General features: G+C 43.1%; 2 protein-coding genes and 1 pseudogene across 2 annotated transcripts; 1 reads left to right on the top strand and 2 right to left on the bottom strand.

Annotated features, from left to right (window-relative positions):
- Positions 1-13,975: 13,975 nt before the first annotated feature.
- Positions 13,976-19,228, bottom strand: LOC114084384 (olfactory receptor 2T27-like). The gene is made up of 2 exons (XM_027925485.2): positions 19,200-19,228; positions 13,976-14,942 (listed from the first exon to the last, which is right to left on the bottom strand). Exons 1-2 carry the CDS (start codon positions 19,226-19,228, stop codon positions 13,976-13,978), a joined length of 996 nt encoding a protein of 331 aa, XP_027781286.2.
- A 17,286-nt stretch (positions 19,229-36,514) lies between these two features.
- LOC139705894 (olfactory receptor 14C36-like) lies at positions 36,515-52,553 on the bottom strand. Its single transcript, XM_071612788.1, has 3 exons — positions 52,548-52,553; positions 51,295-52,185; positions 36,515-36,683 (listed from the first exon to the last, which is right to left on the bottom strand). Exons 1-3 carry the CDS (start codon positions 52,551-52,553, stop codon positions 36,648-36,650), a joined length of 933 nt encoding a protein of 310 aa, XP_071468889.1. The 3' UTR covers positions 36,515-36,647.
- Positions 52,554-54,968: 2,415 nt separating this feature from the next.
- Positions 54,969-56,237, top strand: LOC114084076 (ubiquitin-conjugating enzyme E2 E3 pseudogene; annotated as a pseudogene).
- Positions 56,238-72,089: the final 15,852 nt, after the last annotated feature.

The following is a 72,089-nucleotide window of genomic DNA, read 5'->3' as shown; positions in this document are numbered from 1 at the left end:
TTCCTCATCAGAGCAGACTGTGGGGTGAGCTAGAGGCCAAGGAGGTCATTACCAAGAGGAGGAGCAAGTGGGGAGGAGGCTTTCGGCGCCTGAGCCCGTGTTTCCTCCTTGCTTGGCCACAGCAAGGGCCTCCCCTGACACCATTGTCCTGTGGCTCACCTGGGGCCGTGGGATGACAGGCCTCCCAGGTCTGTGGCATTTGTCCTTCCTTTCTGTGCCCACAGTCTCTCACCCCATGCCACCTGACTGCCCATAGCCTGGGAGGGGGACTCAGCACTGGAGCCAGCAGGGTAGTCAGAGAAGTTCAGAGCTGGAACGAGTGGCATTCAGAGATCCCAGATTCCAGAGCTTGACTAAGAAAAAGAGGCGAGTGGGGGCCTCGGATTCTGCACTGTGCTGCTTTCTCATGCATCAGGACCAGTGGGCAGCAGGAACGTACCCGGGAATATGCTCTCCTTCTGGGCCTGTGTCCCTCCTGGTGTGCCCCTACTGGCTCCTTTGTTGTGAGGAGCCCCACTTCCTGCTGCTTTTGTCCCCACTGCCCTGGGCGCTGCTGTCCTGAATCTAAAGGCCATAGCCAGGGCGGGTGCTGCCCTCCCATTGAACCCAGAGACTGGGCCCAGGTCTTGCTGATGGCAGAGGCCTCCACTCTCTGTCTGTCAGCTTGGCTGGGCGGGACCCCTCTCTGCTGCTTCCTCTGCCTTCAGCCCATGACCTCAGGACCCACTGGCCATTAGGAATGGGACATGTCACTGGGCTGGATGCTCTTTGGGAATGGATGCTCAGCCTCGTAGGAAGCCAGGCTCCAGTGTGGCAAGAGCCCTTCATCTCCAAGCCCTCAGCAGGCTCAGCCCTGGGGTCGGGGTTGGGCACCATCCAGCCCAAGCATAGCCTTTTCTTTCATCTTCTTGCTCCGACCAGTGAGGACTCATGGCTCAGGCCTCTGATCAGAGCAAATCTCTCAAGAGGAGCTAGACCCCATCCCAGGAAGGGGCTTCTCGGGGTTCTCACTGGTCCAGACCTTCCCTTCAGCCTGAGGCTCCCCAGGTAAGAGGACTAGGCCTCAGCAGGTCTGGAGTTAGTGGTTGTCACCGTCTCTTGACAGCTGGACCTCAGCAGATCCTGTCACCGGGCATCCAGCTGATCTGATGGGGAATCTGAATGCAACCCATGGAACAGTCCAGGACCTTGTCAGGAAGCAAATGCTGCCCATGAAAGGTGCTCAGTCTTGAGGAGTAAAGAGAACAGCGTGGAGATTGCCTGTATGGCAGCTGGGAGCTGTTCCTAGGGTGTGTGGGCTCCGTGGACTCCGTGGTCCTCACACAAACCCAAGAAGGGGGTCAGGTGGTACGGCCTCTCCGCTGAGAGGTGGAGACCACTGTGAATGATTTTAAGGAAGAAAGAACATTCAGTGACATTGAAGATGGCAAGGACAGCCTCACTAAGGGAGGCCGGGCAATGCAAAGCTGTCCCATAACAGTGTCCACCTCAGGAACACAGTCCTGCTGCTCTGCCACTGGGACTAGTTCTTAAACTAGTTTCTTTCTCCTCCTCTCTCCCTCCTCCTCCACCATCTCTCCCCTCCATAATCTGCAGTCCTGAGGGACAGGATGACCTTTCTTCCCTGTGGTAGTCAGAGGTATCTGACCTTGAACACACACCCAACATAGATAGGAAGGAGGCAACTCACACTTTGGACATTGCAGCAGCAGATCTCAGAAATGACTATCTGTCAAATTAACAAGTGAGTTACAAGTCCACAGAGAACACGTGGAGTGTCACCTTTGAATCACCTCTTTATCCCCTGCCCCACCCCATCCCTCCTGATGAACAGAACCACAGCCTCAGAGACAGGAGCCCCGTGCTTCTCTTTTGCTAGCAAAGCAATAAACTTTGTTTTTCTTTTTCTCAAAACGGTGTCCTCATTATTCAATTGGCACTGGGGACAAGGACCGAGGTTTAGGTAACAGTTTTGCCATGAGGAGAGAAACTGAGTCTGCTCCAAATAGAGCATGGCAGGTGGGGTATATGGCCACAGAGCTGGTGGGCGTCACTGGATCCTGGCTCACCAGCCTCACAAGCTTCTTGCTGAAGAAGGGTCAACAGGGTCAGAGGTCATCTGAGGATAGTCTGAGGAGATAGAGAGGGTCTGTGTGCCTGCTTGACCTGACTTCTCAGGATTCTTGGTAAAACCAGGCCATTTGGGGCAGTGCCAGGTGGTAACAAGCACAGATGGCCAAGAGTCAGGTCCCAGTTGGAAGGGAGGTGGGGGAGCTGGGTAGCATTTGATCAGGGAGAGAATCTGTGTCAGTGGCTAGAATGGGGAGTGGGCCCCAGAACTGCTCTGGGCTGACAGGAGGGTGGCCCTTCTCCCTGAGGAGGGTCTTTATCTGGAGTAGAGGGCACAGTGGCATCTCAGGTCCCAGGAAAGATCTCATCTGTGCTGAGAGGAGGGCACACCCTCAGTATGGGGCTGTGGGGCCATCTGAAGCTAAGCTGCAGGGACGCAAAGCCTAGACAGCAAACAGGAGACTGTCCCTAGCATGCTGGCCCCTCCTCCTTGTGCCCCAGGTAGGCCTCTGGCAGCTTCTCCTCAGTACCACAAGTTGCCAGGTGAGACTTTCTGAGAACGTGCCATGGAGGATGTGAGTTGGCACAGACGCGGGCAGTGCCAGGCTAGCACCAGGTCTGCTCTCTTCTCCACATGACTTGAGAGTGGCAGCAGGGACTCCCGGGGTGACACAGTCAGCTCCATCCCCCTGCCCTGCAGAGAGGCCAGCAGACAGCTGAAGTAACCAAGGTCATGTGAGCTATATCTGGCCTCCTGCCTCACACCTTCTGAGCCAGAGCCACCTAGGCTGGCCAGGGACATGCGATTCATGGACTTCCATCACAGGTGAGGAAGTGTCTGCTGAGTGTAGGGGGAAAGGTGTCCAGGAGCTGGCGGCCAGGGCACATGTGTGTCTGGTGATTCTCATGAGACCTTGGGCCTCAGGAGCTGTCAGCAGCAGGAAGGTTGTGTTATGACCCAGGAAAGCCTTGGCCACCTCTGAAGGTGAGCTGCAGGACAAGGAATTAGTTTGTTTACAATTAAAAAAAAATCTCATTATTTGACCCATATTGTTCCATTCAGAGGAGCTGCCCTAGGAAGTAGGGGGATATTCTATCATGGGCACAGCGGCTAAAAACAAATTAACTTAGTTTTATAAAAATGATTTCAGTGCAAATGCAAATATTAGACTTATCTATTTTTAAATTAGGGAAAGAGTTTTGATCCATCAAAGAAATTTTAAAAATGGGGTAGGCTAAACAGAAAATAAAACTGAAACATTTACTTCAGTTGTCCCTGGTTTCTTTGCTCTGCCAAAGGCAGACAAGGGGCACAAAGAGAAGCAAATGCATCCAAGAGTATAAGAAATAACACTGGGCACAACAGGGTACAGAAGGCACAAGCACACAGATGGAGCCATGGGTGGGGCACCAGCGCAGGTACCAGCCAAGGGAAGAGCAGGGGAAGCCGTGTTTGGGATCCTCCCTCTGTGGCCACTGCTCACCACTGACCTGGCCCTTTCCTGTGTCCACCTCTCAATCTTCTGTGCTGGGCTCTGGCACCAGTGAGGGCCTTCTGTGCAGCTCCGGGCTGAGGCAGGTGTGTGCTCAGGGGACCCCTGGGCCATCCTCAGTGACAAGCAGGTGGCAGCTTGGGCTCTGCTTCTCTCCGCCTCCTGGCTGGCTCATGGTGCTGGCAGCACTGGTGCCTAGCGAAGTGCCCTTGAGAAGGGGCCATGGGCCTGAGGCACAGACATGGGAGGAGGACTCTGTTCTTGGGGCAGGTGCCCCTGCATGTTCCTGAGAGTGTGCGAGGTGGGGCGCCAGAGGCCTGTGTGGACCACCCTGTGCGGACCACCCTATGCAGTGCCAGGGCACAATGTGTCCACTACAGGCAGCACCTTGGCCTCTTACTGAAGGCTGGCCCCTGTGTGGCTCTTCCCCCACGCCCCCTCCTGTGGACCACACCAGGCCACCAGAGCCTCTGCCAGTCCCCCATCTGTGTGTCCCAACCATTGCAGCATACTGCACAGATCTCCTCAAAGTTCATCTAAACCTCACCTCCCTGATCCAATCCACCCTCCACCACCTCTACCCTGTGTGCAAACCAGTTCCTACAGCTGCTCCCGACAATGGTTTCTGAGCTCTGCCCAGCCACAATTCCTGTTCTCCAAATGCTCAGAAACCTCGAGGGTCAGGACCTGACATGGCCTGGTCCACTTTGAGTGTGGCTGGGTACACAGCATGTGAACCTTGCCGAACAAGTAAACAGACAATTGGAAATACCCACGGAGGAAGGGGCAGTCAAGGAAGGGCACAGGAACAAGCAGTGCAAGTTTAATCCACAAATGGAGGCGGCTGGGCCCTCACAGGAGCTCAGTGAAGCAGCTTCCCCAGGAAGAGCACAAAGAAGATGGGAGGTGTGGTTCTGACTATGGTCCCTGTTCCGAAGGGTGACCTGCAACTCTTACTCTCGTTAGAAACTGGAAAACCATATAAGTAGTTATCGTCTCCGTGCATTGGTCTGCTTGTGCACACTTCTTCAGTTCAATGGGCACGTTGCTAAAACCTGTAAGAAACCAGACATGAGACTCCTCTTTTCCTCCTCCTCATCTAAACTTCCCTCCATCCACAGAGTGGTCTTGAACAGGGCAGAAATCAGCCACTCTCCTGTGTGATGCACCCAATACTGCCCTCTCTAGCAGAGGCACGGGCTGGCAGATATCATCCCAACACAGGGCCTGCAAATCCCTAAGCTCCCTTAAACCCTGTGTCAATCAAGTATTTATCTTCTTACATGATGTGAGTGAGCCTTCTAGCCCATGTTAGCACTTGGGGATGTAGCATGAGCTCTGTACCCAAGGCAATGGAGGTGAAGAGTCCTAATGCCTTGTTAACAGCATCCTGGAGACCACCACATGCAGGGTGCCAGGTACCTGTGCTGCAATCATGTGCTCCGTATGATCTTGAGGACAGAGCTAACTTCCTCTTACTCTTGGTCTGAGGCTACTATTAATAAATAGCAATAGCCATCAAAAAGCTATCACTTAAGTTGAGTGTGGTGGCTCAGCCCTGTAATCCCAGCAGCTTGGGAGGCTGAGGCAGGAGATCTCAAGTTTAAAGTCAGTCTCAGCAGTTTAGCAAGACACTCAGCAACTTGAGAGAGACCCTGTCTCAAAATAAAAACAAAACAAACAAAAGGGCTGAGGATGTGGCTCAGTGGTTAAGTGCTCCTGGTTTCAATCCCTGGTACCAAAAAACAAAAACAAAAACAAAAAACCCTATCACTTTACTCATGTTCTGTGCCTTTCAAATCCCTTCAGACACATTCCTTCATATGGCAGGCACTATGCTCTTGATGATTCTGTCTCATTTCCTTGGGACATCAAGAGCAATCTAGGGATGGCTGTTTTAGATAAAGAATCATGTTACGCAAACTTCAGGAAGCAAAAACTTCAGACCAGCCAATATCACTAGGCCCTGTCATTACCTCCCTGACGATGACTTCAGGAAGCCTGAGTTCCCAAGTCAGAGAAGTAAGAGGGTGAAAAAGAGCTCCAACCCCATGGCCCTGAGCCTCCTGTCTGCAGGCTACATCACAACACCACTGATAATTAATTTCTAATGTGTGTCTTTAATTAAGAATTTTGTATTAGATTTCTTATAGAAAGTAAATTATGCTTAATGACCACTTTGAAGAAAGTTTAAGTTTAGTCACTGCCTCTCTCCAAAATTTTTACTTTGAAAATTAAAAACCCAGAGAGAAAGGAAAAAAACCAAACCAAAACAAAACAAAAACCAACCTACACTGGGTTTAAAAAAATCTTGCCAAGTCTGCAGAGAACAGATGTTCATCGGTATGCTGAGCCACTATCCAGGTGCTAATAAAGCCTGTCAATAAACACATGCGGACTCACAGGCGGATGAAGGGGAAGAGCTTTCTAAGCAGGCAGACAAAAGCAGGAGTGTCCTTAATCCTGCCCTCTGTCAGCGTGAGAGGGCTGCTCACTGTCCCGAATACCCTGAACCGCCGCCTGGAGAGTACCTGTGTCAATGACGCCGGAGAACTCCACACACTGGGTTCTGTCTGCGGCACACCACTTGAACTCTGCCTTGCACAGTCTTCCCTTCACTGCAAAGCACGTTGGGCACCTGAACCCGTTGGAGGCAAATTCATCAATGTCCTTCTCCTCAAAGTCACTCATTTTAATCTCCCAGGAGACTGTTGGAAAAAAAAAAAAAAATAGGGAAACCTGGATGGTACCCACCACCATCTGGAGAATATACTCATGCTCTTGAATGGCCTCTCAAACCCACCTGCCCCCTCCCTGCTGCCCAGACCCTGCGTTCCTCTGGTGATACTAACTCGGTACTGTGGCACCACAGAAGTCCTTGTCCTCACGTAGCCTACTTTCTCATGGGGGAGGTAAATGAAACCGGACAGGAACTAAGAGGACCCAGTATATCAGACAACAATAAAGGCTGCAGAGGAGCAGAACATGGTCGAGTGCAGGTGGTGCCCACAGGGTGGGCAGAGAGGCCCCTCTGGAAGGGGTGGTTTCGTCAGAGGAGGCCTGGAAGAGGTCTACTTCCAAACACTGGCACACAATAATCTGATTTTACAGGTAGAGGTCACAGATATGGCAAACACAGGATGCTTAAAGAAGGGGCCCCAATGACAAGGAGCCTTAGCTCCTCCAGCTTTCTGTCTCTGGGGCTCCCTAATGTCATGGAGAACTAAGGCAGCTCCCTGCCCCTGACCATGTGTCTCTACTGCCACCTGCAGTCACCACAAAGGTCTCCCAAAGATGCCCAGGTAGAGCAGGAGTGCAGGGAATTACAGAGAAGTGGAAACCTTGGGAAGGTAAGGGCAGGGGAAGTGGGGAGTAAGAGCAAGGTACTTACCTGAAGAATTCTTCTCAGGCTCCCAAAAGGCAGCTTGTCTTTGTTTACCACCCCACCCCCACCCTTCAGGAGCTGCCTAGCTGCTCAGCTGCTATCCCCCACAAGGTGAGTGTAAGTGGCACCCAGGGGACATGCACCCTGGAGCCTGTACATCCTCTCCCCCCTGCATGAATCCCAATTCTCTTGCTCAAGTAGACAGAGGATGTGGCAAGCAGCCCTCAGAGGTGGTGGGAGCAGGGGGCCTGATCTTTACCACGTCTATGTCTATACACACAGCCTCACATGATGTTACACAGCCCCGGGGAGCAAGGAGATCAGCTGGGGACCATGGCTGCAGCCTCTCAGAGCTGCCATTCCCTGGTATGGAACTCGGAGAAGTGTGACAATTACAGGACTGTTGGGTTTTTCCTGGAGGTATACTTGTCCGGGTAAGAGGATGGAATGTACATATATTCTGGTGGGGCTTCAAAATTTTCTTTTGCTCTTGAGAAAACAAAAAGACCCATCATGGAAAGTGCTCAAATCACAACCACAAAGCAAGCTCTGAACAGCATAGTAAAGTAGGGCACTTCTGGTTACACACGGAGGTAAGTCCCACTCTGCCCCTCTTCCTGGAGCTGCTTCTCTATGCTCATGAGGGGGCTGACTCCCAGGGCAATGGTGAAGGAGGTCCAGCTACGGACCTAAGTCCGTCGCGACTCCATGCTGTCTGACTTCTTTTTAACTGGAGTTCTTCTGAGCTGTTCTTTTCAGCAGTTATCTTGGCTCATAGGAACAACAGTTCTGACGGACACACATCTGTGACAGAGTCAAAACTATGCTCAGGCAATAGTAATGTTCTTATTCTGTACAAGGCTTGGCCTGCCCAGTCTCGAGATGATGAAGGACCAGACCTTGTCTAGTCAGTGTCACCTGCTCTGGCAGCTGTGCAAAGCTTCCGGCTCTGTAGACCTCCACCCCTAGCCCTCATCCCCTTTCTTAAAAAACCTCGTCCCTGTCAGTTGCTCTAGGACAGGGCTAAAGATAAATAAGTTTTGGAAATTACAGTGAAGTTGGCTTTGGACTTTGGAGGAGGCACTGTGGAAGCCTTTGGTCCACTCTGGTCCAGGTGCTTTGACTGGAGAAGCAGAAAACTGCTGACCTCCGGAATCAGAATATCCTGAAAACAGGATGTTCTTTCTAAGGCTCACCAAGAGTGCTTCAGGAGAGACAAGGAAACACAGATCACTCCCCTCAGCTATTTGCAAAAATGTCATGTTCATTCCCTTTTAATTTTGCCTAGAGTCCTGCAGGCTGGCTTGGAGAACTGCTTGCTGAAATAATAAAATTGAGCGACTCAGCACCTATGGTTACTTGTAATCACAGCTCTGGCTCCGAGTCCTGAGAACCTGCATCCTTGTTCATCTTATCTCTAGTTTTGAGTAAACCTCACATCATTGCTCATTCTTCCTAACAAAAGGAGGAGCCAGTCAGACTGGGACTTCACTTCATCATGGGGGTGGTCCCCTGACTTCTGCTCTGGAACAACCTTGTCTCTGGGTCTTTCATCCACTGTGTTCAGAGTTCAGCTGGTCTGGCCTGGCAAGGCCCAATATGAGAGCAGGAAAGACAACACCCGAAGAATGGAGAACAGGGCTTGAAGGTTCAAAGTCCCAAGATAAACTATATTTTGCCTAAAGCTTTTCCTCAAAATAAATAAATCAAGTGATTTTCTCTAACCTATTCTCAGAAAGCAGGAGAAAAATCAAGAAAGAGTAGGAGCTTTATGTAAAACTATGCTGACTTTTCTTATCTAAAGTCCTAAATGTCATATATCAAAGGCTACATGTTAACAGACCCACTGTTTTATAAGATTCTCTTCTTCTACCCAACAGGTGAGACTTGGGACCTTCTAAGCACTGTCCCAGCCCCAAACACTGACTGCATGGTCCAATCTGATTAGTAATGTCAACTGACCTGAGTGAGACCCTTATCCTGGTCTCACTCTTCCCCCTCTAAGAGACCTTTAATGAACACCAGCTTTTCCTGGGCTGGCTGAAGCTTTACTTCAAGACCCCTCTGTACTATGGGCTCTAACAAACTTCTTGGTCTGAAGGCTGATCCTATTCCATGCCTCTCTTGAACATGCCAGTCTTCCTTTCTGAATCTAACATTAAACTGTCTCATAAGAAATTCCTACTAAGTGACAGTGTTTCTGCTGTCATGTCTGGTCCAATAGTATGGGGTGGGGAGAAACAGCAGGTGATGAAGAGTCTATTTTCAGTCAGGAAGAAGAGCAGTTAAGAGGCTGAAGGAAAAAGGAAAAGCATGAGTTGGTGGGATTGGCAGTCAACAGCCTCCGATCCCTGAAATGGTGGACTAACAAGGTGATGGTGGAGGCTGGCCTGAGAGGACCTGGGAATAATGGGGAATATGAAAATGATATGGGCACTATGGGTGTGGTGGTACACACCTGTAATCCCAGTGGGTGGGGAGGCTAAGGCAGGAGGATCATAAGTTCAAAGCCAGCCTTAGCAACTTAGCAAGGCCCTGTCTCAAAATATAAAACAAAACAAAAACAAAAGTTTGGGGATGCTGCTCAGTGGTTAAGTATCCCTGGGTTCAATCCCCAGGACAAAAAAAAAAAAAAAAAAAAAAAAGACCTGGGCACAGGTGAACCCAGGGATAGTTAGATGTTCCCAAATACCCCTTACCCGTAAACCAAATTCAATGATAAACATTTCAGCTGCTCCTTCCTTCCCCATACATGTCATCTTTGGGGGGAAGGGGAACAAAAACAAAACAAAAGAAAAAAAACCCCACCACAACACAAAGCTACTCTTTAATGAGAGCTTCTTGAGTGCCAGGCATTGGGCCTGCAGCTTCACCAGCTCACATATTCTTTGCCACTCCAAGAGGCAGGTGTCAACTGTTCCGATGACCTCATCTACACACCTGGAGGTCAGCACTGGCTGATCTGGAGGCCACAGGCGGGTCTGTCCCCATGACACTCACTAGGCTGGGAGCATTTTGATGTCAGACTCTGTGTCAACTCCTTCACTGCAGGTACCACCCAGAACACGGCACCAGACTAAGGAAGATGGCACTGAAGGGGAAATGCAGCTGGGAATACAGGGGATACTGTAGTTGGTAGTGCATGGGGGAAGAGAGATTGAGGCCAAGATGTGGGAATTCAGGAAAGTGCAGGTAGAAATGAAGGGGTAGGGCTGGAATGCAGGATGGGCAGAAGAGAGAGAAAGCAGGCCTGGGGTGGGCGTGCGAACGCAGAAGGGAAGGGGGACGCTGGGAAGGGGCGAGAGCTGGGGATCTGGACACTGCACGAAGCGCTAGCTCACCTGCGACGAGGGGCACCAGAGAGAGGCTGCAGGCCAGGAGCAGGCTGCCCGGAGCCGGGGGGCACATGGCTGTGGCTGGTGTGGTCCTGTCTGCGGAAGAGAAGCCCGTAAGCTGCGCGCCTTCGCTGGGCGCCCGACCTCCGGGGGGGGGGGGGGGGCAGACCTGGGTGGCCTCGAGGCTCCGAGGGCCCCGCACCATATGGGCCAGTGCGTTCTGCCCCGTCCTGTTGCACATATGGACGCAGCGGTCGGCTGAGCCCCGAGGGTGAGTGCGATGGCACCCCACAGTGGCAGCCTACCTGGCGGCCAACCACTGCACGTGGCTCCCAAGGCAGAACGCCAGGGCAGGACACCACAGCGCATGCACAGGGCAGAACTTCATGGTCGGTCCTCATCGGTCGCCTGCTTGCTCTGCCCGCCTTCCCGGAGCCTGAGCCAATGAGACCCCGGGGCCCTTTCCACACGTGACTGGAGCCTGGGAACTCCTTCCACACTGCACAGAGTTGGGGGAGCTCGAGCAGCAGCAGGTCCTGCTTCTGGAACAGCCCCTCCCCACAGAGGTGTGCTCCTGTGCGCGGCCCCTCTTTCCTACTGTGAGCACCCCCAGAGGGAGCATGGCCTTGTGCTTCATTCCCCACGGGAAGTTCTGGCCTCCCGGACGTTTCTTCCTAGCAGCCGTGCACCTGGAGCAGCCCTGGAAGTTCATGATGATTTCCAACACTTCCGCCCTTCTTGAGCTTTGGGAGAACGGGGGCCTTGTGCATGTGCATGATCTGTGTGTCCCCAGGGGTCACTAGCCCAGTGCCTTGGACGTGAACACACTGTTAGTATGTGCTGAATGAATGAAGGATTCCTTCTGCCCGTGAAGTTATAAAGTCTTGGTTATAAAGTCTTCCAGCTTCCCCATTGCTGTTCTGAGGCCTTGCTTTTTCAGCTGCAAAAACACTACTCTTTTTTGGAAGCATTCTAAATATGGATCAGTGGACGGATGAGTGGATAAGGAGAATGTGGACTATACATCAGCCTTAAAGTAGAAGGATCTCTTACCATAGGCTGTAACACTGATGAACTTTGAGGATATTTTTCCGTGAGAAATAAGCAAGTCACAGGAACAACCCTGCACGATTCCCTTATATGAGGCATTTGAAGTGAACCATAACTACCAGGCCCTGGGGGAGAAGGGGAATGGGAATTGCAAAATGAAAAATATTTAGAGATCTTTGTTGAACAAAAATGAACATACAGTTAACACTACTGTATTGTACACTTAAATCGTTAATTTATGGATTACAATCATCATCATCATCATCTACTCTACATCACACTATTTTTTTGTAGTAGATTCACCAGCCCATGAAGGTCCAGTCCAATGGAGCTGCAGGCACTTGAAGGTGCAGTGCCCATGTGGCTGGAGTGAAAGTCAGCTTTGACATGCTGTTGGCAAGGAGGGGGCTTGCAGCTGAAATGGGTCAAGCCTTCCTCTCTAGGCCTGGGGAGTCCACGTAAGATCTGGAGCAAGGGAAAAGTGCTAGAGAGGGAGTCTGGGTGAGGTGGTCCTCTGGTTTAGTCTCATAATGAACAATTAATTCATGGTGGAGTCCTCATTTAGACACAGTGACAATGTTTTAGGTTTTGGAGTTAGAGGTTGTGTGTCAGCAGCAGCTGTGAGGATTAAACGGAGCATGAAGTATTGCAAAAGGTTTATTGTAGCACAATACACCTTGCATAAAATTCACCATCTCAATACCCATACTCCAGTGGCATCTATAAATTTCACAATGTGGTGCAGCCACCATTTTTCTTCACCCCCAAAATGAAACCTGGGCAGGTTTCTCCCTTCCATTTCTCCCTTCCCAGACCTCCAGAAGCCATTAATGACTTTCTCTATGGATTTGCCTGTTCTGGACATTGGGTACAAATTGACCACTACTGTTTCTAGTATTTCACATTTGATTTTCACTCCATAGAATGCTTTGAAGGTTCATCCTTGAAAGTTGCTGTAGTTTGTAACAATACTGCATTATTTTTATGGCTGATTAATATTCAGTTGTGTGAATGTTCATCAGCTGGGACACCGGGGAAGGCTCCCTGAAGACATAGTACCTCTGCTGAGGAAGGAAAGACGTGCAGGGGTTCACCCAACACAGTGAGCCAGCAGCACCTCAGGTGCAAGAATGCCCTGCTCTGCTGGTGACCTGGAAATGAGAGGGAGTAGGGGAGAGAACAAGGAACTGAGGGGAGCCCAGGGAGGCTGGGAGCTACAGGGCTTTCTGGAGAGAGAAAAAGATGTTTTGCTTCAAGAGTTTCATGTTGTTGTTCTTCCGTGTTTTTAAGAACCACAGATCTCTTTTCAGGGAGCTTACATTGTCATGAAGACAGGCAGTAAGCAATATAAGGAACTGACATGTGATCTGTTAGGAGGTGACCAGGTAGGAGCAGTGGAATTGCCAAGGAGTTTGAGGTGGAGGAATGGGATTTGTTCATGTGTTTGCATTTAGAGATCCTGTAGGCTAAACCTTGGGAACAAGCCGCAGGTGAGTTAGGAGGGCAGTGTGAGAAAGGACAGTGAGACCTGGTGGAATTTCCTGCATCCTCCAGGTAAGGGGTCTGTGGCCATGACTGTCCCCTGGCATGACAAACTTGGGGTGCCTTTGTAACATGCGGAGGGGCATTGGGTGTGGGTGAGGAGCTCAGGAGATGTCTGGCAGGCCTGTGAATACGTATGGCCGACTTTGGTGTCAGATGGTAAACAAGGCCATGTCCTTGAGCAGGAGTGCCAGGAGAGAGTGTGGGAAGGGCCTTGTACAGACCCAGCACCTTCACACTCATGGGGAAGGAGTGGGCCCCAGGGAGGAGGGCAAGTGCCGAGGGAGGGAGAAAGGGTTTTCGAGAAGTGGGAGCTGGATGGAACCAGCGCTGGGGTGAGGTAGTAAATGTCCTCTAAGCTCATCCCTTCATCCAGCAGTGTTTATTAACCAATCCATGTGCCAGGTGTCTTCCAGAACTGAGAATAGGTCACTGATAAATCTTAGCCTCTGCTGGCCTGACCTGCTGTGCTAAGGGGAAAAAGGAACGTGGAACACACCCGGGGTTAGGAGGTGTGGGTGCAGGTGGGTGCTGCTCGGGCAGAGGGATCCGGCACTGGGGCAGCTTCTGAAGGCAGTGGAGGAAGTGGCTGGGACAATGGGAGGAAGCCCCAGGCAGGGTGCCGGGTGAAGGGGGCCTGGGGGTTAGAGCAGTGCGGGCAGTGTGGCCACAGGGGTGAGGGGGAGGGCAGTGCAGAGGAGTGGGGAGATGCCTGGGGCAGCGGGCTCTGTGGGGCCTTTGGCTTCTATGGCAGGTGGGAAGGGAAGACTCAGACCTCCAGTGACACTGAGACTCTGGGTTGTTGCTACACCCACAAAGGAAGCCTTAACAAGAAGCCCCAGTTGGAGTTTGTTGAGGTGGCAGGGAATGGGAAGGATTGACCACACAGTTCTCTGAAGGGGAAAGCCTAGCAGCTGGGGAATGAGGGGCTTCTCCTCTCACTTGTCTGTGTAACTCTTGTCTCAGAAGGGAGTCTCAGAAATAAGATCCTGGGGTCCTAGACACCAAGGACCTTCCCACTTGGTCAGCACCTCTGCCTCTGCCTCGGTGCATACAACTGGACTAAGGGCTCCGACTTGCCACCCTGTCTCTGCTGGGTCTCAGGCATTCCTGCAGACTCCACACCTTGCTATGACCTTCTTCATGGCCCCAGTCACTTCCTTGTTCCTCAGGCTATAGATGACAGGATTAAGCATGGGTGTGAGGACCGTATAGAAGACGGACACCATGTTATCCTGGCCAGGAGAGTGGTAGGTTGCAGGTAGCATGTAGGTGTAGACCAGGGGCCCATAGAAGAGGTTGACAACTGTCAGGTGGGAGGAACAGGTGGCCAGGGCCTTCCGACGTCCCTCCACGGAGTGCATCCGGAGCACAGCCACCAGGATGAGGGCATAGGAGGTGGTGATGAAGGTGATGGGCACCAGGAGGACCACCACACCGGTCACAAAGAGCACCTGCTCATAGGTCTCTGTGTCCGCACAGGCCAACGTCAGCAGCGAGGGCACTTCGCAGAAGAAGTGGGAAATCTTCCAAGAGCCACAGTAGGGGAACTGAAGGGTCAGTGAGGTTTGAATGGAGGCATTGAGGGACCCTCCCAGCCAGGAGGCTGCGACCATGAGCAGGCAGACGCGGCGGCTCATGAGCACCGGGTAGTGCAGAGGGTTGCAGATGGCCACATAGCGGTCGTAGGCCATGAGGGCCAGCAGGAGGCACTCGGCAGCTCCCAGGAACATGAAGAAAAACATCTGTGCCCCACAGCCCCCGAAGGAGATGCTTGTCCAGCCGAAGAGGAAACCCACTATCATCTTGGGGACAGTGACTGACGTGAAGAAGATGTCCAGGAAGGACAGCTGGCTGAGGAGGAAGTACATGGGCGTGTGCAGCCGGGCCTCAGCCCAGATCAGCAGCACCATGGCCATGTTGCCGGCCATGGCGAGGATGTAGATGAGCACCACCAGGCTGAACAGGAACAGGTGCATTTGGCTCTCGTCAAAAAGGCTGGTGAGGACAAAGCCTGGGATGGAGGAGAGGTTCCAGGGTTCTCTGCCTGCCTCCTGCCGCGCCTCCCTGTTAGGGGAAAGGGAGCCAGCTCACCAAGGACCCAGCAGGTGCCTTCACTCAGGGAGGGAAAGGTGGAGGTAAAGGTAGCAGGACAGCACGGGAGCCCAAGGGGGCAGCAGAAGGTATTCACAGGTTCTTGGACACAAGGAGTCTCCATTGTGTGGGTGGACACTCCTTCACAATGGAAAATGACTACAAAAGGCCCGGCACGCGACCAGAACAGTATCCAGAGGGAAACTTTAGCACCACATGTGCATTCTGGAAGAGAGGACATGCTAGAAACCAGTGATGTAAGTCTCCATCTCAGAGAGTCAGGAGAGGGACAGCACGTTACAGTGCCCCATGTTTAATAAAATGTGCATAGTTAATATTTTTAATCCCAAGTAAATAGAAAAGCAAATGCGCGTGGGGAAAGATTTTAAAGACTTTTACTTTCGACTAACCTGATGACTACATCCACAAATATGCAAGTTATATGGTTCAGAATTCTCATTTATGTGGGGATCCATGTGAGACATTTCCCTTGGACATGGCTGTGTGCCCAGGTCTGGTGAAAAAGTGGTCTCCACAGCTGCACAGCTGTGCTGTGCCAGGTCCTCCAGCTGTCTTGTCCCCCAGGAGTCCTGGGTTGGCATTGTGCTTGGGTGCAGGGGGTGTTTTTATGTAGGCTTTGGGCAGTATGTTCTCATCCTCAATCAATTGTGCTTTCTCCTTATTTCAATAGTTCCATGATAACTGAGGGTTGTCTTTGTAAGAATAGTCTTTATAAATTTTAAATAAAGATCATTCAGGTGGAGTCACATCACAAGGAACATCAGGCTCAGCTATGGTGGTAAGGCTGCCTGCAGGCATCTCCCAGGAGGCAAGCAGGAGGGGAACCAGAGGTGAGGCCATAGAGAGTTGGTGAATCCCTGCTCTGCTGGCAAAGCCCTGGGCCACCGTGCCTGTAGGAACCCTGGTCCCAGCACCCTGAGTCCCAGGGCATGCTTGAGCTCTAGCTTGGGTCTACAGCAGATGACTCAATAGAGGGATGGGGGGGAGTGAGATGAGCTGCAGGGTTCTATAAAGGAGCTGAGGCTATGACAGAGGCTGGAACTGGTGGACCAGCTGGAGGGAGGGAAGCACGGTGTCTTGGAGGCACACCAGAGATGTGACAATCCTGCATGCCAGCAGGGCCCTGGGGTCCACCAGGGAATCTAATTCCTGAGACTGGGCTTCCAGGCTGCTGTGGTGGGCCTGAGTGGGGACCCACTAACTAGACTGCTGCACTCATCTTACATGCTAAGGCTGGGATCTTCCTTGCCTACAGTTGGACAGCTAGGAGCCACTGCAGGAGCCATTGTCCCCAAGGGGCTTCCTGCTCTTCCTGCTGTAGCAGGAATTCCCCCTTCTCTATAGCCTTGAACTACCAGACCCAGGCTGCTTGTTGGTCCTGGGTGCACAGGTGTCAGATCTGACTCAAGCAAGTTCAGAGCTTGATTATCCCAGGGTCCCATAGTCCCCTCCCAAAGCTGAGCACAGAATTGCCACCGTTAAACCCAAGTGTTCCATACCAGGCTCCTAGTGAAGATGGAACATACTGCTTCTATTTTCTATATTTTGTAGTGCATCTTAGAGTCTCAAGAGTCTAGAGCCTACATCTTCCAGGACTGGCTGATTCCTGGTCATGGGGAACAACTGGCCCATCAGCTGCCTCTGATATGTAGACCATTCAACTGGAGCTTGTGCCCCTCACCACCTGCCTGTGCCAGGCTCCTACAATTTGGGCCACTATCCTGTCCTGGATAGCCCCAGGACAAGGTCCTGGGCAACTAGAGACCACCCCATAGCCCAGAGTGTGTCAGAATCATTCAAACTATGCAATCTGAAGCTTGTGCCATTGCTAGCCCTCCTTTGCCTGTTGCATCCCACAAAATACCCAAAAAAAGCTTTGCCTATTCCACACTCTGCCTCTCGGGGGATCAACCCTGCTGCCTCGGAGTGGCATGCTCACTCCTCTTGGGAACTGTGAATCAAAGTCATCTTTCCAGGCAGTGCCTTACCTGACCTGAATAAAAATGGTCTCAGGTACATTTAGAAAGTTCCCCTAAAGAGAATTTTCTCATGTCCTTGTTTTAGGCACAGCTTGTTTTCTGTCTTTAGTGTCTCAGAAGCATTGGATTTAGCATCGGGAAGGAACCTGGTCCCACATCCCTATTTTATTGGTCATGGTATAGCTCTGAACCTTGGCCAACAGCTCTGGACCTTGCAGGCCACATCTGAAGTCCTCTACCTCAGCATGAGGAGCACCTCAGGCTGGCTAATTCCTTGCCACTGGGTGCACAATATTTAGCAGCATCCCAGACTCTGCCCTCTAGGTGGCAGTAGCAACCCTTCCCAGGGATGTCACCTGCAGGGCACTAGCACCAGTGGTGAGATTCTCAGCGGTGGAGCGCTCCCCATGTTAGTTATTGTTAGGTGCAGGACAGGCTGAACTAAGTTGTCTGCAGGGCATGCCAAACAAAGTTAACTACAGGGTGGCCTGGCCCCTCAAAGCCCCTCTGTCTGGTTCTCTATCTAACCTGTTTGCTTCAAGTCCAAATGCTCAAGCCCCCACTCAAGGCTGAACGCTTCACCCCCCTGCTCAAGGCTGAACACTTAACCCCCCTTGTACCAACAAGGCAGCTTGCAAATCCAGAGACCCTGTTAGATTTAGGCAGCACAGCAGAAGGACTATAAAAATCTTCCCCTGCCGCCCTCCCCCCACCACTTTTTCTCCTCTTTTGCACTGCTGCAATAAAGACCTCTTGGTCGCTTCGAGTATTGTGGTCACTTTCCTTTCAGTTGTTGTCCTCTCCCTTGCCTCCCCCTCCACCAGGGCAAATAAGAACAACAGCTCACATGATTAAAATCCTGGTCAGTTGGATGTCCTTTGCTGGTTTGCCCAGTTAGAGCTCTGTGTTCTAGGGTGCAGCCTCTGCATCAGGCTGCCTGGGTGCAGGCCTCAGCTGTCTCCCAGCCCCCTGGCGTGGGAAGCTTACCAAGCCCTCATCTCAAATACGGACTACTGAGAGCATTCAGTGGTTTATACGTAAGCAGTACCTGGGAGAGGGTCTGAAGGAGGAATGAGCCATTTGGCTACCAGCCGCTGATGACATCAGTTTTTCCATAAACCCAAGCCTCTGCTTACCTCTCTAAAATGGGATCATCATGCCTATTTCACATGACTATTGTGAGAGGGTTGAATAAAAAAAAACTGGGAGCTTGTGCTTTCCCATAGAAGATATGTAGTGAATGTTAGCACTCTTCCTTTCCTCCTAAGCAAGATGGTTTTGCAAAATAGTTTTGCAAAAGAATCATGCAGTTGACATTTGCACTTACCTGCAAAGGGTTCCTTGTTCCTCCCACTTGGAGATTTCCTTTCCACTTGCTTTGTCTCCTAAACCATTGGAGTGTTTTGTGATTGGGCGGGTGGCTCTCCTTATGTAGACTACAAATTACCTGAGATTAGGGATTATGTCTGTCTTGTATATTTCTCCACAAAATATGGAGATTCAATCATGGTTTCCATTCAGTGCTGGTGGACTGCAGGTACGTGTGTGGTAAACATGTGAAAGAAATGCACCCTTGTTCACAAAACACTGCTGCCTCAATGTCCTCCTTCATCACCAGCATCTGAATCTGGCATCTCCTCTGCAGGGCTGTTATGCCTGCCTGCCTCCCACAAAGTCCTGTCACTGTTGGTGTTTTCCTTTGTGGCGGATTCTTAGCATGGATACACACATCTGCATTGCAGAATGTGTGTGCCTGTGTGTGCCTGTGTGTACTTGTGTGTGTGTCTGTGTGTGCCTGTGTGTGTATGGGCCTGTGTATGTGTGTCTCAAAATAATTAGGGGAATTCTTTTTCTTTCACACTGTTTCAGAAAAGAATCCATTTTTCTCTCCTGCCCTTGCAGAAGCCTAGGTTAGAATTGGTGAACTGGGCTTATTCCCCCACAGTCTGCTCGATTCTTCCTCCTTTCCTCCCTTTCTTTTTTCTCTTTTCCTTCCTCTCTTGTTCTCTTACAGAGCAAACCCTTGACTTTTACAATTGAAGACAGCTCACTTATGGAAAGGGAGTGTTAAAATAACTTCACCTGTCGGAGACTTCACGTGCTGGAGAGTCTCAGTCACACAGGTTGTGGTTCTGCCTTTCCTTGGCCATCTCTAGTTTGGAGGCTGCCGGCATGGGGCACGCTTGGCCATCCCCTGTCCCACCTCCCCTCCTGTGACACCCCTACTCACCTCACACGGCCCCAGCCTACAGTCTCCATCAGGACGCTTGCTCTCCTGCTGTCTCTTCTCCTTCTCCCTAGTTCTTCTGAGCTCCAGGTCACAGCTCAGAAACCAGGGTGGTTCTCTTGGGAGGTTTGCACACAGGGCCGCGATGGCTGAGGCGTGAAGTCTGTGTCCTTCTGCGGCAGGAGGGCTCCTCACTTTCCCGAGAGCCCCTTCTTTCCTTTACTGCAACTAGTGTGAGCTGCCCTGTCGTCTGCTCCCTCCCACTTCAGAATGGTGGGACTGAAGGGCTCTTGCCCTTGACCTAGCCAGTTGTCCCAGCCCCAGAGGCTGGGATGGCACAAGTCTGGTTAGCACTCAGAATCCAGCTCTGCAACTGAGGTTGCTGTGCTGCATACCTGAGATGACAGGAACTGCTTGGTCCCAAACCCTTGAGTCAAGGATGAGGCCAAGGGGTCCAGAGCAGAAGTGCCAGGCCGTGTGCAAGTTGAGGTGGTCTGTGGAGCTCAGGGCACAGGACACACGCACTTCCAGGAGTGAGGTCTGCTCTGTCTGGGATGCCCCTTGGTCTCTGGAAGGTTTGGAAGATTTCCAGGTGATTGAATATGGAAAGACTTCCTAGATGGGAGTCTAGGATCCACTGAGTTGGGGACTTCAGAGACGGAGGAATGACACATGTCAGCTGCTGGTGCATTCGGGGCACCTTAGACCTGAGTATGGTCTCTGGACCAACAGTGTCAGTCGCTGGAGTAGAGGGGAAGCTCTCATTCTCTGCCCTGGATTCACCAAATCAGGTGGGTCCTGAGACTTGGTGGGTCCGAGTCTCCTTTAACAAGCCCTGCTGCAGCCCCCAGCTCTCAGCCAGGGGCAGTTTTATCCCACAGGGGACATCAGTCAGTGTTTGAAGGTGTTTTTGATTGTCCTGAGAAGGAGGGGGCACTGTTAAGGGCATCAAGTGGGAAGAGGCTAGAATAGCACTCGTGGCAAAAATCAACCAGTCTGAAAAGTACCTGGTACCAGGGTTGGGCACACCTGCTCCCGACCTGCTTGCTGCGGTGAATTTGGTTTGTGTCAAGTGCTGCTGGCTCTCAGAAGGCAAGGCTACCCTGCCTGTGAGATGTCGAGATCAGCAGGGCACACCCTGATGGGTGGGCGAGGCCATGGGTAGCTGGGAGGATGGATGTGTCACCATTACAGAAGAAAAGTCAAGGCTGAATCTCAGTTGAAAGAAGGAAAGGGGAGATTTTGAAGGCATGACAGTTCATTTTCTTCCCAGCATCCACACAATCTCAGGACACAGACGCTGTCAGGTCTGAGTGACTGAGCAGCTTGGCCCAGGCAGCCACTTGGCTGTGGTGGCATCAGAGGTGTGAGATGTGCACAGAAGTCTGGCAGGCGCTGCCACTTTGTGATGCATGTAAGCTCAGTCTCTAGAGGGGTGACGGTGGTGGGATCACTCTGTCCTGTCAGGCAAATGCCTGGCCTAGGGACAGAACCTACACAGGTCTGCCAACTTGCTTTGCTGTTCTGCAAACGTGGCTGGAATCAGAACTTGGCACCAAGGACACAACGAGAATGAGAGAGCAGGGAGCTGTTTTGTCACCAGTTGACACAGGCCTGGGGGAGGAGAGGCAGACGCCTCCTGCTCCAGTCTGCTGCAGCAGGGGCTCCTCAGCTCTGCCATCTCTGGGCACACAGGTGGCTCATGTCCCCACCCGCCTGCCTTGTGTTCTAGCCCTGTGCCCAGTGTGCCTCTTACAGGCCAGCAGGAAGCCAGGACCCAGAGGAGCAGAGAGACCACTGACTCTTTCTGGCCACATCCTGTGCTTGTTTTAACAACATTCTGTCTGCTATCCAAAATTGGTAGTGACTAGTCTAAGTGATAGTCTGATTCAAATAGCTACCTTAAAAAACGAAATCTGTAGACCTATTTTAACCCCAGGACACAAGCTTCCTAGAAACGGATCCAATCAAACCCAAGTGTGAACATCCAAAGATGCTGCATATATGTCAAAGGAAACGCAGGGGGAGAGAAATGAAGCTTTCTCCCAGCTCCCACCCTCCGAACCCCCGCATCCTCAGCTAAATGCTGGAGAAGACCCAGGGTTACAGACAGGCAAGGGGTTTACAGGGGAAGAGCCTCGGAGAAGGAGCGTGCTTGTTTCAGAACAGCTGCTTGAGGAAGTCCTGGGTTCTTTCTTCCAGATTCTTTACAGATGGGGGGTGACAGGCCTCACCTGTGCAGTCCCTGAGCCCCATAGCCAGAATGGTCAGTCTTCCAAACCCGACGGCCAGTGCTTTCCTCCTGGCTGGCTCCCCAGTGTTTCCCAGGGTTTTCTGTGAGGGGATGAAGTGACTCAGGAGGGAGACACACCTAGATTTCAGTGTGTTTTAAGAGAGCAAGTGTCCAAGTCAGAGATAAAGCTCCTGGCGTCCTGAGAGGCTGGACTCCTCAGGAACACAGGCTGGGACTCCTCAGTGGTGACAATGTGCCCTGGGGGCCTGGGGCCCAGGGCGCTGTGGAAAGGGCTGTCTGCATTCCCAAGGCACCTGGGGCAGGCTGGGGGAATGTACACAGATCGACATCTCGTGTCTGGGGAAACACCTGCCAGGGGACAGGTAGACAAGCTGAGGTCCTTCTTTCCTGCCACCCTTCCTTCCTCCCTCAGCTTGTTTCCAACGTGTTCTAATGTGTTTTCCTCAGTTTGAAAGAGTTGAGAATGGGAAGCAGGCTAAGGTTTCTTTATGCCCTATTTGTGTCAGATATGCAGCACATTTCCTCATTGAACACAGCAGTATGAAGGGGTAATAGATCATTATTTTAAACACGAGAAAACAGAAGTTCAGAAGGTTAACTAGCATGGTGCTCAAAATGGTCTTCTGTATAAATGGCAGGTCTGGTCTGTGGGCCCAATCGAGGTCCAGACAGAGCCTTGCCTCTGGGTCTAGGTGGCAGCCAGCAGGCCCTCTAGCAGCCCTGGGCACACCCTTGGGGCTTGGGTGGGGCCGGTGTGCCCACAGCATACCTGTTCAGAGCTCAGGTCTCCGCAGGCCCAGTAAACTGACATCTTGGATTAAACTTCCTTGCTGGAAACAATGACTCTGGACTGTTTCTCAACAGAAGATTCCTGATTGTTCATAAGCAGTGGAGTGACTGCCCGCCCGGCTTTGAGTAGTGCAAAACAGATTTTAAGGCATGTTCCACGCCCAGTGTCTCATGACTGCAGTTTGGTTCTTGAGGCAGCTGCGCATCCGATAAGCAAGCATGTGTTGCTGCGAGGAGTGCACCCAGTCCCTGGAGGCGGCAGCATGCTCAGAGTCCGGCCTCAACACTAGGAGCCGTGACCTATCGTGAACCCTATCACTTTGTTTTGCAGAGACGGAAATTAGGACTTCAACAGGATCGCCTCTTTCTGGGAGCAGGAGCCTGGGATTGCCGGTGGCTCCCACAGCTGCCAAGTGTGTTCATTTATAACCAAATGTAAGCACGCTTCACTACCGCGTGTCCCACTCATCCCTTCTTCCTTCTGCTTGCTCAACTCATTTGTGCTGTCCCCTAAGCATACTTTGGCCTCATGCTGGACTCACTTCTGGGGCTGGAAGCTGCTCACTCTATCCTGGGAGATCTGGTAGCATTGCCTTGATCTTCTTCTAACATTCATATGCAGACCTCCTCGCCTGCCCCAGGACCCAGGGCCACAGAAGCCCTGGGATGTGCAGGCCAGAGGCCAGGGAGGAAGACCCTCCCTTACCAACACAGACCTGGCAGGGAGGCTGGGTGGCTCTCTGCTCACTGTGGCATGTTGCTCTAGGGAGAGTACACTGCACACACTCATGTGGCTGTGAGTGTAGAGAGTGAAATGGAAAATACGAGTCTCTTTTTAAAAAGTGTGTGGCCCTTTGTTCAACCCCATTGTCAGATAAAAAAAAAAAATTGCTCCATATTGAAAGGGCTTCACAATTACAGGCAAGACTGGGGAGTCTGGTTTTCTTTTATTTTCCCTCAACCTCCTTCCCACTCCTGTTGCTTCTTCTCTCTCCAGTTTCCAGCTATCCCGTCTCTGTCGTGGTGACACAACCTTGTATCCAAGGCACTGGCCCTTAGTGGGACGAAAGTGGCCTGCAGGGCTTCACACAAGCCCTCTGTCTGGGAGTTTGGTGTGGGCCTGGCATTCAGTCCCACGTGGGTCCTGTGCTGACTCCTTACAGGGCGCCTGCTGCCAATGCCAGGGGAAGCCTTGCCTGCTGCTGGGGCGGGGTTGCGGCCTGTTCTCCTCTTGATGCAGCCTTGTGCTTGTTCATGTGACAGTGCCTCCCTCCAGGAGGGCTTGCAGGGAGGGAAGCAAGGACATATCCTTGATCCATCTAGTCCCTTGGGGACTCTCTAAAAGCAAAATATCAGAAGGGTTAGGGATGCAGCACAGGGATAGAGCCCTTGCCTAGCATGCATAAGGCCCTGGGTTCAATCCCTAGCACCAAAAGAAAAAAAAAAAAAAAAAGAAGCATCCCTAAGAAGGTGAGGCTTTGGGAAATGGCTTCCTTGGTTTAATCCTGACTCTCTCCTTACTAATCACGTGGCCCTGAGAAAGTTACTTAACTTACAGCCTCCTTTGGGCCTACAGATATAATAATCCACACTTCATGTGTTTGCTGTGACAACATAAAGATCCTAGCCCAATCACGGCCACTGGCAAGGGCAGGGCAAACAGTAGCTGTTGTTACTGTTGGTATCCAGAATAATACTAATAACTGCACCAAAGGCTTATAATGCCGATGTCAACATGCAATATTAACAGAAAGCTTTCAATGTGCGTGAAAAATATAAGGATCACTGTATTGTACACAGGAATGTTCAATTGTTGCCTGTGGAAAAGAAATTCCAGTAGGATTAATGTAGGATGGTCAGCTTAGGTCCAGAAACCCAGCAATGCCAAAATGGAACTAGTACAGCTTTAAGTCATAACACACACACACACAAAAACCAGTGAACTGCATGACCAAGTCATGCCATGGGGGAACTCGACTGTGAAACTATGAACCCCGCAGTGGAAGGCCTGGGATCATCTCTTACCTAGGAGAAATGTGTGGGTAGCTGGGTTTTCACTTAGGCAACTACAGCATTCAGAAAGTGTGAAGAAAGTAGGGGGAAAACAGGTCCCTCCAAGACAGGGCTGACCACGTGTGAGTGTCCACTGCCGGGACCAGGACTCCATGCTGGTCCTGATCTCATCTGCTGAGGGCCACCAGAGGTTGTGACAGTGAATGAACCCAAGCAAGACTGCAAAGGACATAAGCTCTTCTTCATGGCCCAAGGGGTGAGAGCGAGCACAAGAGCCTCCCCAGCAGTGTGGACCTCTCACTTGCAGAGAACTGTTTTATACATGTTGACAAGAGACGGGAGGATTCAGGATCTGGAGATGGTGCATGATGAGAATTTTCTTCACCTTTTACTTTTAGTCTGACTACCAAGCCTTACTCTTCCTTTATAATAATAAATGTAAGAACATAAATGGATTATGTCCAGTCAATCAAGTCTTGATAAGTTCAAGATGTCAGGCTGTTTAGGTGGACTTCTGTGTGCAACAATTTACGAGAATACATGTTTGGTTCTGGCTCATCCCTAAGGAATTCGTGGGACTTAAAACTGATGATCACACTCCCCTGCTTGGATAACAGCAGAAATAACTATTTTTGTTTATTTGTATGAAGCTATTCTCCAGACTTGAGTTAATGGTAGAAGACTTAAACCCCAGGAGGGCAAAGCTATGTCCGTGGGTGGCTCCGGCTATCTGGGGGGAGCTGGGAGGACTTGGTCTCTCTTGCTCTGGGCATGTGATCCTGCTACCTCCCACCCCAGCACTCTTGGTGGGCAGCTCTGGAAAGCCGGGAGTTCCCTGGGCATGCAGCACGAGTTCTGGGTGATCAGCACCAGCCAACAAGCCTGGTTCTCAGGGGCCTGGGGACCCAGGGGGTGCTCCTGGGCCCCTTGGGCATCCCCACAATTAGCCTGTGCATGTTGGCACTTCCAGTGGGTGATTAAGTGATATTTTCTAAACAGCACTGCTCCTCCTTGCCACACCTGTCTTGTCCTCAGAGGATCCTGTACTCAGGCGGTCCCTTCTCTGAGGGCAGGGTATGCCTCCTGGCTGGCCAGAGCCAACTTACCCTCTTTGTCACTTTTCTCTTTGGTGAGCCTCCCTAACAAGCTGATTATTTCACACTCTTGGCACGTGCAAAATCTTAGTGTTTAAAAGTTGTACTTTTAGATATAAATGATGAATTATAGTTATGTCTACTGTGGTACAAAAGGGTGCTGTGACTCATGAGTACTACCACATGGAGTACTTCAAGGTGGAAAAATTAGATGGAGCTAATGAGCACCTCATCACTCACATGCCTATCACATTTTGTAGCCAGCGCACTTGAAATGTGCCCTCAGTGATTTTGAAATATCATTATTCACTCCATTCACCACCCTGTCCAGAGCATCTCAAAGACAGTGCAGCAGCCCTTGTTGCTCCTAGCTGGGGCTTTCAGCTGCAGCTGCCCAAGTCCCTTTCCTCCTGCTCTCTGCTTTGTGGGTTTGTTTCCAATCATACACGTGAGTGAGTGGGAACATGCAGCCTCTGTCTTTCTGTGTGTGCTCTATTTTACTGATCGTAATGTTTTCCAATCTATCTCTGCTGTTGCTAATGGCAAAATTCCTTACTAATGGCAAAATTCCTTACTTATCAAAATCTGAATGGTGTGTCCATCTGTATGTATTCCACATTTTCTTTATCCGCTCATCTGTTGATGGACTCTTCGGTGATTCCTTATCTTGGCTATTGTGTGTTGTGCTGCATCGAACATGAGGCATAGATATCTTTTTGTCATACTGATTTAATTTTTTTTGATAACTACACATCAATGGGAATCTGTGTTTGTAGTTTGTGTTGAGGAGATTCCATACGTAGTTGCATTATTCTGCCTGAAGTAGTCTACATTCCCACCAATAGTGTTGAAGGGTCTCCCTTCTCAGCCTCCTCACCAATACCATGTCATCTTTTGCTGTTGGCCATTCTGACGTCTGAGGGCCCATCTCATGTGATCCGGTTTGCACCTCCCTGATACTGCACAGAGCTGTGTGCATGGACAGTGGTTCCAGTTCATGCTTTCTTGAGGGGACGAGTGCAGAGAAACCCCACGCCATCTTTCTCCCATCCCTTGTGTAACTGTCTGAGACTCTGCCAACATCCCACGGGGTGCCTGCTGTGTCTCACCAGCACCAGGCGAACACAAGGACTCCAATTGCTCTCAACACAGGTTTTCCATTTAAAAAAAAAATTAAGGCCATCTTAGTAGGTGTGAAATGGTATCTCCCTGTGGTTTTTTGTTTCTTTCTTCTAGACGGGGTCTCTAAGTTGTCCATGCTGGTCTGGAGCTGGAAATCCTCCTGCCTCAGCCTCCGGAGTAGCTGGATCACAGGTGTGCCAGCAACATTAATCTCTTATTAGATAAATGACTTGATTTATCCTGTTCTTTGGAATCTTCTCCCTGTTGATGGTATTCTTTGATGGACAAAATTCTTAATTTTAACATAGTCCAGCTGATCTCCTTTTTCTTTTGTTACTTGTGATTTTGGTGTCATAGTTTAGAAATCATTGTTAAATCCAATGTACGAAGCTATCCCTTATATTTTCTTTAACGAGTTTCATAGTTTTTACTCTTCCGTCTCAGTCTTGGATTTTTTGAACTAATTTTTGTACATCATGTAAAGTCCAATTTTGATTTTAGATTGTGGATATATTTTCCCAGCACCATTTGTTTTCAGTAATGGTTCTTTTCCCCTTGAATGATCTTGGCAGGCTGTGGAAATAGTGTGCCAAATTCAATGGACCCTAGGTGTCAAGTTTCTTTCAGGCTCTCAGCTCTATTCCTTTGGTCTATATGTAGATCCTCATGCAAGTACCGTACTGCCTCTTTATTATAAATATTAACTCATTACTGGTGCAGAATCATGGATTTCACTGTGACATTCCCATACATGCATGTATCAAGCTTTGATTGTACCCATCCTCCTTACTATCCTTTCTTTCCCTCCCCCTCCACCCCTCACTCCAATCCTCTCCATCCACTCTCCTTTCCCTACTAGTCCCTCTCTGCTTTCAGATTTCCATGTCCTCTTTCTTTTGTTTGTTATTTCCATATATCAGAAAAAAATGTGTCTAACTTAATATGAGGATCTCTAGTTCCATTCATGTTCCTGAACATGATTTGATTCTTCTTAATGGCTGAAAGAAAAATAAATAGTGATTGTAAATGCCCTATGAGTGGTAACACTCCATTGTGTATTTACATCACATTTCCCTCACTCATTCGTTGGTTGAGGGGCACCTAGCCTGGTGTTGCTATAAACATGGGCATGCGGTGTCTCTTTTGTATGTTGATTTAATTTCTTTCAGGTACATCCTCAGAAGTGGTATAGATGGATTATATGGCACTTCTATTTTTGTTTTTTTGGGGAAACTTTGTACTGTTTCCATAATGACTATACTAGTTGAGATTCCCACCAGCTATGTGTAAGGGTTCTGTTTTTATTTGTTGTATTAATTTTTTAATAGTCATTCTGACTGGGGTAAGTGATTTACATTTCCCAGATGGCTAAAGATTGGAAGCATTTTTTCATGTACTTATTGGCTGTTTGTAGTTCTTCCTTTGAGAACTGTCTGATCTGATCATTTGCCTATTTACTGAATCGGGACTATTTGTTCTGTCCATACTGATTGGTTGTCATAATTCAGTCATAACTTTTAAAATCAAGTCATCCCACAACTTCATCGGTTTCCAAGATTGTTTAGGCTGTCTTAATGTTTTATGTACTTTTGGTTCTTTTAACCCCTCTACTTCCTTTTCTGTGGGTAGTTGATGTTTATTTGGGAGTGCACTGTCTCGATTCCTTTCTTCTCTCATTTTCTGAATATTTTCTTGTTATTTTGTAAGTGGTTAGTTTGAGGATTACAGTTGATCCCCTAAGTAGATGGGGGTCCACATAGGAGTGCCTCTGGAAGCCCTATCTGTGTGCGTGCTGATGCCAGTGGTCCCACCTGTGCACAGCAGCTGGAGGTCCTGTGTGGGCGAGCAGCTGGGAGTCCTGCACTGAACTAAGGCCTGGAGACCTGCGCGGGAACAGTGGCCAGGATTGCTGCACAAGCAGCTTTTGGAGGTCCTCTAATAACTAGCAGAGAAACTGTATACCACTACTAGAATTGCAGGTCACAGAGCAACACAGACTGCAGCCTCCCTCTAACTCGCCATCTTGGGTCCCCCTCCCTGTCGTGTGGGCTGTGCAGGGCTTGCTTACCTGCTGTTGAGGTGTTCTGTTAGGTCTAATGACATTTCTCCATGTTTCTCTATCATTTGTTTTCCTGGAGAGGAGAAATGTGTTTTCATTTAAAAACATGCATATAGCACTTATTTATTGCAACATCTTAAGTAATGTGTTTTTATTTCAGATTATTCATGGACATAGGAGTATATATTCCTTCTTATGCTTCAGATGGTGGTAGGAAGCTGCATTAGATGTCCCAAGTCTGCAACGTTGCAGAGGAAGGAGGACTGTCCTTGCTTCACATGGGGGTCAATTATGGGGTCATAGCAATGCTGGAAGCAAGTCTCCTGATCATGTTCATGTTTCCCTGATGACACACAAAGTGGGTGGACCAGATCTGAGCTGTCCATGGCAGAGGGAGGACACTGTGTTCCAAGGGCACTGAGGTGCTCTGCTGCACCCTGGGGGGAAATGGCCCTCTCTTGAGTCACTTGTGTGATGTTAGGCAGAGACCCTGAGGCCCTGGATTGTCAGTCTGTACTAGGAGGAAATAAGAAGAGTAGGATCTCAGAGGCTCTGGGGAAGGCAGAGCATGGTCAGCAATTCCTGGGTGCTGCTGGCAAATAAAGTGGCTGTGTGTTTCTCTATCAGCACTAATAACAATTCTCCATGTTAAACATTCACCAGGTTCTTCCTATGAAGCTCAAGCAACTGCCTAAAGAAGGTACTGTGTATGGTGCAGACCATGTTCTCACATTTACATCTTAAATCATTTAGAGTTGATTTTTGAGTACCATGAAAGACAGAGGCCTGGTTTAATTCTTTTGTAAATGTGAATTTGTAATTTTGGTCCTTTGCCCAATGTGTGTTATTGGCAACATTGTTAAAAATAATTTAGTTGTAATTTCATGGATTTATTTCTATGGATTTGTGGTAGATTTGAAAGTCAGACAGAATGAATATCTCTAATTTTGCTCCTTTTTCTCAGGATTAGGTTTGGTATTGAGGATATTCTGTGATTCCATTCTAGTTTTAGAATTTTTTTTCTATTTATGAAGAAGATCTTGAGTTTTAATGAGGTTTGCATTGAGTAGTAAGAATATTTTAACAATATTCATTATTTCAATTCATGAACATAGTATAACTTTCATTTATTTTTGTGATTTCTTTATGAATATTTTATACTTTTCAATCTAGATTTTTTAACCTCCTGATTAAATTTATTTCTAGATATCTTTTGAAGCCATTAAAATATATTGACTTCTTTATTTGTTTTGTAGAAATTTTGCTATTACTCTGTAGAGATGATACTTGTTTTGTGTATTTATTTTGTATCATATTACTTCTTGAATTTGTTTATTATTTCCAACAGTTTTTGGTGGAGTTTTTAGATCTTTTTCTCTATAAAATGATATCATCATTATCATATGATAATAACTGATCTTCTTCTCCTCAATTTGCATGCTTCTTATTTCTTTCTAATATCTAATTCTCTGGATAGATCTTAAAGTAGTGTACTAAAGAAAATTCACGAGAGTGGTCATCCTGGTCTTCTTCTATGTCTTAGAGTAAAGCTTTCAGATTTCCCCATTCAGTATGATGTTAGTTGAAGGTTTGTCACATATGACCCTTATTGTGTTGAAATACGTACTCTCTACCCTTAATTTGTGAGCTTTATTTTTATCATGAAGAGATGTTGAGTTTGTCAAGTAATTTTATATGCTGTTGAAATAATTATATAACTTTTATCTTTTCTTTTAATGTGACATATCACATTCATTGTGTAAATGTGTAGATGTGTTGAACACAATAGTAAATGATATTCCCTGGGACAAATTCCATTTGATCATAGTGTACAATATTTTAAGTGTGTTCTTGAGTTTGGTTTGTCAGTATTTTATTGAGGAATTTTGCATCTCTGTAATTTTGCATTTCTGTAATTTTATTTCTATTTTTGTTGTATTCAATGTTAGAATAATAAACATTTATATTATGTTCAAAATTTTCTGACTTTCTGTGTCTCCATGGTTGCTTTTTTTGACCAGTGTTAAATGAGAAAGATGCTGAGGTTCAATTTTTCTAGTCCTACAAGCTAACTTGTGAATTCCACAAGCTGAGTTCCTGCCCTGGTGTTCCACTTAAACATTGGGGGAAGGCTGGGCAGGTTGGCACGTGCCTGTAATTTCAGTGTGAGGATGAGGCAGGAGGATCACAAGTTTATGGCAAATCTGGGCAACTAAGCATGGACCTGAGCAACTTAGCAAGACCCTGTCTCAAGAGTACCAGTGGCAGGAGGTCCATAGCACCTGGGGGAGCTGTTCTTGTGCCTCAGGACCTCTGGCAGGATCTAAAGCCAAAGAGTGATAGACATCTACTAAATGTCCCAAATCTCAATGAAATCCAAACCAAGATTCAGCAAGAATTTCATTCAGTTTGGCATGGTTTACTACAAAGAACTCTAATGTGAGCTCACAAACTGTGGCCTGCCAATGTATCCTGAGGCAAGCTGTGTGGTTTAGAATTTTGAATAATACTTTTGATTGAAATTCTTTCTATTCACTTATATTTTCAAATGTATTAATTATATTTTACCTTAAATTTTTTTGTCTTACAAATTAATTATTTCTCTTTTAATATTTTGAATTTTGTCTTATTTTACTCAATATTTTAAGTGTCTTTTTCAAATTGTTAAACATCTGCAGCAGTTTATACATTTAAGTTATTCTTGACATAATTTTCTTTTTTATTTGAAACCCCAAGTTTGCAGACTTACAATGTTAGCTTCAATTTTTGTTTTATATTTCTCCTTGGATACCTTATACATAACATTTGAGTTCTATTTCACAATAATATCATCAAATATTACATTTTTCTTTAAAGAAAATGATTTTTATTATCAATTCTGATTATAATATTCTATCATGTGTGGGTTTTGTCCCAGGGGCTTAAGCACTTAAACCTTTTGATCCACACAGGGATATCAATTGCCGGGTTTTGTTTGTGACTAAATCACTCATGGGTCACTCTAGGGGAACTGGGCTAACTGGGCTGTGCGAAATAACCACACAAGAGCACAAATACCTTTTTCACTGGGGTCACTGTGATGGCTCCTCTGACCTTAAGGGTCCACAGAAGGAGAGAGAGAGAGAGAGAGAGAGAGAGAGAGAGAGAATGCATGCACTGACCACTTTTATTGAGAAGAAGCTATTCAAATGAGGCAAGGGGTCAAGTTTCAGAGGTCTGAGTCTAGCTTCATGATGTCCACTGTCAGCAGGTTGACTGACACCTGGGTAGGCCATACCCAAGGGCACAGTAAGATAAGGGGACACATAAAGGCACTTCCATGGAACATTCTATCCCAAACAGGGCAAGGGCTTATATTGCAAAGAAACAGGTGAGCATAACTCCACCCATGGGGCTGTAGGAAGACACCATCCCTTGAACCCAAAAGGGTGGGGTGGTCTGGCATGGCTGCTGCTGGACACCTCAATTGCCCAGCCAAGGAGTGATCAATCACATGCAAGTTTGGTCTCTCACAATCATGCTGTTGTTGACTTTATTCTCACATTTCCTTCAACTTTTTAAAATTTGATTATGATGTTGCCTACACTGAAATATCTTATACTTAAAATGAGAATTTTTTTTTATTCCAAGCCATCAAGGTCTATATTCAGAATTGTTTTTTTGAAATCAGTTTGTGCCTCCTACATCTGCTATGTTATGGATGATTCCCAGGATAATTGATGGACTCCACCAAAAACTTTTAGAAATATTAAATGAATTCAATAAGAAATAGGATACAAAATAAACATGCAAAACAAGTATCATCTCTACAGAATAATAACAAAATTTCTACAAAACAAATCAAGAAGTCAATATTTTTATTTTATTTTATTTTTTTTTTAATTTTTTATTGTTGGTTGTTCAAAACATTACAAATTTCTTGACATATCATATTCCACACTTTGATTCAAGTGGGTTATGAACTCCCACCTTCACCCCATACACAGATTGCAGAATCACATCAGTTACACATCCATTGATTTACATATTGCCATACTAGTGTCTGTTGTGCTCCTCTGCCTTTCCCATCCTCCACCATCCCCCCTCCCCACCTCTCCCCTCCCCTCCCCTCCTCTCTCTCTACCCCCTCCACTGTATAACCCTGAGGGTCTCCTTCCATTCCCATGCAATTTCCCTTCTCTCTCCCTTTCCCTCCCACCTCTCATCCCTGTTAAATGTTAATCTTCTTCTCCTGCTCTTCGTCCCTACTCTGATCTTAGTTACTCTCCTTATATCAAAGAAGACATTTGGCATTTGTTTTTTAGGGATTGGCTAGCTTCACTTAGCATAATCTGCTCTAATGCCATCCATTTCCCTGCAAATTCTATGATTTTGTCATTTTTTAATGCAGAGTAATACTCCTATATTTTAATGGCTTCAAAGGATATCTAAAAGTAAATTTAACTGTCTGCATAGGTTGTCCATTATTTATGCCTAGGAAGAACTTCTTTGTCTTTATCTTCTACTTTGTCATTAAGCATCCCAAGCCTCATATTAAAATGTGTTTCTGTCTGATGTAACTTTTGTTTGAATTGTCCAATATCTCTGTTTTTAGTTTTGGAATAATACTTGCAATTGAGGTCAGACAGGCAACAGAGCTGTTTGGCTTTTTTTGACTTTCTCCTGTCTCTGTTCTTGTTGAGAGCCACAGCCCAGTCAGAATGATGCCTGGCATTTGCCAGAGGGAATGGTTGTAAGGTGATGCCAGTGAACCATTGAGATGATGATTTGAGTTAAGCTATATATAATTGCTGTGATGCTGGATTGATTGAATTGTATATTTGACCTTTACTGCCAGCAATAGGGTGGCTCTTGATGCTTCTGGCACCTGCTACTTTGGAGTTCCCGTGAGTTCTCCAGGGGTTCGGGTAGATTGGAGGGAGCCCAGTGGAGGGAGTGTGTCCCCATGTGGTGTGTGCAGTGACAGTGAGAATTGGGGAATAAAGAGTTGCTGTTTGAATCTACAAGGCTTTGTGGCGGCTTGGTTATTTGGGCCCAGCCAGACTGCGGCATGTTCTGTCTTCACAGCTGTTGCAGGGTGGGTTGCAGCAGGCACTCAGTGAACCTGATGTCATGATTAAAAACCATGCCCTCTTGCAAACTTTAGAACATATAATCACTAAACCAAATGATCAGTGTTCATGGCAATGAATTTAAACAGTCAAGTGAAAACAGTTAAAGAAGTAGGGAATTTATTCACTGAACGCAAGGGAAACATTTAATTCATTTTATTTTATTTTTGTTCTTTCAACTTTGCCACATCTTGAGACTGGCCATTAATTACTGTGAGGAACAATGCCCTAGAGACAGTTTCTTCTAATAAGTTTCTTTATTTATGGAAAAAAAGTTGTTGTCCATTTTCTTCCCAGCTGCTATTGTCTGTGCAATCCTCCTATTTAAATACAGAGTTACTCAGGGCTGAGAAAAGTCCCAAGACAGGTAGGTCTGCAGGTGATGCCTGGCCTGGACCCTACTTTCCCCAGCTCTGTTGATGACCTGCTTCCTAACTGGTAAGCTGCTGATTTTGTTAGATAGAAATAGATATGAAAATAGAATAAATAAAACTAGAAAAGGCTCAGAAGGAATAACAGGTCTCAGACTTGAATGGGATTGAAGGTATGTGCAACTGTGGAGCAGAATATATTAAAAACACACAAATTACCAACCTCAAGAATATCATGTTTGTGTTGTAGAATTTTCATGCTACAGCACACACACACACACACACGCAAAAAAAAAAAACCTGTTTTCACTAATGTTGCAGAAATCTCTTAGCACATTTTCATTTCCCACACCACAGCAGTGAACTTAAAACACCTCATATTGAGAGGTATGAAGTGAGGTGGAGGATCATTTAGTGAAGCATCACTGTCAAGCAAGCCTAGTGATTAACCATCACACATTTCTTCCCTTTACATGTGATCATAAAAATCACAATTAGTCGTAGTAAAACTATAGCTAGTTAGAACTGAAATGCACGTTTTTTTAATGTAGTATAAATTGATGTAACAGCTGAGGTGTTCTTGAGCCCAAATCTGACAATTCCAGAGGGAGGCAGGAGCAGGGCAGATTCTCCCTCAGCAGATGAGGTAGTCTGGGGACTTAACCTGGACAATGGTGGCTTTTGGAAAATACCTGTGCAAAATGGCCATTGTTTCAGTGAGATGAGAGAGGGGTCTCAGTGAAGTACTCTGAACACTTAATAAGTTAGGAATTGCATTTACATTTCATTTTCAACATTTCAAAATCCAATTGATTTAAGCTTTAGTGCAGAAAATAATATAAGAAAACAAGGACACAAATGTCTTAGTAAAAATTTACCTAAAGTATAAAAAAGGTAATGAATGAAATACCAATAAAAATGAAGAAAGAAAAAAATCACATAGAAGAAGAAAGAATGGTAAACAATATTAAATGCTTTTAATTGGGGATTTGTGTTGTTCATATAAAAACCCAAGGCTAAACATGAAGGCTAAAATATCAAATAAGCTAAAGCATGTTTAAATATAGGTATAAGCTCAAAAGTTAATTCCTATTATCAGGGAAGGAGTACTATTAACTTACATAGTCTTTAGAAAAATAAAACTACATAAATTTAAATAGAATCTTAAATATTTTATTTTAGTGAGGAAGAATTTCCAGATGATCGTGAATAAAAAATAATAGATTTGTGATGACAATGTAAATCACATGCACACTAGGGCCTTACTACCTTAGTTCTGAATTACAGAGAGGAGATACAGAGGTTATTTATTAGTGGTGTGATGAGTTAGGTAAAAATCAGCCCTGCACATGGGGGGGGTGGGTGGGGAGGGCAACCCCCATCCATGCTTGGAAGCTCTGTAAATATAGGGTTTGGAAAGAGATGGGATGTTCTCATAAAAATGCACTCATGGCAAGAATGGGGGAATTATTTACACAGATATTTTTCTCAGTGCCTAGATAAGAAAAACATGAATAGAAAACACATCCAAAATAGGATTAAAATCATTACACAAAGTCTGGCACTAAGGTCAAGTAGTATAAAGCCCTCAATCACACTCAAGGATTGACACTTATGAAGGAGTTTAAAGACGTGAGGCTGCATACACAATGTAATACTCATGAACTTGGGATTCTAATCCATATCTGGCATCCTTTATGAAAAACAGCGATGTGTATTTACACATCACATCTAATAAAATGTATTATGAAAATAAGAAATCAAGCCTCCATAGTATATATTTTATTGAAGTTACAGTGGGATTACAGTTGATTTTATTGCTTCTTTTTAATGTGTCTTTATTTGTAGTATTCACAAAATTTATTTATACAAAAAGCATACAATCTTTTGCGAATGTAACTCAATAAAAATTTAAAAAGTAAACACATAATATCATTGACCTGAACTTTTTTTTTCCTTTTGTATGAAGAACCAAAACCTGTAGGTGTCATTTGAAAAGACAAATCCAAGCAGATAACCTGCAAGCTCTTGTCCAGTGCCGGAGTCCAGTGCCAGAGTTAGCCTAAATAAGTGGTCACTTAAGACTCGGGGGATGGGTAACAAGGAGGAGGCGGGGAACTCCTAATGCAACTTGGTGCGGGTCAGTCCTGGGACTTGATGGGCGCCCCAGTAGAGGGGTGAGTTCAGCTGTGGGCCTGGGGCCTCTGCTTCTGCCCCCTTGCCCTCCCTGGTGGGCTCTCAGGCTTGGCTTCCAGTCCTCCCTGCAGCAGCACTTGGCCATCTCCGCTTCTCAACCCCTTCACCACCATCTGCAGTTATGACAGCCAGACTTGTTTGCTTTTGTAGAACACATTGTTTGAAAAAATGGGACCTTTACAATTTATTTGTTCATCAATGTACTTACTTTCTCCATGGACTTCTGTGCTGCACCAAAGCAAGTATTTCATCTTTTGTTCACAGTATGTCCACAGATTAGAGCAAAGCACCAGGCTCATGAGAATCAATTACTGAAGAACAGTGATAGGTTTCTAGAATGTTCCATAAGATTTTACACTATTTGGCCACATTTGAAGGCTAATTTCCAAATGAACAATGCCAATTCCCTTTCATGTAACACAAGTTTTGTGTCCTGTGCCTATCATGTTCCTGATTTCTTTGGAAGATATTTACATTTCTGGGAAGACAAAAAAAAAAAAAAAAAATCAGTATTCTGGTGCTTAGTTCTGTGTCCCAGTTAGTGTATTTAACCAATGCCTCTGCCAAACCTTTTCCACCTTTCCAAGTAGAAAATGTTTAAATAATACCAATTTCATAAACCTCTCACTTGGTTCATCCCCCCTCCCCATTAATATCTCTTTCTCTCTCTGTCTCTCTCTCTGTTTTGGTACTGGGGATTGGACCCAGGTGCACTTAACCACTGAACCACATTCCCAGCCCTTTTTTATTTTTTGTTTGGAGACAGGGACTCACTGGATTGCTTAGCCCTCAAAAATTTGCTGAGGCTGGATTTGAACTCACCATCATCCTGCCTCAGCCCGCTGAGCTCTGGGATTATAGGCATGTGTCCATGCCTCTGGTCCATCTCGATTTCTCAGGAATGGTAATATCTTTATATTTATACTTTATTCCTAGTTGATTTTTGAGAATTATGATGATAGACATATATGGGGTAAAATCAAGCAGCAGTTATAGTGATTTCAATTTCACCAGTTCTGGGAATGTCAGCTCTTGGTTCTGGAAGGACCCTGGCACCATCTTTCTTCTGCAGTGGTTGTTGTAGCCAGTCATCAGGTAAGAGCAGTGATGGGGTTGCTAAGCTTGGTTCCTTAAGTTACTTGAGGCCAAGGAAGTGGTGCCCCACCCACTTTACCATCATGTCTGTCATCTTCACCATGGTTCCTGTGGGGCTGATCCTGGCTTCCTATGGCTGCATTGCTCAGGCTGTCAGGAACATGAAGTCAGAGGAGGGAAGGATGAGAGTCATTTCCACCAGCTGCTCCCACCTCCTCATGGTCTTCATGTTTTATTGGACAGTGGCCATGGTGTACACTGACCCTAAGAGCAACTTTGCTTCAAAGAACGGCAAGTTTTTCACCTTTTACTACACTGTGGTCACACCCCTGTTGAACCCTCTCATCTACACAATGAAGAACAAACAGGTACAGGATGCTTGGATGAGACAGCTGGGAAAGTGTGTGAGCCCAAGGAAAAGCAAACAGTGGAGGATTTGAATCAAAAGGGAAGTTTATTAATGACATTCACACAGTCTCATAAACAGAGTCTCTCTGCTAATGAGGTGTAAATCATTTTGCAAATATACTTTTTATATTGTAAACTACAATTGATCACACCATTTCTGTTTATTGTGACAAATCTGTGGCCATTTATTAAGAGCTATTAGGTTTAAGCCTAGATAGCGCTTGCATTGGGTGCTGTTAATATTGATCTCCTTCTTAAAGATGAGATACTAAAAACTTTAGGGGATAATGTAAGTTATAGGGTCAAAACTGTGCTGCCTCACATCCACATTACAGTATGAGAATCCACATGAACCACATGAAAAAACAAGTGAACAAAGTGTCCCAGAGAAAGAAGGATGCTAGAAAAACAGAATCCATTGACGACACAGTGGAAGAAATATCAGAGAAGAAGTTCAGAATGTGTTCAGTTAAGCTGATGTCAGATGAAGTATGATGGAAAGAGTGAAATTAGAGACAAATTCCAGGAGGTAAAATATCACTTCAATAAAGAGAGATTATGAAATGAAATCAAACAGAAATTCTATAATCTTGAAAATAGAGTTGGCCACAAAGAGATGGTGGTAAGAAACCATAAACAGAAATTCCAAGAATTATGGGACAATGTGAAAAAAACAAAATGTAAGATTTACAAGTATAAAAGAAGGCATAGATATACAAATCAAAGGAATGCATGATCTTTTCAGTGAAATAATACCAGAAAATTTCCCCAAACTGAGAAATGAAATGGAAAGTAAAATACAAGAGTCTTTCAGGATCCCCAAATGAATAAAATTACAACAGACCCACATGAATGCACAAATACCTAACATGGAGAATTGGGATGAAATTTTAAAGGCCATAAGAGAAAATTATGAGATTACCTATGGGGGAAACAATTTTGGATCTCATTTGATTTCTCAACCCACAGCCTCAATGCTAGGAGTTCCTGGAACCACATATACCAACTCCAAAAGAAAATGGGTGCCAACCATGAATCTTATATCCACAAACATTAAGCTTCAGATTTGAATATAAAATAAAAACCTCCCATGATAAACAAAAACTAAAATAATACACAACTAGAAAGCCTGCATTACAGAATATTCTTAGCAAAATATACCATGAGGATGAAATTTTAAAAAGTGAAAACCAGCATAGGGCAGAAATACACTAAAGAAAAAGCCAATCAAAGGAGAAACTAAATCAAGTTAAAAACTGGTAATATATTGTTCCAGGATCTCCTGGCTTTGAGGATCAGGGTTGAAAAATCTGCTGAGATCTGAATTGGTCTTCCTTATATGTAATTTCATTTTTTTTCTCTTGCGGCCTTTAAAATTCTTTCCTTATTCTGTAGGCTGGGCATTTTCATTGTAATGGTCTTAGTGTAGATATGTTGTAATTTTGTACATTTGGTCAATTGTATTTGATTTTCCAATTCATTTTTATGCTTGGGAAATTTTCTGATATTATTTCATTGAAGAGATTGTGCATTCATTTTATTTGAATCTCTGAACCTTCCTCTCTCAATAAATCTTAAATTTGGTCTTTAGATGGTATCTCATAATTCTTGGATATTCTGTTCATGATTTTTCTACCATCTTCACTGTGAGGCCAACTTTTCAAGATTGTATATTTTTTCTTTATTGTCTGAGGTTCTGTCTTCCAAGTGATCTAGTCTGTTGTTGATGCTCTCTATTGAGTTTTTTTTTTTTTTTAATTTGGCTTATTGTTTTTTTTAATTTCAAGGGTTTCTGTTTATTTGTTTGTTTGTTTTTCAGAATCTCTATCTCTTTCTTGAAGTAATCTCTGGCTACCTTATTTTCTCTCTTATCTCTTTGTTGGTGTGATTGATGGTTGCATGTATTTGCGCTCTTATCTCTTTGCTAGAGTAATCGATGTTTGCCTATATCTGCTCACTTGGTTGTTCTTTAATTCCCAGATCAATTTAGTTATGTATATTCCAAGTTTCTTCTCTTATACATCATCTATGGTGCTACCTATGGATTCTATTGTAGTCTCTTGGTTTGTTTGAGGCACTTTCCTCCCTTGTTTTTTCATGATGTCTATGTGACTTCCTCTCTTGCAGTACAGATCTGATATATTACAGCTTCTGCCCTATTGTCTTATGTCTCTATTTGTTACCAATACCCCACCTTTAAGGGGTAGATCAATATTACAGTGCTCAATGTACCCAATGTGCAGCCATAGATCAGTAAGCTTCTATTTTTATATTAACAGTTTTTTCACTATAATCATAAATGATGAGTTTGGTTATCTTATACCATATAGTCAATAGTTTTGTGGAATTGTTTACAGTTTCTAATGGTAGAAGATAGGGTGGGGTTTGGCTGAGATGTTTATGAGGTAGGATGTGATAATATAGAGGTATTAGATTATATGACTATTGAAAGGGCAATCATAAGAAGTTGATCACCCACAATAATACTGGGTGACTCCAACACATCTCTTTCACCACTGGATAGATCTTTCAAACAAAAGCTGAACAAAGAAACTATAGAATTCAATAATATAATAAATAACTTAGACTTAATTAACATATATAGAATATATTATTCATCAAGGAGCGAATACACTTTGTTCTCAGAAGCACACAGATCCTTTTCTAAAATAGACTATATATTATGCCACAGAGCAACTGTTAGCAAATCCAAAAAAGTGGATATATGACTCTAAATTCTATCAGCTCACAATGGAATAAAATTAGAAATCAATGACAAAATATAAAATAAAAGCTACTTCAACACATGGAGACTAAATAATATGCTATTGAATGAACAATGGGTTGCAAAAGATATCAAGGAGTGTGGGAGGCCATCCTCACACATGACTTGAGTTACCACCCTGGCTGGGTGAGAGGCATTTAGGCACAGCTCTGTCAGAATTTTCCCCATCCTTCTCCAAGTCTGAGGGCTTGTTTGTGCAAAGGCGTGTTGGGCCACTGCCCCAAAGACCCATTCGTCGCCCCTGACCTTGGGATGCTGAAGTAGATTGAATTATATCATCTTAATTGATGTCCTTTTTTGCTTATGTGATTTAATTACATCTTAAAAACTTCTTTGAATTAAACTTACTGTTTTCATGGATCAGTCTCATAGAAAAGTTAAGATTATGGATGTGATACAATAAATTTATGCATCACTACCTAACATTCATAGGCACTCAAAGTATTCCTGTAGGACTACAAAATATGAGTACTTTAGAACCTAGATTCTTTAACATTAGAAATAAACTTTAGTTTGTGTACCTTGACCTCAATAATTTTAGAGTGTTCAGAACTACATCTTCCTTTAAGGGGTGAAATGATTATTAAAAAATTTCTAATAAAATCCAAAATATGGGGACATAAATGAAGCAAATGTCAGGTAGCATGAGCATCAGGAACAGAAGTAGGAGAAGTTAGCATGGGTTTAATGCCAGAAGTATAAGAGGGACGGCTTCAAGTGTTTTTCTCCTAAAGTAGGGACAGCTGGGAGCTTTCCCTTTTGGTAATTCTCTTGAATTAACATGAGGAAAGGCATGGCACACAGATTGCATGTAAATATGCAAGAATTTCTTGAGTTGTAAGATACAGGAATTTATTATTTTTTAAATTATATCTTTCTATATTAGTAATTATAGTAGTGCTATTGATAAGCCACTGAGGAATGCAGAGGAGTACTTTATTATATCCTGACCTTCTTAATGTACTTGCAAAGACTGCACAACTGTCTTTTTTATATTTCTACCAATGGACACACATACTCATCACATCTGATATACCTTTAGTATAAAGTGTGAAAATTGTTGAAAAAGAGAATGGATTTGTGATCAGGACAAAAAGGTAAGGTTGATAAATTAAAAAGGTTTCAAAGAAAATTGTATACAATATTAGATATTTTTATTTCCCACAGCTACTGAAAAACATGTAAATATGTACTTTGTATAAATGAATTCATTCATCTACCTCCCTGTCACCTGCAATATGTTTGGAACTTGGTCCCTGTTGCCTTAATCTGGATATATTTCTCTGTCATCTCTCAAATTTGTCCAGATAAGTTTGTGCATTTGTGTGTGTGGTAAGTAAATGTGAATTGAAAAAAAGAATTTTAACGCACAAAAGGCAGCATGAAGAACTATCACATGTGGTACTTGCAAACACTGTGCAGATCTACACCACACTCCAAGTACACTATCAGTGAAGAAAAGAAATCATCTCAAAAACTACAGTGTTTACAAGACTTCTGTGTGCCAGTTATTCTATGCAGAATTAACTTTCTGGGCTAGATGATAATCTGGATGAGATTGCAGATTGCTGAGCAGGATAAAGATGAGGCTCAGATGCCTTTGGAGTATAATGCCAAGAATTCACTCCTGAGTGTATCCTGTTCTCCACAAGGAAGCAGAACTGAGTCTCTCCTTGGCTTCTCCCTTCCACTGTGTCTGCAGTCAGGGGGCATCTGGGAAGTCAGCACATGCTATGTAGGATGTGGGGAGCTTGGTCACCTCTGCTTTATGTGAACCTGGTGCCTGGCCAGTGGGAACAGGGCCTCAGGGAGCCCAGAGCTCAGCCTGCAGAGACAGCAGGAGGCCTGAGCACACCACCAGGCAGCAGCCCTCCTGAGCCCAGGAGAGAGGACTTGGCCATGTACCAGCATGGACAGTGCATGACACTTAGAAACTCCTCTGCTAGACATCACTCTAAGTCATTATTGAGGAATGAGTAACACTGGGGAGAGACTGATGTTTCTCTGTGTGTTTTCATCTCTGCCCTCCTTGACCTCAGTGTGAGTTAGGGGTGTTTATGGGGATCAGTTTACATCAAGGGTGGTGGGCAACTCTCACTCACTCCCCAACCTGTTAAGTGGGAAATATCTAACACTATCTTCAGTTTAGTTGCAAAATTTCTTGTCATGGAGATGCAAGGCACTTGTCATGAATTTAGCCTTTGTGACAATTTGTAATTATCAATTCAGTTTTATGTACAAAAATATGCTATTGTACAACATCCAACTACATCTTATTCCCAAGTATTTGTTTCAGTCTTAATGAAACATCTATCTATTGTCCCAATTTATCTTTACTTACTGTCATTTGAAGCCACTAAGTATAATCTCCATGTTTGAATTTATGTCAGGGAGATTTTGTATAAGTACATCATTCAGTGTGCGATTGTTTTTATGACTTCACTCAGCCTGATATTTTCACAATTGGTTCACATTATAGCATTTATTACTATTTTACTCTTTTAGTGAATGAATAAGTTTCCATTATATATTTATATCAGCATTTTTAAAAGTCCATATATCAACCTATAGCCATCTTGGTCCTTTGTTCTATTAAATAGTGTGTGATTTGTCAATCATTCTCTGTTGGGTTTTGTTGGTTCCTGGGGTAGATTCCATATATTTCATGTGCCATTGGATTTGGTTTTCTAGGTGTTGCTGATTATGCTTGTATATGTCTTGTTCAAGGATATGGGTCTATAATCCTCTTTTTTTGTGGTTTTTGTGTAGTTTTCTGGATCTTATATTAGGAAAATGATGGTTTTGTGGAACGTGACTTGAGGAGTTGAAGTTCATTTCAGTTCCCTGGAGTGGTTTCAGGAGACTTGGTGTCTCTGCTTTTTGAAGGTTTTGTAAAAGAGTAGTGAAGGCATGATCTGCTGGAGGTTTCTTTGCGGGGAATCTTTTATTCTGATTCAAATTTATTGGTCATATTGATGTCTGAGTCTTTTATGTTCTCATAATTCAGTTCTGGTGTGTTACATCTGTCCCAAATTAATTCCTTTTGTGTAGATTTTCCAGTATATTGGTATGTGTTTGTTTATACGAGTTGCTAATAGGTCTTAGCATTTCTGTAACATTAGTGAAAAGATCTTCTTTTTATTCTTTGATATTTTATTCATTTGGGTCTTTTTTATTGTTAGCATAGCTAAAGATTTGCTAATTTTGTTTTTATTTTTACAAACAACTTTTAGTTTCTTGATATTTTCTGTTGATATTTAGTGTTAATTGCTTATTTCTGATTTAATGTTTATCATTTCTTTCTCCAACTGCTTTTTACATGTGTGGGTGTCTGTTTTCTATTGTCATGGGTCTGCACTTAGTCTTTCTGCTTCTTTGATGCAGGCATTTAGTGCAACACCTTCTGCCTTAGTAGTGCTTCATGAATGACTAGACAATATCATTTTACTCTCTTTTTAAAAATTTGTTTTATCCACTTTTAACACAACCCACACTTTCAATCACAAACTTAAGGGGACATTCCCTTCTCACAATGGTTCAGATGCTCCCCTTACAGTAAGTATGAAGGTAGGAAAATCCAATCTATTGTGTATCATGTGTTCTGGGCTCTGATCTCCTCCATTGTCTCTTTTGCTCTTTACACATCTCTTCTCTGCCTGGCTCAGTGACTCCAAAAAGACCAGGGGAGCTGCAACTCCAGCCTGGGTGGCCCTTTCCCCTCAGTGCCTGGTCCAGCTGTGTGCACTCAGATCCAGAGGCCTGAGTCCATTTTTTTTTGTCTCAATTTCACTCGTTAATACTTTGTAATTTTAAGTGCACAGATTGTTCACTTCTTAGGTTACATTTACTCTTAAGTAGTTTATATTTTTAAAAAATTTGTTCTTTTTAATTATCAATGACAGTAGGGTGTTTTTTACAGATGTATACAGACATAGAGTGCATCTTATTCTAATGAGAGTCCCAGTCTTTTGAAGCATATACATAGTTTGATACTATTGTAAATTTGATGTTTTTTTTTTTAATTGATGTTTTTGGTAGTACACTAAAATGAACAGAAAAGCCACTGGTGACAAATTTATGAAAATCAAATTTTTTTTCTATCTCTCAACGTGTTCTGTAGTTCAAATAAATCCTCTGTACTTGTTCCTCATTAATTTATGAGAATTTTTTTACAGTTTCCTCTGTGTGTAATTAGCAGTCTGTGTGTAAATACCAGTCACTGGGTCCTTCTGTTTTATCACAGGTCATATTCAGAACCGGATTCATTGAACTCCTCAGGGATACCTGCTTTGGCCAGGCAGAGATTCCTACCAGAAGTCCATATCCTGGCACTGTGAGATCCAGCTCAGAACCCCCAATACCAAGAGCACTAGCAGATCCTCCTTTCAGAGGTCTCTTCTGCAGCTTTCAGAAGTCATCTCTCCCCTAGTCCCCAGCATTTACCTGATGTGCTACATTTCCAATGGCAGTAACTGTTTATCTCTGAATTTATTTATGTATTTTTTACTTACTTTGCCTTTATTGGTGATTTTTAATTGTACATAAAGATTCACTTTAATATAATTGTACACACAGAGAACTTAATTTACTTGATTACAATCCCTGGATCCCCTCTCTCCCCTCCTCATTTCCCTGATTCTCCTGTTCTATTCTACTAGTCTACCTTATACTCATCTGTTTATTTATTTATTTATTAAATTTATGTATTCTTTGTAGTTGCACACAATACCTTTATTGCATTTATTTATTTTTATTTGGTGCTGAGGATCAAACCCAGGGCCTCACATGGGCTAGGTGAACAATCTACCACTGAGCCCCAACCCCAGCCTCTGTTTATTTATTTTTAATTGGAGTTTTATAGATGTACATAGAGGTGGAATTCACTGTAGTACATTTCCACACACTCATGACCCTTTCCTATCCCTTCTCCCTTTCTGTGGATCTTTTTCTTCTATTCCACATATCTTCCCTATGTCTTTATAATATCCAACCCAATTTCCCCCATTACTTTCCTCTATATTCTGCATATGAGAGAAATCATTTGACTCTTGAATTTCTGAGACTGTCTTATTTCACTTAGCATGATGTTTTTTTCCTCCACCCATTAACCAGAAAATGTCACAATTTAATTATTTCTTTTAAATGAATAAAACTTTATTGTGTACATATATCACATTTTCCTTATTCATTCATCTGTTTACATCATCTGGGCTAGTTTCATAACTGCATATAGTGAATTGTGCTTTCATAAACTTTGATATGGCTGTATCACTGTAGTGTACTGATTTTAGTTCTTTTGCATAAATACCAAGGAATGGGATAGCTGGGTCATAGGATGATTCCACTAATATGAAAATGGCAATACTACCAGCAGCATTAAACAGATTTAATGCTATTCCAATTAAATTCCCAATGTCATTCTTTATAGAACTGGAAAAAGCAATTATAAAATTTATTTGGAAAAAATAAAAGACCCAGAATAGCCAAAGCAATTCTTAGCAAGAAGAGTGAAGCAGGAGACTTTGCAATAGCAGACCTTAAACTATACTACAGAGATATAGTAATTAAAATGGCATGGTCTTGGCACCAAAGGAGAATGTAAACCAATGGTACAGAATAGAAGACACAGAGACAAATGACAAAAACTTATGCTTCAACAGAGGAACTACTGGGAGACACCTCACATCCCATCCATAACATTTACTGCTGGCCCCTCAAACACCATGTCCATTTCACATGCAAAATTAATTTAGTCCATTTCCAAGTGTTTCATAATCTTAATAATTCCAGCATTGCCTCAAAGTGAATGTTCAAAATCTTTCCTGAAACTGTAGGTTAACTATTGGCTGTGAACCCCTATAAAACATCAAAAGAAGTTACATGCATCCAGTATTCACTAGCAGAGAGTAAATCTTCCATTAGCAAAAGGCAGTAATAGGGGAATATAAAGAATGGATTAGGGATGAGGAAATGTGAAACCCAGTTGAACAAATATGACCCTCAACTCCACCTGTAATTCCTCATGTAGCATTGAAAACCCTTGACTATTTCCAAAATGCTTAGGTATTTCTGCTCTTTGGCTTTGCCATTTGCAGAGCACAGGCAAATGCTCTCTTTTCCTTTGGCTATCTCTGTAGCCAGCAGCTTTTCTTGGCCAGCAGTTCATCCTTTTGGTAACTACTAATTTCTGAGAATTCCATTTGAACTTTGGCTTCACCTTCAGAGCTTCACCTATCACCTGGTCAGGGGCAGTCTGCAGAGCCTCAGACCCTGCTCCAGTTTGATTGGCATATGAGGCCTTTTATTGAGATGATGGTGAAAGGCAGCATGACCTCTTAACTAGAGCACCCTGCATTCCTGCAGAGCCAGCACAATGTAAATAGTGCCAAAGTCTGTTGACAGCTTATGCTACAGTTGGTCCCTGAAATTACTGCTGTGATGATTTCTGAATATCTTCCTTGCTGAGCAGGGTAAACTCACTTCCTGGGCCCCTGTGCTAGTGGGGTGGCCCCAAGACAGTTTGGAAGGGAATTTGTCCTCTACATCCTTGAGTGTACAACAGAGGTGGTCTTCCAAATTCCTTACATGTCCTCAGCCTCTTCTATATAGTATCAGTTTGAAATATTTGACATCTCTTAAGGGACTGCAATGTCTTTACCACCACACCTTCCTTGGCCCGTTTATTCTCAGTGATCATGTTAAAACTCTTATCAAATATGGTTTTTAACTCTACTAAAATAAGCAACTGCTTTCTTACAATGATATATGTCTATGGTATTGATATAAATATTTTAAAGGCTATTTAAAACATGGAAAAATGTAATGGATATAGTATAATATTGTCAGTCATGAATATTACCTGAAAGCTCTCAGTGGATTATGTTACCATAATGTCTTTTTGGTGGATCTCTTTACAATAGATATTACCACACAATTTATCTTACTATAAAAATGTGTTTCTTTGTACCAACCTAGCACACAAAGTAAAGTTTTTCTAAATTCTGAAGAAGTTTCATATTACACCCACACACCTACAGTGTTTTTTATGTAATTTGACACAAGCTGTGAAATATCATGAAGTTCTTATATCAATATTATCTTTTTTGGTTTCCTTCATCACCAATTCTTTCAGTATAAAACATCTTATAACGTAAGGTAAACATCCAAAGTCTTTGTCAAGAGAGATACATATCATTAGGGATGGTTTTGCAGTTTAATTTCATTCTTAATTCATCTATTAAGTGTAAACCTTACCCACCTAACTTAACTCAAAAATTGTTGATACAAGTCACCCATAGAGGTTCAATAAGCTATAGTTCTGGAGGAAATGCATGTAAATGCGGGGTTTGCAGAATTCATCTGAGATACTCAAAAGGTCTTTCTGCTCTAGCAGGGAACATTGGAGCAGTGAGTACCAGAAACCATAGACACAGTGTGTGGATGGAGCTTGTGTTCTGTGTGGATCCTGTTAAGCAAGTTAAGGCTTTCTGTAGCAGCCAGTATTGGGGTGCTCACTGGTTCCTATTACAAGTATTCCCCTATCTGCAAACTTTAAGAAATGCCTTTACTAATCAATCAAATATGTTCAGGCTTTTAAATTTACCTAGGTAATAATTACATTGGGTTTTTTTTTTCATTTTTTTCCTATTACTGTACTGGTGAATAAAATTATTTCTCAAAAGTTAGAATTTGATGTAATATTTTCATATTATATATTTTTATCTTTTTGTTATATAAGTATTCCTAGGTAACTTGATATGAGCATATGTCATTTATAATTCATAGTTGGCAAAGCATATGTCAATGAGGACACTAGAATATTTGGAGAAAAATAACATTTGTGAGATGATGAAAGATTGCTACAAGACTTGGAAGTGGCACAACCCTGCAATTCCAGTGCATCAGGAGCTAAGGCAGGAGAATAAGAGTTTCCAAGCCAGCATTAGCAACTTATTGAGACAGTAAACAACTTACTAAGATCCTGTTTCTATATTAAACACATGAAAGGCTGCGGAGCTTTCCTGGATTCAATCCCTGCTCAGGAAAAAAATAAATAAACTGCCACGAGGTTTTAGGAAACAAGTACAGATAGATGTTTAAAAGTTCAGTAAATTGAGAGAAATTTAAGTGCTCACATCATCAGACACTGTGGCCAGACAATTACAGTGTGGGAGGAAAAGAGTCCAAAAGATGACCTGCATTTCAGCCTTGGGGTTTGGTTCCTGACACTGGGTGACTCATGAACAGCTAAGGAAGGTGGGGGTCTCTTCCCCAGAAGTTTGGTTTATTGTCAGGACACAAGGGGTGGTAACAATGGCCCTCTGTTTACTTCGTGGACAAAGAAATTCTTCTTTTTTTCATGTTCTAGATGGAGAGGGATATTATTGTGTTTCTCTCTGGATTTTTGGTCACAATTCTTTAGGATTTGATTGCTGTATATTTTCAATAATTAATTTACAAAATTATATATCACAGTTCTTGCATATTTGACACTGGCTCTGAGTAAGAATAGATTAGGGAGTGTAAGTTATCTCTAGATTAAAGTTGGTAAAATTATCCTCTATCACAGTATTTGATCACATCAATGTTTATAGGAGCTCAAGTCACAGTAGCTAAACTATAGAACCAAACTAGATGCCTCTCATATAAGTAAGAGGACATATTGGATGAATTTTCAATATATATAACCTCAAAGAATTTCAGCAATTATACTGAATTATATTTATTCACTAAATTATGCATTGATAAAAATAAGTGGGAACCAATGTAACAAAAGAAGTAAAAAACCTCCAAAATGAAAATAACAAAACAAAGAAGGAATTTGAAGATGACCTTAGAAAATGGAAAACCTTCCACGATCTTGGATAGGCAGAATTATTGTTGTCAAAATGACCATATAACCAAAATCATTATACAGATTTAATGTGATTCCTATCAAATCCCACTGTAATTCTTCATAGAAATAGAAAAAAGCAATTTTGAAATGCATTTGGAAAAATAAGAGATCCAGAATAGTGAAAGAAATCATTAGCAAGAAGAGTAAAGCAGGAAGCCTCACAATAGAGAAATTTAAACTATACTAAAGAGTCATAGTAACACAAATGGCATGGTTTTGGCACCAAAATATACTTGTAGACCAATGGTACAGAATACAAGACATAGAGACCAACCCACATAAATACTGTTATCACATACTTAACAATGGTGCCAAAAAATAATACATCAGAGAAAAAAATAGCTTCTTTAACAAATAGAGCTGGAAAAACTGGAAATCCATATGTAGCAAAATGAAAGTAAACCCCTATCTCTCACCCTGCACAAAACTCAACTTAAAATGGATCAAAGACCTAGGCATTAGACCCAATACATTGTGCCTACTAGAAGAAAAAGTAGAACCACATCTTCATCATGTTGGCTTAGGACATATTTCCTTAAAAAGTTTCCTACAGCACAAGAAATAAAATCAAAGATCAATAAATGGGATGATGTCAACTAAAAAACTTCTTCACAACAAAGGAAAAAATCAAGAACATAAAGAGAGAGCCTACAGAATAGGAGAAAGTCTTTACCACATGTACATGAAAGAACACTAACCTCCAGGACATATATATATATATATATATATAAACTTAACACCTAACACCAAAGAAACAAATAACCCAATCAATAAATAGGCTTAGAAACTGAACAGACACTTCAAAGAGGATGATATACTATTGATCAACAAATATATAAAAAAATTTTCAACATCTCTAGCAATTAGAGAAATGCAAATCAAAACTACTTTAATATTTCATCTCACTCCAGTCAGCATGGAAATTATCAACAATAAAAGCAACAATAACTGTTGGTGAGGATGTGGGGGGAAAGGTACACTCATACATTGCTGGTGGGACCAAAAAGTGGTGCAACCACTCTGGAAAGCAGTATGGATATTTCTTAGAAAACTTGGAATGGAACCACCATATAGGCCCAGCTCTCTCACTTCTTGGTTTATACCTAAAGTACTTAAAGACAGCATACTATATGACACAGCCACATCAATATTTATAGCAGCTCAAGTAACAATGCTAAACTATAGACCCAAACTAGGTGCCCTTCAACAGATGAATGATAAAGAAAATGTAGTATATGTACACAATGGAGTATTACTGAGCCTTAAAAAATAAAATTATGGAATTTTTGGGTAACAGAGTTGGAGAATATCCTTCTAAGTGAAATAAGCCATTCCCCAACACCAAAGGTAAAATGTTTTCTCTGATATGCAGTTTTGATCCATAAATGGGGAGAACATAGGGAAGTATGGAGGAACTTTAGATTGTGCAAAAGGGAGTAAGGGGAAGGAAAGATGTGTGTGGAAAAGGCTGGCAAAATGAGGCAGTCATGATTACCCTATGTACATACACATATGGTTGCACAAACCATAAAACTCTGTATCATATACCACCAGAGAAATAAGAAATTATACTCCATTTAGAATAATGAGTTAAAATGCATTCTGCTGTTATGTATAAGAAATTAGAACAAATAATTAAAAATTAAAAATATATACAATGATAAAATTACACATTTTATGAAGTATCCATGGAAAAATATGGTAAATCACAAAAGATACCTTATAAAATAAATCAGCTCCTAATGATGTGATCTCAGTGTAGGCAGGGTAAGATGGAAAGCCCAGATGTGAAGAACTTTATCTAAGAACCACAAACAGGGAAATGACGATAATCCTGAAATGCAACTTTATCATTTTCCCTGAGAACAACTCTCTTTGCATTACTCCCCTCACAGCTTCCTTTACCTGCTTGTTCCTGAGACTGTAGATGAGAGGATTCAGGAAGGGAGGAACCATGGTGTAAAAGGCAGAGAGAACCATGTCCTGCAGGGTGTCAGAGGTTGCTGAAGGTCTCAGGTACACACTTGTGATGAAACTGAGGAAGACGGACACCACGAGGATGTGAGGGGTGCAGGTGGAGAAGGCCTTCCCTGGGGCTCTGGTGGGAAATTTCAGCACAGCAGCAAATATGCAAATATATGACATTATTATTATAGCAAAGCAGCCACCACCAATGATTATAATAGAGACAAGAAGAAGGACCATGTTGCTGGTGATGTCAGAGCAGGAGAGCCTCAGCAGAGAGGGGATGTCACAGAGGAACTGATGGACCACGTTTGACTGGCAGAAGGACAGCTGGAATGTGTTCTCAGTGTGCACACCTGCATACAGCAGACCACTGAGCAGGGAAGACAGGGTCATGCGGACACAAATCTGGGGGTTCATGATGAAGAGGTACTGAAGGGGCTGGCAGATGGCCACATAGCGGTCCCAGGCCATGATGGTGAGAAATAGCATGTCCACATATGCACAAAAAATGACCAAGAAGATCTGTATTGCACAACCAGCTACTGAAGTGGCCCTGTTGCCAGTAAGAGATTTGACACAGGCATTGGGGACAGTGACAGAAATGAAGCACATGTCCAAGATGGACAGATTTCTGAGGAAGAAGTACATGGGTGTGTGCAGACGCTGGTCAGCAGTGGTGAGAGTGACGATGAGAAGGTTCCCTAACAGGGTACCCAGGTAGGTCACTGGGAATACTGTGAAATAGAGGAAACTCAGATTCCAGCCATCAGGAGAGCCCAGGAGGAGAAAATCAGTTACCATGGTGGCATTGGCCGTTTGCTGGAAATTCTGGTTATTTGAGAAGATGAAGAGTTAAAAATAGGAAGTAAAAAACATCATTAATGCAATTAGTTTACACATTCATGTCCAAATAGTTTTCTTATATTTTTGTCACTTTCCCTGCAGAGGAAGGTACTCTTGGTTTTCTGATATGTTTAATCATTTCTGAGCAGTGTGAGCCTCCTAGCGCAGGTGTGGAGGTCTGCAGCCTAGCATCTTGGTGTGACCTGCAGGGCTTGTCCTCAGCTCCCCATCAGACCTCCCCTGACCTCCTGAGACTCCATGCAGAGCACTTCCAGGGTTACCCATCTCCTCACCTGCATGACCACCTGTGTGACAGTTCATTGTTTAATGCTCCGTAGTTTACTTACCTTCATCCTCCTCCATAAATAAATTCAATATTATTTTGCCAAAACCTCCACACCTAATAATGCAAATTATAAAACATATTGTAATATTTTTACATTTTTATGTAAGGATCAATATATATCATGTTGGAGTACTGATCACTAGGAACATGAAAACATTTTACTCATGAGAAAACCATCTCAAGAATTCAAATTTTCCCATTCCAGCATCACAGGCCCAGTGTTGTGGAATACTGAGGTGACCTGAGTGACCCTGAAATCTGCTGAAGTCTCCCACTCTCCCTGGTGCTCCTCAGGATGGGGGTGGTGCTGTCTCATGGACACACACCCTCAGCCAGCCTGTCCCAGGTCCTGCTGGGCTCTCTATTCCTCTCCAGGTTATCAGGGTAAGGTCTTCAGAGCCTCAGCCTCCGAGCAGCTGACACTCTCCTCAACTTCTACTTTGTACCTTTAAATGTTCTCATTCTGTGTTCACCACCATGAAGTTGAAGTTCGCATTGTCTAGACAATAATTTATATTTTCCTTGTGGACACCTTCCATTATTTTTCTTTCTTCTTAATCTCATCATAATTATACAAAAAGATACTGAATATATATGCTAAAAGAATATTTTTCCCATGGTTACAACACTTCTACAGCAGCTCAGACCACCTATAGGTGACTCAATCCAGAATCACCCATATTGTCATTTCCTCTGCCCTCTGCAAACTTGGTCCTTCTCAGCACCTTCTAGGTTAACCATACTTACCCTTAGAAAAATGATCTTTCTTGTGAGCCTCCCTGGGTTCCTCTGGAAATGTGTGTCCCCCAGGGTCAGGGGTTTGTAGCCAGACACAGGTAGGTTGGTGTTAATTTCACAGTGAGGGTGAAGTTCAAGGGGTCCTACTCTGTCTACCTGAACACTGTCTTGCCCCATCCCCAATTCCTCCTCATACAAACCTGAGGCTCATTCCCAAGTGACCCCCTTGTTTATAGCATACTCTGGAACTTGCTGACAGAAGCCTTTTCTAACTGTGAATTAGTGATATAATTTTCTCCATTACTGTGTATTGGGCTTTATAGAAGGCTCAAGTGAAACTTTTCCTCTGGAAACTGCTTTACAATCTTAAACTTTTCCCCCTTCTGTGTAGTGTTAGAAATGGACATATTGTATTGCCTTTGATTAAATCAGTATGTATTCATCACTCAGATCACTGGTGCAAATTCTTTGATTTGGGACCTTGTATTGTTCATCTTTTTAGTAGCAAGTGCATGACTTCCTTCACAGTGGTAATGAACTAATGCCTGGTGGCTTTGTTGACTGATCACTCCCCTGGACTGGATTTCTTTACGCTACTGAATTACAGATGAAGAGCTCTCAAGCAGGCTCTGCCCCTTCTACACTGCTATAGCACACACAGCGCAGGATGCTGGGAGGTCATGCAAGTGCAGGTGCCCTGTGCACTTGCAAATGTGCACATTTCCACTTTATAGCAGTAATTGCCCAACAAGCATAACCAATGTAACAACTATGGCTAAAACTATTACTGATGGTTAAGTTTTGGAAAGAAGAAAAATTTTGGTATTTTCAAGTAAATTGATTACCATGAGAGAAGTGATACAATAATATATTATGTAAAAATATAAATGCATATGACAAATTCAGAAAGTGATGGGTGATGAGACAAATGCATGTTAAAAATTTTGCAGGTTTTCAACTTTTTATACTGACTTCCAGGCACTACAGGAGTCCTTGCTCACCACCCCTAGACATTTGTGTCAAATATAAGATAAACAAATATGTGCACAGGATCTGGAATTTGGCACAGAACTACAGAGAATTTTTTTGTTTCCACTTTTAATATTAAACCATGTACTATTTTTATTTTTCAAATAAAACTTAGTAAATTTTCCAGTAAGCAGTTTGAATCATATGAATTTAATTGATGTCCTTCATTGCTTATGTGTTTAACTACTTCTTGAAAAATTCTTCTCTATATTTGACTTACTTTTTTCATGGATCAGTCTCACAGGAATCTTTAGATTATGGATATGACAAAATAAATATAGGACCACTACTTGATTTCCTGTGGCCTCCAAGTATTCTTGTAGATCTCAAAAATGTGATTAATTTCTTCACCTAGATTTTTTTAAAAATAAGAATTAAGGACTGCGCGGCCGGGAGGAGCCGAGCCGGGCGGCGGCGGCGGGAGGCCACAGCGCGCGGGGGTCTCCCGCGTCCCCTCCGCCTCGCCGGGAGCTCGCGCCCTCGCCCAGCCGAGCTCCCACCCCCCCCCCCCTTTTTTTCCGAAGGCGCTGGGCGGCGCCACCCTCCGGCCGGAGCCCGGCACTGCACAACCCCCTCCGACTTTCAATGTTCCACACTCCCCGGCCAGAGCCTCCTCGGCTTCTTTTTTTCCCTCCCCCCCCTTTCCCCCCCCCCCCCCAGCTGCCTCCATTTCCTTAAGGAAGGGTTTTTTTTCTCTCTCCCTCCCCCACACCGTAGCGGCGCGCGAGCGGGCCGGGCGGGCGGCCGAGTTTTCCAAGCGATAACTTCATCAAGATGTCCAGTGATAGGCAAAGGTCCGATGATGAGAGCCCCAGCACCAGCAGTGGCAGTTCAGATGCGGACCAGCGAGACCTGGCCGCTCCAGAGCCTGAAGAACAAGAAGAAAGAAAACCTTCTGCCACCCAGCAGAAGAAGAACACCAAACTCTCTAGCAAAACCACTGCTAAGTTATCCACTAGTGCTAAAAGAATCCAGAAGGAGCTAGCTGAAATAACCCTTGATCCTCCTCCTAACTGCAGTGCTGGGCCTAAAGGAGATAACATTTATGAGTGGAGATCAACCATACTTGGTCCACCAGGTTCTGTATATGAAGGTGGTGTGTTTTTTCTGGATATCACATTTTCATCAGATTATCCATTTAAGCCACCAAAGGTTACTTTCCGCACGAGAATCTATCACTGCAACATCAACAGTCAGGGAGTCATCTGTCTGGACATCCTTAAAGACAACTGGAGTCCTGCTTTGACTATTTCAAAGGTTTTGCTGTCTATTTGTTCGCTTTTGACAGACTGCAACCCTGCGGATCCTCTGGTTGGAAGCATAGCCACTCAGTATTTGACCAACAGAGCAGAACATGACAGGATAGCCAGACAGTGGACCAAGAGATACGCAACATAATTCACATAATTTGTATGCAGTGTGAAGGAGCAGAAGGCATCTTCTCACTGTGCTACAAATCTTTATAGCCTTTACAATACGGACTTCTGTGTATATGTTATACTGATTCTACTCTCCGCTTTTATCCTTTGGAGACTGGGAGACTCCCCAAAAAGGTAAATGCTATCAAGAGTAGAACTTTGTAGCTGTAGATTAGTTATGTTTAAAATGCCTACTTGCAAGTCTTGCTTCTTTGGGATATCAAAATGTATTTTGTGATGTACTAAGGATACTGGTCCTGAAGTCTACCAAATATTATAGTGCATTTTAGCCTAATTCATTATCTGTATGAAGTTATAAAAGTAGCCGTAGATGACTAGGAATTATGTCATTTGTATTAAACCCAGATCTATTTCTGAGTATGTGGTTCATGCTGTTGTGAAAATGTTTTACCTTTGTCAGTTTGTAATGAGAGGATTTCCTTTTACCCTTTGTAGCTCAGAGAGCACTGATGTATCATCTCAAACACAATAAACATGCTCCTGAAGGCATAAAAAAAAAAAAAAAAAAAAAAGAATTAAGCCTTCAAATTTTCTAATTTGACCTCACAATTTTAGCAATGTAGACAACTACATTGTCCTCTAATGAAAATGCTTATTGAAAATTCATATAAACACCAAAAGTTGGTTTTATAAATAAAACAAAGGTCAGGTAACAAGAAGGTCAAGAATAGAATCATAAAGAGAAATTAGCATATTTTTAATGCCAGTAATTTGAAGAAGGGCTTCTGCAAATACTTTCGTCTGTTAGTGGAGAAAGCTGGGAGTTTTCCCTTTTGGTATTTCTCTGACAGTTCTTTACTATCAACTAAGTAGATTGCATTAAAAAAATGCAGTGGATTGTTTGTGTTGTAAAATACAGGTTTTAATTATTTTCTAAATTACACTTTTCATATTAGCAATTATGGTTTAGTGTTATTGATCAGTCATTGAGGGATGCTGAGGAGCACTTTAGCACATCTGACTCTCATTATGTGCTTCTAAAGGCTGCATGACCCTATTATTATATTTTTACCACTAGACACACATCCTCATTACACGTGATATGCTTTTTTTAGTCTAAAATGTGAACAATTATTGAAAATGCGAACATATTTGTGATTAGGACAAAAGGTGATGTTGATGAATTGAAAATACTTCAATGAAAATTGAATACCATATTGGATTTTTTTATTTCCAACAGCTACTGAAAAATATGAATGAATGTAATTTGCATAAACGAATTCATATCTATCTCCCTGTCACCTGCAACGTATTTGGCATTTTGTCCCTGTTGCCTTAATCTGAAGATATTTCTTTGTCAGCCATCAAAACTGTGCAGATAATTTTGTGCATTTTCTAAATGGGTGATAAGTAAAAGCTATTTGAATAGAAGAATTTTAAACCAATAAGTGGTAACATGAAGAACAATCACATGTATTAGTTGCAAACACTGTGCAGATGTCCACCACGCTCCAGGTATAATACTACTGAAGCACTGGAAATCAGAAAATAGTACCGTGTTTACAAGTCTTCATTGTTCCTATAATTCTTTGAAGAGTTAACCATTTTTTTCCTGGGGTGCCTGACAATCTGGATGAAACTGCGGTTTGTTGAGCAGAATAAAAATGAGGCTCAGAAGTGCCTGGACTCTAACTGCCAAGTACTCACTCCTGAGTGTCTCCTGTTCTCCAAGTGGGAGCAGAAATGCATCTCTCCTTGATTTTTCCCATCCACTCTCTTGCAGTCAGAGTGCCTCTGTGCAGTCAGCACAGTGCTATGTGGGATGTAGGAAGCTCAGTCACCTCTGCTTTATGTGAACCTGGTGCCTGGCCAGTGGGAGCAGGACCCCAGGGAGCCCAGAGCTCAGCCTGCAGAGACAGCAAGAGGCCTGAGCATACTACCAGGCAGCAGCACCTCAAAAGCCCAGGAGAGAGGACCTGACCACATGCCAGCATGGACAGTGGATGAAGCAGTGGAATTCCTTTGCTGGACATAAGTAGAGAAATGAGAAACACCGAGGAGAGACTGATGGTTCTGACTGTGTGTTTCCATCTCTGCCCTCCTTCACTTCAGTGTGAATTAGGAGTATTTGGGAATCAGATAATATTGAGGGTGGTGGGCAACTCTCACTCACTCACCAACCTGTAAATGGGAAACCTCTAGCATTAACTGCAGTTATGCTGCAAAAATTTCTTACCATTGAAAAAAAAAATCACATGATATCATGTTAACCTTTGTAACAATTCATGGTTTTCAATTTAGTGTTATCTACCACATTAAAAAATTGTGCAACTTCCAAATACATCTTGTTCCCAGATAGTTTTATCACTTTCAGTGAAACACTATCCATTGTCCCTATGTATCCTTACTTGCAGTCACTTGAATACACTAAGTATAATCTCCATGTTTAAATTTATGTCTTCCAGGTTTGGTTGAGTAGAGTCATTCATTATGGGTTCTTTTTTATGACTTGAGTCAGTCACATGTTTTTCAAATTAGTCCACATTGTAGTATTTATCACAATTTTATTCTTTTAGAGAATGAACCCTATTCCATTATATATGTATACCAGCAACTTAAAAAGTCTATATATCCTTCTATGAGCATTATGGTCCTTTGTTCTGTTAGCATAGTGTGGGATTGCTGGTCACTGTCTTTGGGCTTCTCCCCTTCTGGGATAGATTCCATATGTACACAGGGTGCTGTCTTTTTGATGTGCTGTTGGATTTCATTTTCTAGGTGTTGCTGAGAATACTTGCATGTGTCTTGATCAAGGATATGGGTCTGTAATCCTCTTCTTTGGTGGTTTTTGTGTAATTTTCTGGATCTTATACTAGGGAAATGATGGTTTTTGTGGAATGTATCTTGAGGAGTTGAAGTTCATTTCAGTTCCCTGGAGTGGTTTCAGGAGACGTGGTCTCACCTGTCTTTGAACGTTGGTAGAACAGTAGTGAAGCCATGAGCTGCTGGAGATTTTTATGTTTTTGTTTTTTGTTTGTTTTACTCGGAAGTATTTTATTAATGATTCAAATTTCTTGGTCATTATGGATGTCCAGGTCATGTATTTTCTCATAATTCAGATGTGGAATGTTATATTTGTCCCATATTTATCCCATTCTTGTATATTTTTCAATATGTTGAGATGTGGTTGTTCATAAGAGTTGCTAATGCATTTCTGTAACATCAGTTATAAGGTTTCTTTTATTCTCTGATATTTCATTTACCTTGGGCTTTTTTATTGTTAGTGTGGCTAAAGGTCTGTTGATTTTGTTTGTATTTTCATAAACAACTTTTACTTTCATTGATACTTTTTGTATTGTTATTTAGTGTTAATTTATTTATTTCTTCTCCAATATCTATCACTGCTTTTTCAACTGCTTACTTTAAGTGTGGTTTGTGTTTGCTTTTCTACTGTCATTGTAGAATCTGTTCTTAGACTTTCTGCTTTTTTGATGTAGGCATTTAGTGTTACACCTTTTTCCTTAGTAGTGCTTCATGAATGTCTAGGTTTTGCTATGTTATGGTTCCATTTTCATTAATAGTCTTAGTAAAAGTGATGTTTTGTAGTGTCTTCTAATGTCTCTCATTTAAAGTTTGTTTACTTTTTATTTTTGCAAAGGAATTTGATCATCAGGAAAAAGTTCATAAACCAAAATTTTCCCAGCTTCAGAAGTATGGAAGAATGATCAATCAATAGTCTATGACCACATATAAAATGGCACACATTTTCCCACGTACCAAATACATACAAAGTACCCAGTTCAGGCAGCATTTATGTGGGTTGTTTTCAGGATGCACTTATGCCAATATTTGGTGGACAAATTTGTGCATATTATGTTGAACTCATTTTTTTTCTTGTCAGTAATATGTGAGTACTCGGATTTCTCTCAACTATAGCTACAAGAATTTCACCAACTGACCTAAGTATATGGCTAGTCAATATCATTTTACTGTCTTTTGTTTTTTATTTGATGTGTCCCACAACTTCAGTCACAAACCTTGAGGGGATGTTCCTCTCTCCTCACAGTGGCTCAGAGACTCCACTTACACTGGGAGTCCTCACAATGGGTATGAAGGCGGGAATACCCAATCTACTATGTTTCCTGTCTTCTGGGATCTGATCTCCTCCACTGTCTCTTTTGATCTGTCTTCAACTTTTCTCTGCCTGGCTTAGTATCCCTAAACAGACATGGGTGCTGCCGCTCAAGCCTGGGTGGCCTTTGCCCTCACGGCCTGGCCAAGCTGTGCACACAGCAGCTCACACCACCTGGTCCAGAGGCCTGAGTCCATTTATTTTTTTTTCTTTCTCAATTTCACTCATCAATATTGTGTAGTTTTAGGACCACAGATAGTTCACTCTTAGGTTAAATTTTGCCCTAAAGAGTTGATATATAATTTAATTATTTTTAAATTATACATGTCAGTAGAGTATATTTTGACATACTTATACAAACATGGAGTACATCTTATTCTAATAAGGATCACAATATTTTGAAGTGTCTACATAGTTTTGATGCGAATGTAAATATGATTTTTTTCTTAATTGATTTTTGATAGTACAGTATAATGAACAGAAATGCCACTGTAGGCAAATTCACCAGCATAAAAGTTTCTCCTCTATCTCAACCTCTTATGTAATTTAATGAGTATCAATCCTCTATAGGTTTCCCCATTAATTTCTGAGAAGTGAGTGTATTAGAGATTCTCTTTTTACAATTTTCCCTGTGCATTATATTTCTTGATTTCCCCTATTTTCTCTCCTCTTCTTCTCCTCTGATTTCCCCTTCTTCTACTTGACTTGTCTGCCTTATATTTATTTATTTTTAATTAGTGCTTTATAGATCCACATACAGTTGGAATCCAGTGTTATATATTTATACATGCACATAACAATTTCCCATCCCTCTCCCTTTCTCTGGATCTCCTTCCTCAATTCCACTGGTCTTCCATATATCTTTATGATATCTGACTCCATTTCCCCCCTTACTTTACTCTAGATTCTGCATTTGAGAGAAAACTTTTGATCCTTGACTTTCTGAGTCTTATTTTACTTAGCATGGTGTTTTATTCTTCCATCCATTAACCAGAAAATGCCACAATTTAATTATTCCTTTTGAATGAATAAAATTTACTGTGTACATATATCACAGTTTCTTTATTCATGCATCTGTTGACAACCATCTGGGCTACTTTCATAACTGCTTATTGTGAACTGTGCTTTCATAAACATTGATATGGCTGTTATTTCTATAGTATATTGATTTTAGTTCTTTTGGATAAATACCAAGAAATGGTAAAGCTGGGTCATATGATGATCCCATTCCTAGAATTTCCATACTGCTTTCTAGAATGTTTGTATTAATTTGCAGTATCACCAACAATTTACTAGGGTCCTTTCCTCCCCATATACCTTCCCACATTCATTATTTGTATTCTTGAAAGTTGCCATTCTGACTAGTGTGAGATAAAATCTGTATGTAATTTTGACTTGCATTTTCTTGATTGCTAGATATGTTGAACACTTTTTCATATATTTGCTGGCCATTTGTATTTATTTTTTTAAAATAAATATCTGGTTAGTTCTTTTAATTTTTATTGGGTTATTTGATTTCTTGGTGTTCAGATTGTTTACTTCTTTATATATTCTAGATATAAATTTCTTGTCAGAAGAATAGCTGACAAGGATTTTCTCTCACTCTGAAGGTTCTCTCTTCACCCTCTTTATCATTTCCTTGGCTATGCAGAAGCTTTTTAATTTAATGCTACCTCACTGATCATTGCTTTCATTTCTTGAGCTTCAGGGGTCTTGCTAAGGAAATCAGTGACTGCACCAATACATGCTGACCCTATGCTTTCTTCTAGCAGTTGCACGTTTCTGGCTGGATTTCTACATCTTCAATCCATTTTGATCTGACTGTTGTGCAGGGTGGGATATAAGGACCTAATTTTATTCTTCTAAATGTGAATATTCAGTTTTTCCAGCAGCATGTGTTTTAAAGCAATTATTTCTCCAACATATATTTTTGGCCCCTTTGTCAAGAGTCAGATGACTGTGCATGGGTTTGTCTCTGTACCTACTTTCAATTCCATTTGACTTCATGTCTATTTTAATGCCATCACCATGCCTTTTTTGTTACTATAGCTCTAAATCTATTTATTCTATTCATGTGGTGTATTGCATTTACTAATTTGCATTTGTTAAACCACCCATGTATCACTGGGATAAAATAACTTGATCATGGTGTATTATCATCTTCATGTATTCTTAAATGTGTTTTGCTGAAAAATAATTAGGAATTTTTGCATCTATGTTCATCAGTGACATTGGTCTATAGATTCCCTTCCTTGATATATCTTTGTCTGGTTTTGGAATCAGGGTTATACTGGTTTAATAGAATGTAATTGGGAGTATTCCTACTCTTCAATTTCATGAAATTATTTGAAAAAGACTAATCCTTGTTCTTCTTTAAAGGCCTAAATGGTCTTTTTAGCTCAAATGTGCTCTCCTAATTCCTGTGATCTTCTTTTAGTTTATTGAATATTTTAATAATCAGATATTTATAATCTTTCTCTGGAAGTCCATTAACTTCTTTATCTGTGGGATCCTTTGTTGGTATGTTGTAAGTTTGAGGGAAGGTTCTTTTGCACGTTTCCTCAAGTTTTTGAAGGTCTGGAATGTGCACTTCAGTTGAAATGGACTCCTTCCTCTGTTAAATGTGTGTCCTTCTGGGTGTAGTTATCATTTTGGTTCTAGGGACTTCTCTTTGTCTTTGCTGAAGTAGTCAATGTCCAGGATTTGGACATATGTTTCCTCTCTGTTTCTTTGTGCCCAGACTCTTGTTGTTGTTGTTGTTTTATCCTTATTCAATGTATGGAAGCATTTCTGAGGCTGTGGAGGTCTAGTTCATGTGTGGAGTGAGGTTTGCTGTTTTGAGTATTGCTTGGCAGCAAGACCTCTTCGTTGTGAACTTGAAGTGTCCCAACCACTTCCAGCCCCTAATATTCTCCCTGTCAGGGTCCAGCATTTTCCACATGGATCTTCCAGCACAACAAAGAAACCTGGGCTTCCTGAGCACAGTAGAGGAGCCTGGAAGTGTAGCTGAAGAATGTCCAGGGACTCCTTCAATTGTTTGCAATCCTTATCCACCTGGAAACAAGTCTCCATATTAAATTATCTTGGATAAAATGCCTAACCGTCCACTTCTCTCTTCCTGACCAGATACAAATGGATACACAGCTCTGTCAATCAAAATCAAGCTCCCCACTTCCCCTCCTCCCAGCTTTTCAGAATGAACTCAGGCTACTCCTCCCTATGCAAATTCCTCCCTTCAGGTTTACTCATCCTAACTCCTCTGGATTGGATTTATCTCCTATTGACCCATAATGTGAGTTCCTGTCAGTCACTATCTTCCTAGCAATCCCATTTCAGCATGAGTTCACAGTCTCAGCCAAGCCCTCACTTACATAACCAGAAGTCTGTTGTGGATCAGTCATTGAAAGAAACTGTAAAATTCCATTTCTCAGTACAAGAATCCTTATTGGGCTGCACCTGGGTAGAGTCCTGCTTGCTGGCTACTGAACACAACTTCACGTGGCTCAGGTGGGTCTGAGTCCTAACCCTGCATCTGTAGCAGTTAGACCAGCCAACTCAGGGCGTGAGTGGGGCCTGAAGGGCGGGAAAGGGGGGGGGAGTGAGGGGTGTGGCCCCAGCCAGGCCACATTGGATTGGCGTGGAGGAGGGAAGGAAGCCCAGTCTCCCCTTCCAGCTTTTCCAAAAGCTCTGGTGTCTTCCTTCCTGTTCCACCTGGTGACCGGGGCTAATGAACATGGACTCACAAATGCTCCTGTAGATCGGGAAATTTAGCAGTGCAAACCCTCACGCCACTCTTTTCAGAGCCCCAAAGTCCTCCCAAATTTTGATTCTAACCATAAATGAAGTCACATTAGGGTAAGGATGGTTCCTTGGGCATGGAGAGCCAGAGCCATCTGATCACTAACCAATGATGGTGTTTGTAACTAACAGACTCTGAGTTACCTGTTGAAACACATCAGCAACAAGGAAGACAAGGAGAAAAAACAAAAGAGCTCACGAGCGACACAACAGACCCAGGCAGCCCTCTGCAGGTGAGGAGAGTGTCCAGGGAAGTTTGTCTGGTCTTTGTTCAGAGTTTGTCAAATGGTAAATCACTGAAGCTGGGTGCATGTCTGTCAGTTGCTTCTGCTGGAGTTTTCTGAGTGTTTTGTTTAAAGGCCTCAGAGCTGCTGCCCCTCCATGGGCTATGGATAATGCAATAGGGGAGGGTAGATGGGCAGCCAAGAGCAGCTGCCTGGTGCAAAGCTGCTGGGGCCATAAACTGTGGCACACTTACAGGACAATGCTGATGAATTTCTGAAGACTGAGTGTGGAAGAGAGATCCTGAGCCTTAAACCTGAGAGGAGCTCCAGGGGCCTGGTTGGCCAGTACAATTGACATCAAGCAACCGTCCTGCTGTGGAAGCAAATTTCTTTTTTTTCTCCTATTGGAATGATATTTTTGATGCCAGTTTTCTTCCTTTTTAGAGAAGTTTAACATTGAAACAGGAAAAGGCTTTAGTGAAAAGGTATTTGAAAATTGACAGGCTTGCATCCTGGAGACTCCCCTTAATGAGGAAGTGTGAATTTTTCAGTCTTTTTTCTCTGGATATTGGGTTGTGTTGTAGTCACCCAGAGGTGTTGAACACCTGGAGGCAGACATCTCTCATGTGTCATGGTGCTATTGTGACTGGCATAATAAAAGAGAGCATAACAGTCACCTAAATGGAATGCCATTGTGAGATAACCTGCACAGGCATCAGGCTGTGATGGTGGCAGGAGGCGCTGTCACTGCCCACATCTGTAGTTTTGTTAAACTCTCATAATTTGAGGGGATGACCAAAAACTGGTGGGTTAGTCAGTTTTTCATTGCTGTGACAAAAATACCCAACAAGAATAAGTTAGGGTAATGTTCAGTTTGGTCACTGGTTTTAGAGGTTCAGAACATGGTGTCCAGTTCCATGCTCTGGGCCATGGTCATAGGATGTGGAGGAGAAAACCTGCTCAGCTCATGGTAGCCAGATAGCAGAGGGAGGGAGAGGGAAGGGTCTGCAGGGAAGATGCATCTTTCCAGAATATGCCTCCAGTGACCCATCTCCTCCAGCCTCCCCCACCTGTCTACATTAGTCATCTAGTCAGTCCATTCAAACTAGGATGATCTGATTAGGTCTCAGCTCTCCTGATCCAATCATATCCACAGCTTCCTGCTCAAACACGGGAGTTTGCGGGGAATCCCTCCCATTCAGAACTGGAGATCAGGCAAGCCTCTGTGTTCATGGTGAGTGAGCATGTACCAGTCTCCATACATAGTGAACTACCACCTAGCTGGGTTCCTAGCAGGGTATACATGACCCATCAGTGTGTTCTTATATCTAAGCAACTGAGCCTCAGCCAATCCTAGGCCAAAGCCTGTCCGGTGATGCTGAAATGTAGCCAATGCCAGGCCTCATCCACTGGGGACTCCCTGCATGCCATTTCCTGTCTTCCTGGTTGTGAGGGCTGGGGCACGTTAGCAATGTCCTTCTGTGTGGAATGCTGGTCAGTGCTAGGACCTTTTTCTCACTGAAATAAACTTTGTTACATTATACTTGTCTCAATTTTTCTTTAACAATTTTGATGTGGCCAACAGGACTTGACATAGAGCTTCCAGTGAATGCAGGAGCCCTAGATGACAACACCAAAAACCTCCAGGGTCCATCAGGTCCAGAGATCTCTCACAACAGCGGGAAAGATAACACAAATTTCAGGTGAACATTGCACTACCCAAGGAGCCATTTGATTATCTGTAGAAGGGTTGCATTAGAATGTTACTGGAGTTTTCAGTACTTCCATTTCCGTGTCTGGAAAGTCTGTGTACAAATATCATGTAATATTTTGGTCTAATTAAATAGCTATATGAGAGTGAAAGTATACAGGTAGTCTGGGGGAGCTTCTGCTTGTTGGTGACATTGTTTCTTCAGCTTGCTTAGTTCATGCCTGTGCCTTCAGAGTAGAAGAATCTGATGAACAACACACTTAACATGTAGATTCTATAGATATTATTACTAAATTAATAGTAAGCAGCATTCTTACTTGTCTGTCCTAGTAAATAGTCAGTTGATTCATAAATGTAGAATGAACAGGAATTAGGATGTACTAAAACATGGACGTTATTATTTTTTTCATCATTGTGTTCTACATTTTTACTTCATAATGAAAAAAAAAACATATTTTTTCAATTGAAATTCAGTTAATACAAAGATTATTGAGGGTTTATTATATCATGAAATTAACAATCCATGTCATATTAGTTAGAACACAAGTTGGCACGATTTTTAAGAAGTCAAGCAACATGAGTAAGTAGGTTATCGCAATATTAATTAAAATTCCACTTTTAGAAAGTTAGAAAATAACCAACAAGTATAAAGAGTGGGCCTTGTTAATTGCAGTTATCATAGTGAAATCTGAACGTAATTTTTATAGCAATCAACAATGGAGGAATTTGATAAGTTAGGATCCAGTAAAATATACAATTGTTCCAATGAGCAATGACCAAAGAAACTCCAATTTACCTTGGGACTCCATGTCATGTAAGAAATTGTTCTCCCATGGGAACACTCTGCCTCTATACCTATCAGTAGTTGCTGAAAACCCTTGACTATTTCCAAAGTGCTTAGGTATTCCTGCTCTTTGGCTTTGCCATTTTCAGAGCACAGGCAAATGCTCTCTTTTCCTTTGGCTATCTCTGTAGCCAGCAGCTTTTCTTGGCCAGCAGTTCATCCTTTTGGTAACTACTAATTTCTGAGAATTCCATTAGAACTTTGGCTTCACCTTCAGAGCTTCACCTATCACCTGGTCAGGGGAAGCTTGCAGGGCCTCAGACCCTGCTACAGTTTGATTGGCATATGAGGCCTTTTATTGTGATGATGGTGAAAGGCAGCATGCCCCCTTAACTTGAGCACCCTGCATTCCTGCAGAGCCAGCACAATGTAAATAGTGCCAAAGTCTGTTGACAGCTTATGCTACAGTTTGTCCCTGGAGTTACTGCTGTGATGATTTCTGAATATCTTTTTTGCTGAGCAGGGTAAACTCACTTCCTGGGCCCCTGTGCTAGTGGGGTGGCCCCAAGACTGTTTGGAAGGGAATTTGTCTTCTACATCCTTGAGTGTACAACAGAGGTGGTCTTGCAAATTCCTTACATGCTCTCAGCCTCTTCTATATAGTATCAGTTTGAAATAGTTGACATCTCTTAAGGGACTGCAATGTCTTTACCACCACACCTTCCTTGGCCCTCGTTTTCTCAATGATCATGTTAAAACTCTTATCAAATATGGATTTTAACTCTACTAAAATAATTCACTGCTTTCTTACAATGCTATATGTCTCTGGTATAGTTATAAATATTGTAAAGGCTATTTAAAACATGGAAAAATGTAATGGTTATAGCATAATATTGTCAGTCATGAATATTACCTGAAAGCTCTCAGTGGATTATGTTACCATAATATCTTGTTGGTCACTATCTTTACAATAGATATTATCACACATTTGTCTTACTATAAAATGTGTTTCTTTGTACAAAACTAGCACACAAAGTAAAGTTTTTTTCTAAATTCTGAAGAAGTTTCATATTATACCCACACACCTACAGTGTTTTTGTATAATTTGATACAGGATGTGAAATATCATGAAGTTATTATATCAATATTTTCTTTTTTGGTTTCCTTCATCACCGATTCTTTCAATATAAAACATAACATAAGGTAAACATCCAAAGTCTTCGTCAAGATAAATACATATAATTAGGGATGGTTTTGCAATTTAATTTCATTCTGAATTCATCTTTACCCACCTAACTTAACTCAAAAATTATTGATACTAGTCACCCATAGAGGTTCAATAAGCTATAGTTCTGGAGGAAATGCATGTAAATACGGAGTTTGCAGAATTCATCTGGGATTCTCTGAAGGTCTTTCTGCTCTAGCAGGGAACACTGGATCAGTGAGAACCAGAAGCCATAGACACAATGTGTGGATGGAGCTTGTGTTCTGTGTGGATCCTGTTAAGCAAGTCAAGGCTCCCTGCAGCAGCCAGTGCTGGGGTGCTCACTGGTTCCTATTACAAGTATTCCCCTATCTGCACACTTTAAGAAATGCCTTTACTAATCAATCAAATATGTTCAGGCTTTTAAATTTACCTAAGTAACAGTACATTTTTTTTTTCATTTTTTTCCTATTACTGTACTGGTGAATAAAATTGTTTCTCAAAAGTTAGAATTTGATGTAATATTTTCATATTATATTTTTTTATCTTTTTGTTATATAAGTATTCCTAGGTAACTTGATATGAGCATATGTCATTTATGATTCATAGTTGACAAAGCATATGTCAATGAGGACACTAAAATATTTGGAGAGAAATAACTTTTGTGAGATGATGAAAGATTTCCACAAGACTTGGAAGTGGCGCACTCCTTCAATTCCAGTGCATCAGGAGCTAAGGCAGGAGAATAAGAGTTTCTAAGCCAGCATCAACAACTTATTGAGACAGTAAACAACTTACTAAGATCCTGTTTCTATATTAAACACATAAAAGGCTAGGGAGCTCCCCTGCATTCAATTGTTGTTCAGGAAAAAAAAATAAGTAAACTGCCACGAGGTTTTAGGAAACAAGTACAGATAGATGTTTAAAAGTTTAGTAAAGTGAGAGAAATTTAAAGTGTTCACATAATCAGACACTGAGGCCAGACAATTACAGTGTGGGAGGAAAACTGTCCAAAAGATGACCTGCATTTCAGGCTTGGGGTTTGGTTCCTGACACTGGGTCACTCATGAACAGTTAAGGAAGGTGGGGTCCCTTCCCCAGCAGTTGGGTTTATTGTCAGGACACAAGGGGTGGTAACAATGGCCCTCCGTTTACTTCATGGACAAAGAAATTCTTCTTTTTTCATGTTCTAGATGGAGAGGGATATTATTGTGTTTCTCTCTGGATTTTTGGTCATAATTTCTTTAGGATTTGATTTTTCTATATTTTCAAATAATTAATTGACAAAATTATATATCACAGTTCTTGCACATTTGACACTGGCTCTGAGTAAGAATAGATTATGGAGTGTAAGTTATCTCTAGATTAAGTTGGTAAAATTATCCTCTATCACAGTATTTGATCACATCAATGTTTATAGGAGCTCAAGTCACAATAGCTAAAGTATAGAACCAAACTAGATGCCCTTCATATAAGTAAGAGGACATATTGGATGAATCTTCCATATATATATATAACCTCAAAAAATTTCAGCAAATATGTTGAATTATATTTATTCACTAAATTATGCATTGATAAAAATAAGTGGGAACCAATGTAACAAAAGAAATAAAAAGACCTCTACAATAAAAACAACAAAACAAAGAAGGAATTTGAAGATGACCTTAGAAAATGGAAATCCTCCCATGATCTTGAATAGACAGAATTATTGTTGTCAAAATGACCATACTACCAATATCATTATACAGATTTAATGCAATTCCTATCTAATCCCACTGTCATTCTTCATAGAAATAGAAAAAAGCAATTTTGAAATGCATTTGGAAAAATAAGAGATCCAGAATAGTGAAAGCAATCCTTAGCAAGAAGAGTAAAGCAGGAAGCATCACAGCATAGAAATTTAAACTAAACTACAGAGTCATAGTAACAAAAATGGCATGATTTTGGCACCAAAATACATTTGTAGACCAATGGTAGAGAATACAAGACATAGAGACCAACCACATAAATACAATTATCACATAGTTAACAATGGTGCCAAAAAATAATACATCAGAGAAAAAATAACTTCTTTAACAAATAGAGCTGGAAAAACTGGAAATCCATATGTAGCAAAATGAAAGTAAACCCCTATCTCTCACCCTGCACAAAACTCAACTTAAAATGGATCAAAGACCTAGGCATTAGACCCAATACATTGTGCCTACTAGAAGAAAAAGTAGAACCACATCTTCATCATGTTGGCTTAGGACATATTTCCTTAAAAAGATTCCTACAGCACAAGAAATAAAATCAAAGATCAATAAATGGGATGATATCAACTAAAACACTTCTTCACAACAAAGGAAAAAAATCAAGAACATAAAGAGACAGCCTACAGAATAGGAGAAAGTCTTTAACACATGTACATGAAAGAACACTAATCTCCAGGGTATGTATGTGTATGTGTGTGTGTGTGTGTATATATATATATAAAGAAACCAAAGAAACAAATAACCCAATCAATAAAGATTTAGAAACTGAACAGACACTTCACAGAGGAGGATGTATTATTCATCAACAAATATATGAAAAAATTTTCAACATCTCTAGCAATTAGAGAAATGCAAATCAAAACTATTCTAATATTTCATCTCACTCTAGTCAGAATGTAAGTTATCAACAAAAAGCAACAATACCTGTTGGTGAGGATTTTGGGGAAAGGTACACTCATAAATTGCTGGTGGGACCGAAAATTGGTGCAACCACTCTGGAAAGGAGTAAGGAGATTTCTTAGAAAACTTTGAATGGAAACACCATATGACCCAGCTATCTCACTTCTTGGATTATACCCAAAGAACTTAAAGACAACGTACTATATGACACAGCCACATCAATGTTTATAGCAGCTCAAGTCACAATAGCTAAACTATAGAACCAAACTAGGTGCCCTTCAACAGATGAATGGATAACGAAAATGTAGAATGAACACAGTGGAGAATTACTCAGCCTTAAAAAAATAAAATTATGGCATTTTACGGTAACAGATGGAGTTGGAGAATATCCTGCTAAGTGAAAGAAGCCCCAGATGTAGAAGACAGGGAAGTGGGAGGAATTGAAAGTGGGGAAAGCAGGGCTGAGTGGGGGGGAGAGCGGAATGGAGGCGGTTCATCAGCCAGATCAAAAGTGGAGGAGGAGGGCAGAGAAGAGAAAGGAGGAGGAGAAGGTGTGGAGGCAGAGGGTAGAGAAGAGGAGGAAGGAGGCTTGAGAGCAAGAAGTAGCTGTTGAGGCTTGCATCCGTTGCAGAGATTTGGATGAGATCTAAGCAAGGAAAAAGCCTCCACATAAGGAATCTCGGTCCACTTCTTTGATTGCTCACAATAATTAAAAATATCCCGGAGTAAATTGGGATCTAGAGACCCACACGTGGGCCAAACATTTTGGTTGTCTAAGGGGTATGTAGCCCAGTCCTGGGTACAGAATTTTATGAGCCTTTTCGGTTTAATATCAGGCGCCAGGCTCAGGGTTTTCAAATTATCTAAGAGGCACCACAAGGGAGAATCCGCCGGGAGGGACAAGGAATTTCCCATGCTGGAAGGGCAAGATGGGAGTCAGAGAAAGGGTAAGAGAGAGGAAGGGAGAAAAAATCCGGGCTGGCAAGAGCTTCCTGGCAGCTCAGGCGAACAGAGGATCAAGTGGGCATCCCCAAACTGACCGACCACTGCGAGGAAATACAGAGGGCACTACCTGGTCGTCACCATGAAGTGCGATCTGTGAGACCCAAATAGGGCCGGGACTGCAGGCAACCTGATGTTAGGAAAGTTTTTCGACTGGAACGAAAAAGAGTCAAGAACTGGAGGAATGGAGTTCCGGACTCTGGTGAGACTGGCTGTAGCAATTACACTAACCTCCACAGGAGATAATAGTGAAGGGAACAGAGCTGAGCCGGAGGTGGGAGGGGGCCCAGTCAGCCATCCACTCTGCCTGCCCCTGCGGTAAGCAGAAGATGAGAGCCTAGCCCGGGGGCCCAGCCAGCCATCCACCCCACCCACGGGTAAGCAGAGACCAGAGAGCTGGAGGCGGGAGGGGGCCCAGTCAGCCATCTGCTCCACCCGCCCACACACTAAGAAGCCGGCCAGAGCCTAGTCAGGGGGGCCCAGCCAGCCATCAGCTTTGCACACTTGGTAAACAGACGACTAGAGCACACCAGAGGTGGGAGGGGACCCAGTCAGCCATCTGCTCCGCCCGCTGGTGCACTGTAAGCAGACCAGAGCCAAGCCCAGGGGGCCCAGCCAGCCATCCACTCTGCCCACACGGTAAGCAGATGACCAGAGCCTAGTCAGAGGGCCCAGCCAGCCATCCGCTATGCACATGCAGTAATCAGATGACCAGAGCCCAGAAGGAGGCAGGAAGGGTCCTATTCAGCCATCTGCTCCGCCTGCTGGTGCAAGGTAAATCCCTCACAGACCCCATGCTGCACATGATAGTGAAGGGCCTTTAAGCTAGTGAAGACTCAGTAGTCCATACAGCTGTAGCCACTCTCCAGGCCAACCAGCCACTTGGGG

The sequence above is a fragment of the Marmota flaviventris genome, chromosome 5 (assembly GCF_047511675.1).
Source record: "Marmota flaviventris isolate mMarFla1 chromosome 5, mMarFla1.hap1, whole genome shotgun sequence".
Taxonomy (NCBI): domain Eukaryota; kingdom Metazoa; phylum Chordata; class Mammalia; order Rodentia; family Sciuridae; genus Marmota; species Marmota flaviventris.
The sequence above is the reverse complement of the archived record's forward strand: the minus strand, read 5'-3'. Positions and strand labels throughout refer to the sequence as shown.

Bases quoted from the DNA above. Each gene is read 5' to 3' on its own strand.
- LOC139705894 (XM_071612788.1), bottom strand. The intron at 36,684-51,294 runs GTAAAGGAAGCT...TTGTCTTCCCAG, and splicing joins ACAGTCTCAGGAACAAGCAG to AAATGTAAATATCTTCCAAA.
- LOC114084384 (XM_027925485.2), bottom strand. From the start codon at position 19,228: ATGGAGACTGTAGGCTGGGGCCGTGTGAG. The intron at 14,943-19,199 runs GTGAGTAGGGGT...TTCCCCTAACAG, and splicing joins GTAGGCTGGGGCCGTGTGAG to GGAGGCGCGGCAGGAGGCAG.